Here is a 69,554-nt window from a genome sequence, read left to right on the forward strand (position 1 = left end):
CACCACTGTACCCCCCACACCCAGTACGGCACCCAGCATGCAGTAGGGGCTCGGTGTCATTGCACGAAAGAGCGAAGATACCCACACGACCCGGAGGACAGACAGACAGCAGCCAGGGAGCCCTCATCCGGCTCAGCTTCCGCTCTGCTAGGCTGCCGGAGGCGCCAGGTCCCTGGCTGGGGACCTTTTGGTTCCCACACCTGAAGCGGGGAGGTCGGAGAAGCATTGACCAAAGGCTCCTGGCTCTGGCGGGTTTCTTGCAACTGCAGGTTTTCATTTTAGACGGTGTTTCTCCGGGGAGCGTCTGCGCAGTGGGGCAAGGCTCACGGGGATGGGACCGAGGAACAGGAAGGAATCCTTGTCCCCGGAGGACGGCGACAGCTCCCGTCCTGAGTGCCTGCCCCGCACAGGATGGTGGCTCCGCGTTAGTTGTCACAACACTCACATTATTCACGCTGCAAATAAGGAGACCAAGCTCAAGGACCGAAGTACCCAGAGTGGAGCACTGATTAAAAAAAAAAAAAAGACCCTGATTCTTCAATCCTCCCTCTATTCCGAACCCTGCGCAAAGTGACTTCGCGGCTGCGACCATCCATAGGCCACGCGCATTTCCCCAGCTCCGCGTGTGGGTCGGGCTGCGGCGTTCTTTGGAGGACAGATTTGCTGAGAGCGCCGTCGTGCCGAATCTAAGCCTCGAGCAGCTCGCCCGGGGCCGCTCTCTCTTTCTCTCTCTCAGACTTCTGTCTCCATCAGCGAGCGAGAGGCGCGTTACCCAGGTGCCCCCTTCACCCTAGATGATAGTCACTCCCCACAAACGGAGCCTCCGGCTGCCCCGGCAGCCGACCACGGGGAACCCCAGCTCAGGCCAGATAAACCAACCAACCGATGCTTCAGGCTCAACTGTTGACTCATCGAATTATGTTGTTTGAAGCAGCTACCTCCGGGCTGATTCGTCACACGGCAGCAGCTCACTGACATGCCCGCGATCATGCGGCCGTGGGGGTCGGGACCCGAACGCAGGCCTGTCTGACCCCGGCACCCACACTCCCGCCTGGCTGCGGCTCCTGCGCCCCGTCACTTCCCAGGGCCCACGTGGAGACGGGGCCCGGCTGCAGCCTTGGACTTCGAGCTTCCCCGTTCCCGCTCACCTGCAGAGTTCGTTCCGAGGGTTCATCCCGAGCGTCGGCAGAACGGACCCGCTCGCGTAGCTACGGCCACGACCAAAAACCAGCAGAAAGGTTTCTGTGAGGTTTAAAAATAGCCTCCCTGGGCTGCCGGAGGTGCCAGGTCCCTGGCTGGGGACAGAATCCAGCGCCAAGGTGGGGGCGCCATCTTCACATGCTGGGGACCTTGGGCCAGGCCCAAAGACTCGGCCGGGCCCGAGTCCCGGGAGCAGGAGCCCCTCAGGACGATGGAGCGAACACAAGGCGGAGAGCGGGAAGTCCTCCAGAGGGGGCGTCCTCCCCTCTCCCCCTCCCCCCCCATCTGTCTCTCCCCTCTCTCTCCTCTCTGGTCACCTCGATAATTAAGACTGGACTGTGGAGGGATCTAGCCAGGTTCCACCTTCTTGATCTGTGCGACCCTGAGCAAGTGGCTTCGCCCCGCGGACCTTGGTTTCCGCATCCGCCACGTGGGGCCCCCGCTTCCCTGGGTGGTTCTCAGGGTCCGCACAACAGCATGAGTGAGGAGCCGAGCGGAGTGACCGGCCAGCCGGCGAGTGCCCGGCACCTGCCACTGCTTCCTCAGCGGAGGATGACCGTGAAGATGGCCCCTCCTCCCTTCCTCGCCCCAGTCCTCTCCCTCCTTCCAGCCTCCCATCTTCTCCCTGCCCCGCTCAGGCCCCTGCCCCCCGCCTGCCCCCCCAGGCTGAGGGCAGAAGAGGAACTTTCAGAGCTGGAGCCCTTTGGGCCGCATGCCACCTGCAGCGCAGCCCAGTGCCCTGGTTCACCCCCCGGCTGGCCGCAGAGGGAGCCTGGGCCAGGCGCGCCCCACGCCCCCGGGGGCTGCTTGGTGCACGGCTGCATCCCAGCGCCTGGAACGGCCACGGCACACAGTAGGTGCTCACAGAACGGCCACGGCACACAGTAGGTGCTCACTAAACACCAGTCGCGGGGCTGGAGGAACGAGCGGTGTTCTGGCTGTTCTCAGTCCACGGGCGAGAAGCCGAGGCTACAAAAGGCCTGCGGGCAGGTTGCAGAGCGCACCCCTCGGGGGCTGAGGGGACCCCGGCTTCAGAGGGCGGGAGGTCCCGCCCGAGGTCCGGAGGCGGGATTTGGACCCAATTCCACTGCACCAAAGCCTGAGCCTTACCCACCGAAGGACACCCCACCCTCCCGTCTCCCTCTGCCGTCAGCATCCTCGCAGGCCGAAGCCCGTCACGCACGCGCCGTGTGGCCTCGGGTAACTCACACCGCCTCTCTGAGCCTCCGGAAAACCGACCTAGCTGCCCGCAGGCAGAATTCCCCTCAGCTCATTTTCCCTCTGGTCTCTCCGCGTCTCACGCCGGCTCTGGCAGGCGGCCAGGGCCACGCAAATCTTTGCTGGTGAATTAACTGAAAAGGCGAGTTTACTTTCGAGCGCTGAAGTCCGCCCGGAAGCTCTCCGGTTGGTTGTCTCTGAGAACGTATTTCATCTCTCTCTGCTTTAAAGAAGGAAAAACCGCATAAGGCAGAAAATGCGAGAAAGATGTGGGGGAAACCCCAGGCCCTCAGAGAGCGAACACTCAGAAGGACCCCGAGCTTGGCTTAATACTCTGCCGTTGCCATCTTGAATTCTTAGTACATTTGGAGCAAGGGGTACACGTTTTCCTTGAGTGCTGGGCCCCTAGTTCTGGGAGAGGGACTCTAGGGGCCCAGCACACGGGCTCCGCCCCCCTGACATTCCCAGAACCTGTCAACGGGCTTGGGAAACGGACAGCAGCGGAAACCACGAACACCCCAGGATCCTCGTGCCCACGCGAGGGGCCCGGGTGCCCACACTTTCACATCCGTTCGCACTCGCACGACTGTGCTCACAGGAGCTCACGGCTACCCCACACGTTGACACGTGCTCACATGTGTTCACACGTGCAAGAGCTGGTCACCCCCAGACACGGGCTTCCTGCTCCGGGAGTGGCTCAGGAGACCTCCAGACACCACCTCGGCACCCCCGGGCTGATGAGACAGCGGGGGGAGGGGGTTGAAGAGCTGGGGAGTGGGCGTTGGGGACAGAGGGAGAGCCCCACCCCACCCCCGCCACCCCAGTCAGCCAGGAAAGGAGAGATGCCCACCCCACCCCCCACCCGCAGGCCCCTGCTCCACCCTCAGGCAGCTCTACCCACCGAAACCCCTGAGGTAGGGTTCATATCACACCCTTTTTCATGGTGGGCAAAACTGAGGCTCCAAGAGGCGAAGATGCTCGTGCAACCCAGGCAGGCAGACCCGGGAGCCCCGCGCCCCACGGCGGGTCCTGAAACGTGACGATTCCCCCGCCTCATCCCTCCCCCAGAGCTGCTCCAGCTGGTTCGCAGGGGTGGGGTCCTCCCAGCTGAGCCAGAGCTCACATGCCCTCCTCACCGCAGGCACAGCTGAGGGGGAAGGTCACGGCCCCGGGACCTCAGTTGTCTTAGAGCCCCTGGTCGTCCACCCAGCCCCTGGCCAGCCTTTCCTTTGACCCCACAGACCAGGCCCTGGGAAGGGGCTGACTGCTGTGACTGGCGACCTGCAGATAATGGCCAGCAGCAGGACCCCCTCCCGGGGGCATGGGAGCTGGTGTGTGTGTATGTGTGTATGTGCGCGTGTGTGTATGTGTGTGTGCGTGTGTGTGTGCGTGTGCGTGTATGTGTGTGCGTGTGTGTACTGCAGAGAGGAGCGACCCGGGCTTGGTGCTGCAGCGGGGGGCCCAGCACCCCCTTCCACCTGCTCTTAGGTTCTAAGTGGGGCTCTTGGAAAGTTCCACAGGGAACTTTCCACAGGTTCTAAATGGAAGCTCCTCTCTGGGGGATGTTCTACAGTCTGCTGGGGCTTGTCGGGGTGGGGTCTCCCCGGAGCCACGGGGACAGCGTGCAGGGCCAGCTGGCCGGGCGTGAGGACAGCGCAGGAGGAGGAGGATGTCGGCAGCCGCGACCTGCCAGCCGGAGCCTGTGCAGGCCCAGCTGCCCGGGCCTTATTTGGTAAGAGCCTGCGCTGGCCCGGCCGCTTGGGCTGCGAGCTGAGGGGCTCCTGCGCGGCCCACGCCCACCCGCCTGGCCTCCGCACCCGGCCCCTTGGCCGGACGGTGGCAGATTGGGGGCGCAAGATCCCGGGGGTCGGGCCGAGGCTGTGGGGGCCCCCCTCGGAGCCCAGCCCGAGGACGGGTGCGGGATCCCCAGGCTTTTGCCTATATATGGCCGAGAGGAGGCGGCGGCACTCTGTGGGGCCGGAGGCATTGTGCTAAGAGGGTGTTTGGCATCGGGCAGTGATTCTTGGATTCTTGTAAAACCCTGGCAGGGAGATTGTTTGACAGCCTGGACAGTGTGCTGGAGTCTGCAGGGGAGCTGGCCCTGGGGGGCCGCGGGCACGGGACGCGCCGGCCGCCTGACCGGCCAGGAAGCCCTGGCAGCTGGGCCCCCCCGGGAGGAGCTCTAGGCGGCCGTGCTCAGAGAGGGCGTCAGGTGCGGGGCTGCCCTGCTCGAGACCCCTTCGGGGCCTGTCGCCTGGCCTGCCTGGAGCGTGTTCAGTGGAACCCGCCACACGCGGGGCCCTGAGGACACGGAGGAAACGGGGTGGGGGGGCCGTGGGGTCACCGTCAGCAGAGCCACCAGTCCCTGACTCCTACCACGTGCAGTCATGGCGGAAGGACTCGCCCATCTCTGTCACCGCCCCCCACCATGCTTCCCAAACCCCTCCTCCGAACGATGGGGAAACCGAGGCTCGGGGAAGGAAAGTAATTCAAGGCTCTGGGCTTTCGTCAGCCCAGTGGGGACCTTCGCAGGCCAGCTGGTTCCTCCATCCGCTGCCCGGTGTGTCCTGAGCACTGCTCTGGGCATCGCCCTAGGCCCAGGGCAACCACAGTGAACCGGCTAAGAAACGGCCCGTCCCCAGGAAGACAGACATGCCTGCGAATTAGATAGACGAGGAAGGCCTCTCTGTGCAGATGGCTCTCGAGCCAAGGCCCGAGGATGAAAAGGAGGCTGTCCTGGGAAAGAGGGGGAAAGGCCCGCGGGGAGCAGAAATGCCGTGCAAAGGTCCTGAGGCAGGCGGCCTGGCTGGGTCTAGGGCGACCGGGAGGTCGGTGTGGTTGGGGCAAAGTGAGCAGAGGGCAGCGGACACGCGGCCGGAGGTCCCGGGGCTCTGCGGGTCCCTGGGGTGCGGGAGGGGTGCTCGAAAGGGGGCGAGGATGAGGGGAGCTCTGACGCGACTGCCACTTGTGCCCCCGTCTCGGTCGTCTGCTAAGTGCTGCGTGTCCGTTTGCCTGACCGATTCCCCGGGACCCCTGCGAGGGGGGTGGGATCTCAGCCCCGCGCTCCAGACACGGAAGCTGGGGCTCCGAGAGCCCAAACGACCTGCTCGAGTCACTGTGGGGCAGGACAGGGACTGCTCAGTCGCACCGCCTGGTGTCGAAGCCGGGCCCGGTGCACCGCCCCACGGGCAGCAGGGCCGGAGGGAACAGCTCAGCGCCCTTGGGGTGGCTGGTCCCGTCCCCCTTCCGCCTGCTGTCCCACCCGCTGCCCCCTCCCACGGGCCCCTGCAGGGTGGGTGACTGACTTGCCCTGCTGTGCCCGGGACATTCCCGGTTTTAACACTAAAAGTCCTGCTTCCCAGGAAACCCCTCGTTCCCAGACAGACCGGGACAGTTGGTCACCTGCGCTGCAGGTGGCCCAGCCAGGGGCTCCAGGCACCATGAGTTGCTTAGAGAGAGGGCAGTGGACAGCCAGGTGCCCTCCCCACCTGCACACCTGGCTCCATGCCCACCTCCACCCAGGGGAAAGAACCACGGGCAGGAACGCAAACAGCAGCCCACACAGGGCCCTCCGCAGCCTCCCTCAGCACCAGGGCAACGCCGCGTGCCCCTGGGCAGCCGGCCACGGCAGAACAGAGGGAGGGTGAGGAGGCCCGCCAGAAGAGCCTGCCTCAGGGAACTGGCCGGGCGGGGAGGGCTCGGCCCCCAGGCAGAGAGACTCGGCCGCACGGGCTCTGCGACGCACGCAGGGCATCTTCTGAGCCTCGGCCGCCCACCTGTAAATTGGGAGCCAGGGTCTGCTGGACACCAGGGTCTGCATCGGGCGCTGTGCCAACCTTCACCCTCCGGAATGCATTGGCACCTTGCCAAGAAGGGCTGTGACTCTTGCAAATAAGGAGCAAAGCCCAAAGAGAGTAAGACAGTCACCCCGGGTCACCCAGCTGGCCACCGCGGAGCAAGGATTTGAGTCTAGAACCATCCGCTTCGGACCCACACTCTATGGGAGGCAGCACTCTGTGGGGGGAGGTAGGGCTCTGGGGCCAGCCGCCCAGGGCCCAGTGCCTGGCTCACTCACCCGTAGACCCCTCTGACCCTGGGCAGGGTGCCGGCCATTTCTGGGCCTGCTTCGCACCAAAGAGTGGGGTTGGGGGGGGCCGAGTCACCGAGAAGAGGGCTTCTGTTGAGGGAGGAAGCCCCAGGCTTCTGCTTACTGCCCATTGGAACCACCCAGGGCGCTCCCGAACGCTCCGGCCCGGGCCCCCGCTCGGTGATACTGCTTGGTCTGTCGGGGCGGGGTGAAGGGCTCTCAGTGACCGACGAGCCACCGAGGTCGGAAAGTCCATCGGATGAACGCAGGAGGGAGGAAAAGTTGGGGAAGTGAGAGCCGGCACCCCGGGCAGCCCCCCTTCCCGCGGAGAAACCCTCCAGTCAAGACGGCAATGGCAGGGACTCCCGCTGGACCTGCAGGCGCACGTCCTGGGCTCGACCTGGGGAGGAAGCGGGCAGGAGGCCAAAGGCCCCGAAGGCTCAAGAATCGGCCGCCTGGACATGGGGGACTGCGGAGGGGCCAGGAGGAGGGCTGGCGAGACCCACGCCGTCCACAGGGGCCTTGCACACCTTGCCGGGGGTCTGGGAGGCCCCTGTCTGTGGGTCCCAAACCTCAGACCGTCAGAGGCCACCTCTGTGAGTCTGACCACCTCCATCTGATCTCTCCTTTGCTTCATATTTTTATTTAAAATGACTCATCTTATTATTTTTTTTACTTAAGTCTATTTTAAAAGGAAACTCTCTATCATCGATGTAAAGAGAAAACCACTCGCCACTAACTAAACTGTGCCACGAGCACAGTGAAGACAAACCGTGTTATCAAGCGCTGTTGCCCCCCACGGCTCCGAGCACAAAGCAGGCTGGGCTCTCTCCCCCTCCCTCTCTCCCTCTCGCCCTCTCTCCTTCTCTCCTTCTCTCTCTCTGATAGAAAGCAGGGGGTGGGCAGGTGGCCACAAAAATGTGTGAGCACCGAGCCGAACCAAGAAGGACAGAAAAATCAGCGGAAAGGAGAGGCCTCCTCCCCGGCCCCGCCCAGGCCCACGCCAAGCATCCCGCGGGCCACTCATGCAGACCGCTCTGTTCTTTAGAGATGGGGAATGGGGACCCCAAGAACAGGAGCCACCGTTCCCCGAGAGCTTGTCGCACCCCGACACTTAGGCCAGCCTCGGACGTGCCACCGAGGCGTGTCTCCTCCTGTGTCCCACTCACAAGGCCGAGGATGTCCAAGTGCCACGCCACGAGCACCCCCAAAGCAGCACAACCTCCTCGAAGCCGCAGGGGCTGGCGCTGTGGCCTCCCTCCAGCACCTCCGACCGCGAAGCCAGCCGCGCTTCTGCCCGGCAGGAAACGCCGGGGTTTGGGGGACTGGTTCAGTGGCTCGATGCCCCTCAAGGCAGCGTGAAGGGCGCTGGCTCGCTCCTTGGACAAACGGAGCACGTGTGTGGGGCTGGCTCTGCGGGCGGGGCCTGCTCTGCTCCAGACCGGCCACGGAGGGCAGGTCTCCAGAGACGCTGGCTCTCCCGCATTCCAGAGCCACAGGCCAGGGCATGCCTGCCGGACAGCAGGCTTGCATTAACTGCCTGGAAGAAGCAGAAAGAGCCCCTTGTGTCTTCCGGTCACGTCCCGGTGACAGCACCCCCCCCCCCACACACACACACACACAGCTGCATGTCATGTTTCAAAGCAATAGCGCGGGGTGGGGAGGCCCTAGGTTCCAGGCGCGGCAGCCTGGGTTCAAACCTCAGTGCTGCCGCTTACCACCTGAGCGACCGCGGAGAGAGGGCGGGATTCTGTGTGCCCCCCGGTCCTCGCCCGTGAAGCGAGGGCACACGTGACACACTGCGCACAGAGCGGCCGCGAGGGTTACAGAGGCGACACGTGCTCGGCGTCGAAACCAGTGTGAGCGCGCCGCACACGTCAGCGCAGCGCGCCTCGGCTTCTGACTTTTTGTTTTATCCGCCTCCCGCTTTCAAGCAATGCCACTCCGGATGTTTCTGGCCCTGACGACAAGGACGAAAACATTCCGCCGAAATACGGAATGCTGGGTCGGAGGGCATGTGTGGTTTCGCAGCACTCAGGCAGACTGATTTTCAAAACCCGAATCCATTGACAGCAAAGCTGATGTGCCATTTTCCCCACATCCCTGCCAGCAGTGAGTTTTATCATTTTATAACTGTTTTCTGATTTTATCAGTATGTAATAGGGCTTTGTCTGCCTTTTTTTTTTTTTTTTTTTTCTGCTTATAAGGCCGTGCATTTCTCCCTGTAACAGTTAACGATCTACTTTTCCTTAGGAAGCATGCTCTGAGCAGGAAGGGGCGATGGCGAGGCTGTGGCCTGGGAAGGCCTCCGTCCCCCTCCACCTGAGGGTCCTCAGAGCCTCCCCAGCCGAGGGGATCCTTTCCCGGGACCGGGATTGCAGGCTCCGAGGCTGGAGGAGGAAGAAAAGAGGAAACCGTGGGACCGACTGAATTTTCGGAGCAGCGAGCCGGCCAGTGAGGCACCAGTGACAGACAGCCGCGCTCGGCCCTCCTGGCTGTCCCAGGGGTCCCTGGGGACAAGGAGACTTTCCTTCCAAACTAATGAGGTCAGAACAGGCCCTTCTACCAAGTCACAGTACTAGGATGGCCGTATCTCGCTCCTAAGTCACTCGGGTTGCCAGGTGCGGCCTTAGAACCCCCTCCTCTGGACCCCCCTCACGTCGTATCATGCAGGACCCCAAAGTCCTCGACCCACCAGGGGGGGTGGTGCCCCACGAACTTCGCAGCTGCCACGGCCCCTCGCCACCACGTGGGGTCGCTCTTGAAGACGGATCTCAAACAGTCCTGTGGCCACTTGTCCGCCCGGCAGGGTGCCCAAGTCGGTCAAACCCTCGTCTAAACGTGGGGCTCACCCGCACTCCGGTCTTGAGTTTGCAGCTCTCGTGGGTCACTCTGAAAGACTCAGAGCAGAGTGACGAGTCGTTCCCCACCCTACGCGCGTCCTGGGTCCCTGCTCCAGCCCCTCACAGATGCTGCTCTGAGGTCCCTGGGGGCGCGGGGGGGGGGGGGGGGGGGGGGGTCGCCGGCAGCACCGCCCCTGCGTTGAGAGAGGGGGAGCTGGGGGCCCCCGAAGGACGTGAGGCCGCAGCCTCCCCGCTGCATCTCAGTTCCTCACCCAAACTCGAAACCCTTTCCCACCCTCCTTTGCTCTGGTCCCTCTTGCCAAGATCTCGGCCCAGAGCCTCCAGGGCCCCTGCTCCTCTTCACCTGCTCCCGGAGGCCCTTCCCGGCCTCTGCTCTCAGGGGCTGTTCCCGCTGTGCTCCTTCTCCACAGTGCTCGTCACCAGCCGGCCCCATCGTGCACCTTCCGAACACACCCCAAAGCCCACGCGCTCGCTGCCTCCTTCGTTACGCCTCCTCCAACCTCAGCACCTCTGGCGTCTGGGGCCGGGTCATGCTCTGGGCATCGCAGGGTCTTCAGCAGCATCCCAGGCCTCCGCCCGTGATATCTCCATATACCGCCCAATGTCTCCCGGGGGCAGCATCGCACCCAGCGGAGAACCACTGCTCTAGGCAAGACGGCAGAGCACGTCCAGCGTCCAGCGTCCAGCGATCTCTGGGAGCTACGCCCGTCGCCGTGGCCCACGGGCCCTGCCAGTCCTCGCCCGCCCCGCGTCCAGCACGGGTGCCCGCTCTTCCCTCTGCCGCCCGCTGTCCGCGTCCGGGCCCTTCCCACCACCCGTGGGGGCCGACAGCGGGGTGCCTCCGGCCACGCCCCCGGAGTGCACCCCACCCCGCCACCCCTCTGCTGCCCTCTCCCTGATTTAGCATCCTCATTGCCTCGTCATAAATTATCCTGCTTCGTTTCTTTGTTTGTTGACGGGTTTATTTCCTTCCTGGCTCCACGGAGCAGGGGTCTGTCCCTCCCATCTGCCCTTGTCCCCCAGGATCCAAAACAGGGAAGAGGTGTGGGGAACCCGGGCCCACAAACGAGCAGAAGAGATGGTGGCTTCTCTCGGGTCTGAGAGCTGGATCTTGTCAGCTGACGTGGCTGCAGAGGCGGGGAGGGGACCCCTCCTGTGGGCGTCTGGCCCTGAGCACCCTCCACACCGCTCAGCGCACCCCGCAGGCTCCTGGGGCCTTTCTGAAACAGTGTGCTAACCCCTCCCCCAGCCGGAAGCAGCCCAGACCCAGCTCAGAAGGCGAGGCCGGGGTCTAATTATAGAAGGCAGGGTGTGAGGGGGCCAGCCCTCTTCGGGGAGAGGAAGTAGCACTCTGATTACCACGGGATGGGGGGGTTGAGAGTGCCCTCAGGGGGAGGAAACGTGGATCCAGGGGCCGTGGCACTGACCAGACAGGGGACTCTGGCCTGGCTGTGGGGCTGGCCTGGAGCCTACCTCTGCGTCACACCTGAGCCCGCCTTAACCTCTTTATGCCTTGGCTTCTGAAAGAGAGGAGGATTTTCTCCTGCTGTCTGAGGGCAAGGGAATCAGGACTCTCTGAGTCTGCTTCCCCACCTGTGCAATGGTCGGTGAGAAACGTGCCCCCTCTCGGTCTTTGGGAGAGTTCATTGAGGTGGTGGGTGCTGCTGGCGGGCCTAAGAAGAGGGTTCAGGAGGCGTTCCCCGTTGTCAGAACGGGTGTATGATCGGGGGAGCAGTCAAAATGAAAACTCAGGGCCCCTTGTTTGAGACAGAGGCAGTGAGCGAGCATTAACCCCGGCACGAGGCCCTTCTGGGCCCCATGTGACCGCCCGGGCCATGCGACCGTGAGCGATGTGAGTGGGTGTGTGGGGAGGCGGGGAGGGGGGTGCGCAGGCCGTGTCTCTTTGGGGAATAGAAAACACAAAATCAGAGTGCCACACACAGGAGGAGGCCGTTCACATCCACATTATTTAAAGGGGACACAGAACAATGCCACAAATTGACTGTAACCATAAATACATCTGGAAAACCAGGCTAGGGCCAGCCCCTCTCCACCCAGCTGGCTCTGGTCAGAAGGTGCAGCAGAATTTAGCTGTATCTGTAACATTTTATTAGAAAGAAAAAAAGAAAGAGAGAGAGAGAGAGAGAGAGAGAGAGAGAGAGAGAGAGAGAGAGAAAGAAAGAAAGAAAGAAAGAAAGAAAGAAAGAAAGAAAGAAAGAAAGAAAGAAAGAAAGAAAGAAAGAAAGAAATTAGCAGCATGTGACAAAATCTTCCTGTTTCATTCTGTGTAATGTTCAGTTCTGGGTAGTGGTAGTCGAGAGCTATTTCGTTCTTTGAAGTTTTCTGTATTTTTTATTTTGAAAAAGTCTGTTTCGCTGCTTTAAAAAGCTTGAGAGCATTGGACTGGATAGGCGAAAAGCCGTCCTTTGCTAACATCCTGTGAGGAAAGGGCCCTGGAGACGCCGTGTTCGCTGAGCGCCTGCTACGTGCCTGGCACGGGACTGGGGTCGAGGGAAATAAAACCGGGCGTTTTCCCCTCCAGGACCCCAGAGTCCTCCCAGCAGAGGGGACAGAAAACAGGCCCGCAGGTCCTGGGCCGGGACGCACGGGCAATGACCCCCGCTCTGGCGCGGGGCCGCAGGGTCCTCCTGCCGAAGGACGGCCGGAGCCTTGCAGGAGGCTGCCGGCTGGTGCTGAGGCTGTCACGTCACGCCGGCATCGGCAGGTACGGGCACGCAAGTCGCAGGCGGAGGGGAGTCCCCAGCGCTGCCCCCCACCCCTAAGCCCCTTAAACAAACACTCAGCGGTGGGGCCCTGAACCTCCAGCAGCCTCTGCCGCAGGCCCCGGGCTCAGCTGGAACTCCGGCCCTGCCCGGGGCAGCGGCAGCCTCTTCGGTGGCATTGGGGAGGACGACACCAGCCCCCCCGCCCCCCACGGCTGGGTCCTGCGAGGGCCTTGGCCGGTGGTCCCTGCTGGGCAAGCCCCCCAGGCCACCCCTCGTCCCAGTGCCCCTCTCCCTTCACTTCCGCCTCCTTTGTTTAACTTTTTATTTTGAAATAACTTCAGACGCACAGAAAATGTGCAAAGACGATACGCGTGCCCACGTCCCCTTCGTCCAGCCCCCCCTGCTCTCAGCACCTTACGTAGTAGTAGAATTAGCAAAACTAAGTCCCGTGACACGATGCCATCGACGAAACTAGGCTTTATCTGGCTTTTTCTGCTGCGGGACTGACATGGCGTTTGGTCGCCCGGTTCCCTCGTCCCCTACGGCCTGGGGAGAGCCCCGCTCTTCCCTGATCTTGCCGTGTGCAGTGAGCATCAGGCAGGCGTTTTGTAGACTGGGCTTCGGTGCGGCTTATCTGACCTCGTGTCACGTTTTAAAGTGCAAACTTTCGAAGTGTGCGCTTCCGTGGCTTTTAACGCGCACAGGGAGCTGTGCAGCCATCACCACGGTCTAATCCCAGACATTTCCATCACCCCGAAAGGAAGCCCGTGCCCCTTCTCCCTTTCCGCCACCCCACGACCCTCTCCTGTTCCTTTTCTCTCCCCTAGCCCTGCCCACCCCCCCCCTCTCCATTTCTGTTTTCCTTTCGGTTTCTCTTCGCGGCTCTGCCTCCGAGCCTCTCTGCTTTCTCACACCTTCGGCTTGTGCCCTGTCTCTCTCTCCGCCCGACTCTCCCTCTGTTTTGCTCCACACTGGAGTGTGCATCTGCCTCCCTCCTTTGTTCCAAAGGAGACACAGGCGAAACCCAAGAAAACAAATTTGAAAAGCAACGATAAGGCGCACTCGACGTTCGGAGACAGACAGGGTGGGGACAGAGCGCATCTGAGGGCTCCCGCTAGATGAGGCGGCCACGGGGACCCCGCTGAGGAAGGGACGATGGCACCGAACCTGCGGGAAGGAATGCGGCCCGCCTGGAAGAGCCGCTGGGGGGCATGGGGCCGGAGGGCAGGGACAGCACCAGCGTGGGAGCAGGAAGGGAAGCCCACGGCCTCGCCAGGGAGCGGGGGAAGCTGACGGAGCTCCCCGACACGCCTGACTCACCTAGGGGGAACCCCAGGCGATGCTCGCAGGCTCCGAGGCAGGAGCCCCGGCCGGCTCGGGGCAAGGCTTGTGGCGACAGAGAGAAAGTCATCACCGAGAAACTTCCAGAGCCCTCGGTGGGTGGCCAGGCCATGTGCTCAGCCCAGGCGACCCTGAGCTGGACATGGCCCACCTCCATCCCGGAAGGAGCCTGCAGTGGAAAAAGCACAACCCAGGCTCAAAAGGAGTTTTCGTACTGGTTTATTCAATTATTCACTCCAGAAACACTTACCGAGTCCCTGCTGCGTTCCCCAATCACAGACAGACGTGGGCAGTGGCCCCGACCTCCCAGGCCTCAGAGTCTAGAAAGGGAAGCAGCCCACCCAGTCCCCACGACCACGGGGGGGGGGGGGGGGCGGGGCTCGAGCTCAGGTGGTCATTTTGTCACCGGGCATGCAGCTGTTGGTGCCTGCTGCACGGTGGCCAGAACACAGGCGACCCCCAGTTTCCAGAGCAGAACGATGTGGGTTCGAGTCCCAGCTGGGTGTGTTAGCTGAGTGGCCTTAAGCCCGTCACTCACCCTCTCCGAACCTCAGCTTCCTCCCCCGTACAGTGGGCTGCTGTGCCGGCCGAATGAAAAATGAGACCCCCGTCACTCAACGAGCCCTCCTTGACCCAAGCTGAGTTAATTCGCTACACAGCCGTTGTTTCCCACGGCTTCCGGGAGAGCCGGCTGGGTCAGGAAGATCCCAGGCAGGCCGGGGATCAGCCAGGCCTCCACTCCCAGGGGCGCAGTGCGTGCAGCTGGGGGTGTGGGCGGCCTGTGCGACAGCCAGATCCGGGCTGTGTCCTCACATCCCTGAGGGCGGGAGCGTCTTGACTGAGCCTCATTTGTGAGGCAAATGACTGGCAGCGGCTGTGGGCCAAGGCGCACGGTCCCCGGCCAGGGCCCCGAGCTGTCTGAACAGAGCAGAGCCTGCAAAGGGGTGGAGAGGGGAGCCTCCCATCCGCCTCCTTGCACCTGGGCCTCTGCGGCCATTTGTCAGCTCTAGACACGGCGTGACTCAAATGGGTCGTCAGCTTGGGGTGGCGGAAAGGCAGGTGTCCGTCTGCAGGGCTGAGATCCTTCCTAGAGGATCCGGGGAGGACTCGGCTCCCAGCCTCGTGCCGCTCGCTGGCCGATTTCAGTTCCTTGTGGCTGTCGGACTGCGGCCCCCTCCTGCAACAGCCGGTCAGGCGCCTCTCGCTCTTCGAATCCTCCGACTTCCCCTTCTGCTGCCTCTCTCCATCTCCAGCTGGAGGAAGTCCTCTGCTTTTAATGGCTCATGCCCACCCACCGGAATACTCCAGAAGACCCTCCCTAACCTTAACCACATCTGCAAAGTGCCTTTTGCCATGTGACCTCACATACTCTCAGGCTCCAGGAATCAGGACACAAAGATCCCGAGGGGTGAGATCGCCCTGCCCGCCATGGCAGTCTGACTTGGGTTTTCTGTCATTTGCGAAGGAAAGACTCCTGACTGATTTGCGAACGGTTGGTTGGACGTGACTGGCTCAGCGCAGCTGAAAACTGTCGGCCTCACAGAGAATCTGCAACGTGCCTCGATTCGCCAGCCGATGTCGATGCAGTCTCCAGAAAACTCTCCCCTAGGCCGGCCTCGCAGGACTGTCCCCTGCCCCAGGGCCACCATTGCTAAACCTGGGCACCGACAAGCAGGGGAGCATGCTTCGCAGGACGCAGTTAATAACCTGGTATTTATACCGCAGCCCCACAGGGTGGCCACGTGGCTCTGAGACAAATATGGTCAAAAATTCTGCAGCCCACAGAGGAGAGCCAGGAGGAGCCCGGAGGGGGGGCGTCGCCCCTCCCCCACGCTCCCACAGGAGTCTAATGATCCCAGAAGGCTCGACGGGGAGGGAGGTCTCCTGGCCGCCCACTTCTGCTTGTCCCCCTACTCTGTCGAGGTGGCCCCCTTCTTTCCCCAGGCCTGGACTCCCGCGGGCCCTTCCCAGGTCAGCTCCTGGCTGGCGTCCCAAGCCTGTGGCCAGGGGACCCATCTCCCCCTTCCCGCTTTTCTCTCGTGAAGACGCACCCCGTCGCGTCCATTAAACACCTCCGCGGCTTGGAAGGTCTTCCCATTTCACTCCTCTGGCTCTCGTGCGTCCAGCAAAGCGTTAAAGTCCCCCCGCTATGTGCGCGGCACTGGGCACAGTGGCCGGGTACCACCGAGGGTGGGTCTGACACGCTCCCGCCCCCTCCCGCCTCACGGTCAAGGACGGCAGGCAGATGTTACCGAGCAGAAAGTAAATGCACCGAGAGATACCAGCCCTAACGGGCGGGCCGGGCGTAGAGTGAGGGCGGGCAGCCGCAGGCCAGGCGCGTGCGTGAGCACCGGCGGAAGGGCCCTCCAGGCGCGGGGCGCAGCGGGCGCGTCTGGGGAGAGGGGCGAGAGGCTCTTAGGAGAGGCTTCCCGAAGGGGGCGGGGCCGGCTCATGCCAGCCGCGAGGCCTGGGCAAGGGCCCCGGGTTTCTTCCAGCGCAATAGGGGGCTGCAGAGGCTTCCGCGCCGGGGAGCAGCGCACTCTGAGCTTCCTGGTCAGGTCGAGTGCATCAGGGCAGGCAAGCCTCTGGACCCCGCCCAGCTCAGGCTCATCAGAGCCACCCAGAAGACCCATGCCAGCGAGCCGGGGGACCGGAGAAACGACCCCGCCCTGTCAGCACTCAGTCCGTCCGTCCGCGCAACCGCGATCTCCGCCAAGTGCCAAACATCATTTTCCAATTTGTACTGCCCAGCTGCAAACAATACGGAACCGTGTTGAGAGGAAAAGCTAAACTTCCCAGCGGCCCCTGCTCCCGCTCACATCTGGCCTGTTTCCTTCCTGCTGTTTCCTACACACATATGGGGATTGTGTTAGTACGGTGCCTTTATTTTGGAATTTTTCCCCACCAGTGTTAATTTTCTAATTTAGAAAAAAAAAAATGTGTTTGATTTTTATTTCTCTAAAAATGCCCCCATCACAGGCCCAGGAAATAGGGAAGACAGCAGGAGGCCCCCCAGGAACTCTGAGTGGGCCCTGATGCATCAAGCTCAGCTGTATGGTGGGCCGGCCTTGGGGGGGGTTCGCCCTGCCCTGGATGTCTAGGGCGCTGTGCACCCCAGTGTGCACACGAGGCTTGGGGTAAAGCAGGCAGGGGAGCGGGGCTGATAAGCAGAGCCGGGCACTTATCGGCCACGGCAGGAGGCCCAGGAGGTATCTGCAGGGCGAGGTGCCCACCCACGCCATGCCCTGTGCAGACACCCAGACCCGGGGCACGCTGGGCTGCCGTCTTGTTATTCTCGCTGTATCTGGATGGTGCTCAACCCCACGGGGTTCTCGGTTCTGTGTTTACATTTCTGGGGGTACAAACACGAGCAGTGACTCAGCGGCCAAGTCAGGGATCTGGCTGTGCGGGATACTCCCGGCTGGCTTTGTGGGGAGGGAGGTGGCCAGAGCCCTGTCCTTAGGGCAGGGAAGCACGTGGCCTCGGGATTCAGGATTCTCGGGTCCAAATCCTGGCTCTGCTGCACACCAGCTCTCTGGCCTTGGGCGAGGGGCTGAATCTCCACAGCCTTGGTTTTCCCATCTGTGAAGTGGGCACGACCAACCTCCCACAGGATGCTGAGAGAGTTCAGAACAGACGTAGAGGGACCGAAGTAGTCAGTTCCCATGAGAGCTGCAGGGGTGGGAGACTCGAGCAGGCGCGTGGGGGCGTCTCCTCTGACTGGAGAAGCGGGGTCCTTTGTCCACAGGCAGGACCCTGGGCCGGCGTCACAGGGATTAGCTAGGGTGCTTTCCTCACCCTTGTCCTCGACTGATGCCCGGCCTTGCCTCTGGACCCTGCCTGTGGCTGACACGCGAGGCCCTCACTGAGCACGGAGCCACATCACGGCAGCAGCTCTGGGCTTGTCCCTGAGTGAACGTGTCGTGGGAGTGTGCATGTGTGTCCTGGGGGTGAACACCTTGGTGCATACATCTGGGTGTGTGTGTGTGCACATGTGTATCCCTATGTGTCTGTCTCTGCATGTGCATGTGTGCGTGTGTGTCTGTGTGTGCACACGCACGTCCTGTGACTTTCTGTGCACCTGAGGGTGTGTGATTCCACGTGTCTCTCTGCCTCAAGGGTATACGTCCGTGAGGGGGCAGACGCGTCTGTGTCAGTGTGTGCATCTGTGTCTCTGAGTGCGGGGAGAGCACCTTGATGTGTGTGCACAAACGCGTGTGTGCGTGCATGTGCGCCTGGCCCTCTGGGCGTGCGGGGCCAGTGCTCGCAAACAGGATGGATGCTGACGAGGAAGGAGCTGGTGGCTCCCTGGGCCTCCTCCCGGAGCCCACTTTCACGGCACTGGCTGCTAGGGACGGAGCAGAGAAGGGACAGGAAGTCCCCGCCCCTGGACGGTCATGGCCCCTTCCACTGTGAGGCTCGGGGAGGTGGCCGCCTGGCTGCACTCACCCCGCTGGCCTGGGTGGGGCCCACGCCCTTCTTGGGCCGGGCACTGGTGGCCTCGCGCCTCGGTGTCTGGGTTTCTCCATCTGTGCCGTGGGGACGCTGAGAGCCTTCAGCTCGTGGGTGACCGAGACCGTCTCCGACAAGCGGCTGGCCCAGGGCCCGCCTGGCTCAGCGCCACAGATGTGGCCCTGTGGTCATTATGGTCACCTATGATGGCTGTCGCCGTGACTAGTGGCCGCCTCCCGCGTGCACAGAGCGAGAGCGGCTGGGGAAGCTCCCTCCTGGGTTTGCCACCTCCAGACCCCTCAGTCCCGGGCCCCTGGAGGATGTTTTTGAGGCCTCGGGGGCTGTCCCAGAGGCTGCCACTGGCTGATAGCAACAGGAAACAGGCTGGCCGCAAGTGGCCCTCCCGATAACCCTGGCAGCCCCCCAACCCTCTCCCTGCCCCCCAATCCCTTATCGGCTGCAGCAAATGTCTCGTGAGCGGAGCCCAGCACAGCTCCCTGACCCTCGCCACTGTTGACAAACTAAGGCCCAGCGGGGGAGGGGTGGGCGGGGCGGGGCAGGCGGGGCCCTGGGAAGCAAAGGGAGCCCTGCCTGGCAGGATCTCAGCTGCCTTGACCTAGGGAACCCTTACCCTTCCCTGGGCAGGGGCGGGGGTCCCTGGACCACAGAAAGGGAGGATCTGCACGTCTCAAAGTGACTGGAAAAGGCCCCAGGAGGCCCCTTGGGGAACCCCGGGCTGTACAGGGAAGGCAGCTCCGAGCCCACCTGAGCCCACACCCCCCGTCAGGGTGACCTCATCTCACTTCAGAGCCAAGGGCTGACCACGTGGAGTCGCTGGTGGGCCTGTCAGTGGGGTCGGACCGCGGAGCCCGGCTCTGCGTGACCGCTCCACTCCATGCTCCACGGGGACGCTGCAGTGACTGGTCTCTGGCCCCCCTCTCCATTCCCCGGCACCAGCCTTTCCCAGCTCCGATCTGCCCAGCACACCCCAACCTGAAGGGAGGGCCCCCAAACTGCCCGTGTCCTCCGCCAGAAGCCTCTGGTGCGCTCTGAGGCCCACGCCTGCTGGCCGGACCAGGCTGAGCATGCGCGCGGGCTTGTTCCCTTGCTGTGCCTGGTAGCACCGAGGACAGCAGACACGTGAGTGAATTAACATCCTTTCCATGCTCACACCTCCTCTGTGAGGCCCCCATGATTTCCCCAACACCGAGAGGCGGCTCTTGCTGAGCTACACCTGGGTGGGGCCTCCCAGCCCCGGACCAACACCTGGCTTCCTGACTCTGTGACCTCGCGCCCCGCCTGGCAGCCAGCACCCTGAGGGCACTGGAACGGCCCCCTCTCCGCAGCCCTTACTCAGGTCCTTCCAGCAGCACCCTCCTTTCCCCTGGGGAGCAGCTCCCTTCTTCCAGAGGGCTCCAGGGGAGCTGCCAATCACGCTGCCGAGACCCGCCCCCAGCCACTGCTCCCCCGGCCCTGCTGAGCAGGGCACCTACTCTGAGCCAGTCGGCCCTCCCCGGGGATTTTAAGCAGATGGCTGAGAGGGGAAGCAGTTCCGTCCCAACTTCAGTGGGTGGTGATGTGGGGGAAGGCTGTGTCCACCCACACTCTGACACTCCGGGTGCCCTCAGGCCGGCAGAGGCAGGTGCACAATGAACAGCTGTCACTCAAAATCCTGGCCAGGAGGGTCGGTGGTTGTGAGGGTCGCCGTGCGGCCCTCACCGGCCCATGACCACTGTGGGAAGCCGGAGGCGCCCACCCCGAGAAAATTACAGACCGACTTTTTCTTTAAAGAAAACGAGTTTTATTTTTATAATCAGAACATTCTAATAAAAATATTTTAATATCGGCTACCTTTATTTTCTGGGCCCTGACTCTGTGCCAGGCCACGAAGCGCTTGGCTGCATTGGTCAGCCGCGAGGCCTCCCACTTCCCTGAGGTAGGTCCGAAGGAAACCCCCGTGCCCCCCAACCTTCCCACCCCGCCTCCCCGAGTCCTCTGCCACCCTCGTCGCACGGCCCCTGCCTCGTCCCGGGCAGGGCAGGGGCGTCCTGCTGACTCCCCAACGCCCCTCCGGGAGCCCCGTCCCGTCACGTGTTGGAAGTCTTGCCTCCCCCTCTCAACTGAGCCCCCGAGGAAGGTGGGTAGGACATGTCTCAGGCTGGCCTCGTAGCGCAGGCTGGTGCACAGCAGGTGACGCTGAGGCAGGGTCGCAAGCCGGCCGGGGGACGCCGCGGCCCAGCCCCTCGGCCAGCATCACCTCGGCCCCACGCCCCCGCCTCTGCAGTGGTGGCGGGGCTGGGGGCGAGGGTGGGAGGGGTCAAGCTTCGGGGCCAACTTCCCGTCACTGAGATCCCTGCTGTCTGGAGACGCCCACCCTGTGGGGGTCCGGGCGCCCTAGCGGCAGACACCTCATCAAACAGAAAGACTGTCCCCGACTCCTTGGGCGGAGCCATCGACAAAAGTGTCTCAAAGTCAAAAACAGGCTCTAGATTCTTGGCGGCAGGAGCCTCCATTGAAAAAATAGACAAATTCTGAATCATCTTGGTAGCAAAACAACAACGATGAGAAAGAGGTGCGGTGCTCCGACGACAAGGAGGCGGCCGCGGCGGGGGCCCTGCTGTGCCGCGGGCCCCTCGGGTCTCGCGGAAGCCGCCGGTGCCGTCGTCGTCGGGAGAGTTCCGCGAGGCGGGGCACCCACAGCTTCTCCCGCGTTCACAGCTTGTGCGGATGGAGTGACAATAAATAGTCAGTTCACGTTGCTTTCAGGTTTCCCTGGAGTAAGGCATCTCTGAGCGGGACAGTTTCTGCACGGCCCCGGGGGGGCCGGGTCTGCGGAGGGCGGGGCCGGGTCCGCCTGATGCGGGGGGACCAGGCCTGAGGCTGGTGCTCGGGAGGCGCGGGGGCGGTGGGAAGGCAGGCGGTGCGGGGGAGGAGGCCTGGCTGCACCTGCCACAGCTCTCGGTCACTTTTTTCTAAGTCCTCCCTCGAGACGTGGCGGGTCCTGGATTTAAACGGAAGCAGTCTCTGGGCCGTCCGGGGTGCAGGCCGGGGTCCCCCGGGGCCCCCAGAGGCACAGGTGCTGGCTGGGGTGCCCCCGAGCTCGCGGGCCGCCTGCCTGGCGGGCGTGCGTGACCAGCCCGGGCCCGGGCCCGGCCTCACTGCATCCGGTCGGGCTGCAGCTGCGGAGGCTGGTACTGCACGAAGGTGGTGCCCGCGGGGGCCGCGGCCGAGAGCGCCGGCGGCATGGCGGCCGCGTAGCCGTAGCTCAGGAAGCTGGCGGGCGAGGCGGGCGAGGCCGCGTACGGGTACTGGTCGTAGGTGGCTGGCGGGTACTGGGCGTAGGCCGGGCTGGCCGGCGCGTACTCGATGTAGGGCGAGGACAGCGACGGGAGGGGGCCGGCCGGGATCACCACGCTGGGCTGGACGATGGCTTGCGGGTAGATGTAGTGGGGGGTGAGCCTGCGGGGCCGGACAGAGGGGGTTCGGGGTCAGGTGCCAGAGTGGGGGGACCCGGCTGGCTCCAGGGTGGAGAGCTGGGCGGTGCCGCGTCCCCCAGCCTGGGCACTTTCTCACCTGTAAAGTGGCCGCAGCAGCAGTGAGGCCGAGGCGGGGATGCGCGGCCGGCCGGGCCCTGCAGTGCCCAGTCCCCGTCCGCGCCCCCCCCCCCCGGGCCCCCGCCCCGCTCTAGGTCTGTGTGCAATGCCCCTTCCCAGTGGGCCCTCCCCAGGCACCGCCTGCCAGCCCTGCACCCACACGACCCCGCCCCCACAGGACCGCCTACAGGACCGGGGGCCGTGCTGGAAAACGATGTAGAATTTCAAGACGGGGACAGCAGAGCGTCAGACAGCACAGGTCCTCCCGAGCGCGGGTCCCCGCGTGCCCGCCCCGGCTGCCCACCCGGGCCTGCTCCCTCCCGCTCCTCTTCCCATCTGCCGCCCACCCCACCGAGCGGCGCCCTGCACAATGCGCCGGTCCACCACGTCTCCCCCCAGCGTGGTGGCTCCAGGCACGTTCCGTTCCTCTCCTGGCCCCCGGGAGCCAGCGAGCGCTTGCTGCTGAATGGATACACGGCCGGTGGAGTAAAACCCGACGCGGATGGCGGCGAGGCCGGGGCCTGAAACGCCTCACGCATCGTGACCGGCGGACGCGACCCCGCCGGGGGCCCGTCACACTATTCCCTTGTTTTTAACCCTAAAACAGAGCCCGGAGAGTCAGCAGCTAGCCCAAGACCCCCGATGAAGCGAAGGGGCTGGGACACTCCGATCCTCTGAACCCCCGTGCTGGTCGCCCCCCGGGCCGCCGTGCCAAACCGTCCCCGGAGGACTGCTACTGCCCGTGCCCGTCCAGCCCCCCGGGGAGGGACAGGGCTCGCACTGCCCCCAGCCGCCGGGTCGCCCCGGGCCCCTCTCACCCTCACGGCTGGTCTGAGACAGTGGAGGCCACGGGCCAGGAGACGCTGCCCTTGCTGGGCGCACAGCGACCTCACGGAGTCCACACCACAGCTGGCGCCATTAGCCTCGCCCCGTCTTTTCACACCAGCATGACTTACACGGGACGGGGCCACCCTGGGGGTGAGGTGAAACCCCGACTTCCTTCTGTTCCCATCAGATGCACCCAGGATCCCTGCCCTGCCCCAAAGAGAAGCTGCTTTGAAAGCAAAAGGAAAGGCTCCCGCGGGTGCTCTGCCCCCCGGCAGGGCCCCCAGCACCCACGAGGGGCCCTCACCCCCCAAACAGGACCGATGCACACCTGGGGGATCACCTGGGCAATAGATCACACCTGGGGGATCGATGCTGGCACCAGCAGGGGAACCCAAGCACCGCCCACGGGGACAGGCAGCCCCCGCCTCCCCCCAGCCCCGCCCCTCTGGAAAGAAATCTGAGCAGCAGGGGAGCTGTTCGTGCAAACTGAGGTGTTTATGCCAAACGGTGATACTGTTTGTACTAAAACAACAAACAAAAACAAAACCGTTTATACACATTCTAAGACAGGTGAGGCAGAATCACACCAAAAAACTGCCGCTTTGATGGGTCCAAGAGCTGACTGGCGGCAGGTCCACGAGGTACTGCTGTGCGTGAATGCGCAGGACGGGCTGCAGGCCAGGCCACGTGTGGGCCTGGACGCCTTTAGAAGAATGAACGCACGCACACGATGAGGAGGGAGGGGCATGAGGAGGGAGGGGCATGAAGAGGGAGGGCCATGAGGACGGAGGGGCATGAGGAGGGAGGGGCTCACGCATGAACACCCCAGCGGCCGCCCCCGGCTGCGTGGGCAGAGGAAGAGCTGACCGCTGCGCACCCGGCCGCGTGGCGCTGCTGGATGAACCGAGGACGCTGCGCTGAGTGGAACCAGCCAGGCGCGAGGCCGCAGGCTGTGTGGCCCTGTGGACACGAGACGCCCAGGACAGGCCAATCCAGGGAGGGAGGCTCCGGAACGCGGGGAAGGGCAGTGCTCAGGGGTCTCCTCTTAGTGTGAGGAAAAGGTCTGAATGACAGCGGTGACGGCCACACAGCTTTGCGAATCTGCTGAATGCTGCGGCCGGCAGATTCTAGGCTAGGCGGACCTCACGACAAGGAGCTCACGCACACGAGGACGCTCTGAGGTAGGAGCGAGCCTCCAGGTGGGGAGAGCCGGGACGATGGCCCTGGGGGTCAGAGTCTGGGGCACACCTCTGCCCAGGTCCAAGGTGCCCCCAGCTCGCCCTGACCACTGGTCCTCCCAGGCAGCAGCACCCCAGCAGTTGCCATGGCAACGCACCATGTTAGCAACAGGCAGCTCCTCCCTGTACTAGGAGGGAACTTTTGGGGTTTGTCAGGAGGCCCTGGCTCAGGGCCAAGACACCTGTTAACCCCCCTCCCTCCCATCCATTGAGAAGCCTGCTGTCCACCTGCCCAGCCTCCCATGCGGGGACAAGAAGCTTGAACGGAGCCAGGTCTGGGTTCAAGTCCCACTCCAGCCTCCTGGGCAGGCTTCTCGCCTGTCACAGGTGTGCTCTGGGCCAGGACACGGCGCTGAGCAGCCCACACAAGCCCTGCCTCCCGATGCTTGGATTCCAGGATGAGGACAGGTCACGGAAACACAGCAACCCGAGAACCAGAGCTGGACTCCCGGGGGTGGTCAGGGCAGGCTTCCTGGAGGAGAGGGTGACCGCACACAGCGGGAGCGCCACGGCCCACCTCCCCACTGGCTCTCATGGGAGTACCTGGGGTGGGCTCTGCCCTGACGCCCAGCACAACGGCCCACTGGGCACAAGCGCCTGAGGAAGACACGGGCTCCGGCCACCCAGAGGCCTCTGGGAAAGGAGTGGATGGAGACGGGATGAGGGGCATCAGGGTGCAGCACCCCGCATGCCGCTGTCCTGGCACCCTCACTGCCCCCCCCCCACACACACACTTCTGGAAGCTCAGAACATCCCTTAGTTTGAGGCTGTGGAAGCTCCCAGCCCAGAACCTCCACGCACAGGCAGGAACAGCCGGCGTCAGACACCAACGTACCGCTAAAAACACGGACCCTGCACCTGACAGCCCCCCAAAGACGGCCACACACCCGCACGCAGGCGCACGGCCCAGGCCAGGGCCTCGCACCGTCCACAGGGCAGAAGTACCTGGGGCTTGACAGATGGCGGGTCCCTGGCCATGCGTGCCTCAAGGCCTGGCTGGCTCTGGCAGCTGTCACGTGACCAGGCGTCCAGCACCTGACGTCAGGACCAGACAGCTGCCCTGCTGGGGGACGCGCAGACTCGCATGGGGGAACAGTGTTTAGGTTGGGGAGGAAGGGGACTCCGTTTCCCGACCCTTGGGGACAAAATCCATCTGCATCTGGTCACCCGTTTCCCCCAGGGGCTGTGCCCCCCACCACCACTACGTGACGAGCCCGAAACGGGTGCTGTTGCCACCCCGTTTCCTAGAGATGGAGAATGGGGCTCAGAGGCCCGAGTGACTTGTGCAGCCACGGCCAAGTGCAGCAAAGCGGCCGGCCCACTGTCCACCCTCGGGGTCCTGTGCCTGCCAAGAAGCTCCGTGTCTAGAGCCCAGACCTGAGCCAAGGACCAGACCTGAGCCAGGTGTGTGCACCTGGGGTGTCACAATGAAAGGACAGCACGGGTCCTGTGCGCACTGAGGCCCAGCGCACGGCACTGCAAGACCAGCCACGGGGAGCGGAGGACGGCGCAGAGCCCACGGGTCCCCGGCACCGCGTCTGCCCCTCGCTGTGACTCGAGCAGGTTAGATCTGCTCCTCGCCCCGAAAGCGGGTCCCGCAGAGCGTGACCTCGGGCCTCGCTGTGAGAACCAAGACGCGCCACAAAGAAGGCCATTCTACGCCAGGGTGACTCCGCCCCCAGGGGACATGGCCACGGCTGGGACATCTCTGGTGGAGGCCGGGGATGCTGTGGACACCCTGCGGCCCTCAGACGGCCCGCCACGGAGAACTGCCCAGCACCACGCCGAGGGGGGCCCCACAAAGTGAAGGGCAAAGGCAAAGGCCCGTCACTGCTCTAGGGCCAGACGCCAGGCCAGGGGCTGGGAAGGAGGCCGGGGCATCATGGGGTGGACATCACACAGGCACACGTGCACGCACAAGCACACTCACAGGCACACGTGCACGCACGCCGGGACCCGCTGAACTCTGGTGAGAAAGAAAACCCGGCCTAACCAGCAGCCAGCCGTGTCCAGGGGCAGCCCCCGCCCCGCCCCCGCCCCGCCCCCGCCCCGCCCCCGCCCCGCCCCGCCCCGCCCCCGCCCCGCATGCTGCAGCGGCCCCAGCCGCCTGGCTCCACCGAACAGGGCACTGGTGCCCAGGGGGTTCCTCGACACTCTGCCCACGCCCCAGAAAGATCAGGGTGCCACCAGCCTCCAAATGCCTGACCTTCAGGCCTCTGAGCAGGGCACGGCCTGGCAACACCCCAGGCTGCCCCTCGGGGACCCCCCGCCCCCTCTCCCTCCTCGCCCACAGAAGGCCCACGCTCCCGTCCTCCGGTCCTGCCTCTTCTTCCCCCTCTCCCAGCTCTCCAAGCCGGGCCTCCACCCACCCACCCCTGGAGGGCCCCAGCGAGGGGGGCGCTGCAGCTAGCCAGGCCAAAAGGGCAGAGCACCCCGAGGACGTCACACAGACTGTGCTCACCTCCAGCAGCTCGGGGTGCTGGGGGAGGGGGACGGGCCGAGGTCTGCGCCCGGGGCCCAACACACGCAGGGTCGGTCACGCAGAGCCGACAGCTCCCCAACCCGCTGGGTTCCCAGAGACCAGGGGCCAGAGGCGAGAACCCTGCCTGCTGACCCTGGCCATGCTCGCCCGTCTCTTGGCCCTCTCTGGCCTTGGTTTCCCCATCTGTAAACTAGGGGTGCCGCAGAGCCCCCACGGGGGTCCCTGGAGGTCCCCTCAGAGACTTTTGCTCGAGTCTCGGAGCTGCAGGGCCTGCGAATTCCCAGGCGAGCGAGGGTGCCGACGACGGCCAGGGGCAGCGGTGCCCGGGAGACAGATGGCCGCGCTCGCAGCAAAGCCGTCCGTGAAAGGGAACCCCCCGCACGCCCGCATGCAAAGCTGCCAAAACCGAAAACGGCGAGTGGCCCGTTTCACTTTCCACGCTCTCGGGAGGTTTGGCCACCGAGCTGGAAACCCCGGCCGCTGGGCCATTACTCCAGGGTGGGGCCCTGCGCGGGACACCTGGCCACCGAGGGCCTCCTGGGGACCCCCGGATCTCTGCGGCCGTCAGGTAACAGGCAGGTGCGTGGGGCAGCGGGCATGGAGCAGGTGAAATGCTCTCCCTGGGACCGTGCCAGGCCCCGCACAGACCTGCACTGGCCCCGTCCCAACCTGCACTCCCGCCCTCCCCCCGAGAGCACCCACACGGCCCCCCGCTCCGCCCAGGCCGCCCGACCTTCGCGTGTCGGCCCGAAGCTCTGGGAGCTTCCTGGATTCCTCCTCGACACTTTCCTCAGAACGCGCTCCGAGTCCCACCCTCCTCGCCCCACTGCTGGTGTGGCCAGTGCCCGCGGCCTCGAGCCCCGACTATTACCGTTACTGGGTCCCCTAGCTAGCAGGGCCTCCACCCAGCAGCCAGAGGGGACGCTTTAAAGGCACAAGCAGCCCAGCCCTGAGTCACTCAGCAAAACTGAAATGTTCCCGGGGCCCCGCGGCCCTGGTGAGCCGAGGCTGCCCTGCCGGGCCCGGGACATCCCCAGCTCCCGCTGCCTCCTCCGCAGGCCACCCTCTGCCCCACCGCCTGTGGCCACCTGAGGCAGACCATCGTCCCCTTTCTCGTCTGCCCCCGCCCCACGAGCACTCTGCTGCAGCGCACCCCGTAAGGACGAGCTGTGCCCGGGTGGCGTCCCCAGTCTGGCGCAAAGCAAGGCCCTGTCGGCTGTGTGGACTGACCATACGCTCAGCTCCCTGCCTGGCCCACGTGGGGGGTCTGGGAGGACGGGGTGGCACCCGACACCCAAGAAGGTCACCAAAACAAGGAGCAGCACAAACGAGCTGCAAGAGGGGCCCCAAGATGCCTCGCACAGTGCTCTTTCCACTGCGGCATGTGGCACGGGGCGGGGGGCCCACCTGGGAGCCTGCTCCCACGGTCCCCTGCTCAGGGACACTCCCGTAGGGGGATTCAGACGCCTACATCGGCCTGTCTGTGGCCTGGCCTCTCCCCTGGGTCCGAGGCTTCCGGACGAGGGGGCTGAGCCCCGAGGGGCCGGGGCTCGCCCTCACAGAGGCACCCGGAGGCCGGTTTCGTTACAGCAGATGTGCACGCGCCGCCCACCAGAGAGGGCCACGCGCCGCCCCCACCTCGCTCCAGTGAGTGACAAACAGGAAGAGCCAGTCACCCCAGACACCCTGAAAGTAAAAACAAGCCACGTGACGCCCCACGGCGGGGAGGGCACTGGCTTCCTCCCAGCCCCCACAGCCCCGGCTCTGACCTCACTTCCTGCCGTGCCCCCAAGGCGCTGAGACCCCTCTCGAGGCACTGCGCCCCCTGCCCCCGGCTTCCTTTACTTCCTATCGTGAAACAGTGATAGAATCCCAAGAAGCTGCAAAAACAGCACAGAGATCCCCGATGACGACGCCTCGTGACCCAGCGCGTTACCAGCGCCGGGAGCCCGGCCGTGGCACGTGGCGCCTGGCTCGACTCCGGGCCTGGACTCCACCACGGTTCGGTGTGCTCTGCTGTGCACGTCTGTGGCACCGCCACACGCCCCGGTCGCCCCCACTGCTCACGGCCCCGGCGCAGGCTGCTCCTCCCCCACGAGGGACTCCCCGCTCAGGAGCCCCGTCACACCCTCGAGCCCCTTCCCGCCCAGGCCGGCTGCGCACGCCCTGGCCCCGCCATGGGAAGTGACCGCCCGCAGCGGGGGCCCTGCCTTTCTCCTCCCGGGCCTGGGACCTGGCACACGGCAGACACGCAATAAACACGCGTGAACAAACGGCTCCAGGAAGGGCTGCATGTGCCACGCCGCCCGTGGGCTCCACGTGTTCCCGCCACACGCCTCCCCCCCCCACCCTGGTCACTCGGGCCCCGCAGACCCCTGGGCACACGCACTCCCGTGGCTGCTGACGGCAAGAGCCGCGGGTCCCTACTGGGGTGCTGGGGAGGGAGGAGTCGCCGACAGCGCAGGCCGACTGGGGCGCGCAGCCCAGGGGGACCCAGGCCCGCTGTCAGTCACAGGCGGTCTGGCTCCGTCCGCCCCAGAGCTGGCCAGAGGGAGGTGCTGGGGGCCTCCTGCCGAGCTCCCGCGCAGGCCCCCGCGCCCCCACGTTAAGAGCTTATGCGTTTCTCTCCTCCTGGGGCCTGCGCGGGCAGCCGGGGCGACAAACCCCGCCTCGAGGCGGCTGAGTGACTCGTCCCTGACAGAGCCTGGCTCTTCCCAGGGGCCAGGCCCTCGCTCGCTCACGATGGACCCCACCGCAGACGGAGAGAGGAGCCTCGTGAGAGAGGGCTGGGCCTGGCCTCAGACTGGGGTGAGACCCCGCGTCCCTGCTCCAGCACCCAGTGCACCTGATACTCAGCAGCCCTGGGACCCTGTCTTGCTGTCTAGATCCCCTGGCCTGGCCCTCCCCCCGGCACGGAGCGGGGCTCACAGTGAACGAGTGTGGAGCCCATGGCACGGCCTCCTTCAGAATAAGGTGGGTAGGCAGTGCCCAGAGAAGCAGCTAGCCCCTCAAAAACCACCCGAGGGGCTCTGAGTGCAGGCAGGCCTCAGCCCCAGGGTGAGCAGACACCCCTTGACCCAGGGGGCCCCTTCTAGGCCAGGCCGACCGCTCTGCCTGGACACGTGCTTCTCCAAAGCGCTCTGACCTTCACTTCTGTCCACGGGCTGCTGGCTGTCCCACTGCCCAGCAAGGGGACGCCTAGCTGGGCACAGCTGTCTCCTCCCGTGACTGAGCCACTTATCAACTACCAAGGCTGGCTTCTCCAAACCCAAGCCCTCGACCCCACACGTAGTTACACGACGGACACACAGGCCAAATCAGGTCCGGAAAGATCCCCTTCGACTTAAACAAACCGGCAGAAGGGGAATCCAAGCCACAAGCGTCAAGTGCAAAGTCCTTTGGCGAGTTCCTTCCACGCCGACGTTTACGACCCAACCAGACAAGGACCCCACAGCGCCCTTGCCCAAGAGCGGGGCTGTGAGACCTTCAGAGCTGTCCAAGTCCTTCGATCGGGCCAGAAAGTCTGGGAAGTTCGGCCAGGCAGGAGAGGGGTTAACTGGTTCACAGACTGAGCTGTCCCACCATGCCCTCAGCCAACTGCGGGCCCGGCCTCCCTGCCAGCCCGGAGCTGACAAAACTGACCGCTGCGTCAGGCCCGGCCGGGCTCCCAAGCCCGATTGTTTGCAAAGACAAAAGGGACGCTGACGGCCCAACTCTCTGGCAGGGCAGGCGGCCCGGGAGGAGGCAGCTGACCCAGGCGGCTCGAGCGGCCGCCTCCTGGGGCAGTGCACCCAGGGGCCCCTCCAGCTGCCCGGGCCTCAGAGAAGCCCAGTGGGAGGCGGCGCAACTCTCAGAGGCTTCAGCCACCAGCCGCGGAACAGTCCCTCTGACCCCTTGTCCCTGTTTGGGTCTCCACCCCTTGGCAACCGACGAATAGCCGGAGGCCTCTCCTCCGTCACAGGTATTAAATGGCCAGCCAGCAGATTTAGTTACAAAACACTGTCGCCTGAAGTCGGAACACAGTGCTCGACTCTGAGACCGACCCCTCGTGCTCGCACATGGGTGGCGCTCTGGGGGCCACAAGGGAGAGGCCAGGGGGTCCTCCTACCTGCCCGCCCCAGGGAGCAGTGGTTCGGAGTGTGGATTCCAGAGGCGGCCTGCCTAGCTTCAAACCCCGCCACGTCAGCCACCCTGGGCAGGCTGCTGACCTTTCTTTGCCTCCGATTCCCCATCTATGGAACGAGGACATCCACCCCGAACTCGGAGGATGGTGGTGAGAACGAGAGAAATGTGGCGGGAGTGTGGGCCCCCTGCCCCACATGCCCTCACTGGGTCAGCTGATTCCTTGTTCCATTTTCAAGATGAGGAAACTGGAGGCCAGGAAGAGGACGTACTTGTCAGGATGGACCTAGCCGGCAAGTGACGGAACCAGGAATTGAAGCCAGGTCTACGGGTTCCAGAGGCCGAGCACTGACCGTCGCTGGAGCCCCAGAGGCCTCGGCGGGGAAGGGACCGCTGCGTTTTAAGCAAGAAAGAGCTGCACGCGCCCCAGGCTTCCGCCCCGATCTCTGTGCAGCTGGCCCTGCCCCAAGGCACCTGGCGAGGACACAGGGAACACAGCCAGGGCTATGGAAATGGGGAGCAGCCTCCTCACGTGGCCTGAACCCCAGAGAGGAAGAGCTGGGGATGATGGCAGGAAGACTAGGGCGTCTCACAAACGCTCCCAAGACAGCTGGACACACTTATGAAGCGGACCCCTGGCGAGAAGGGGACCCAGAACCACGTGCTCCCGGCCACTCCCAGGCTCCTTCCCGGGAGGGAAGACCTAGCTGAGCTCACACGCATCCACTGTCCACAAGGAAGCCGCTGTGTCGGCACAGATGCCCCCTGGCAGGGCGGCAACCCCGAGCTGTGGGCGTGGGGCAGCTCCTCCCTGGTCATCTGGCTGGCCTGCCCGGTCATCAGAGCCCAGCTTCATCCCTGCTCCAGTTCTTGGTCCACGCTGCCCCAGGGAGCCAGGATGCTCCTCAAACTGTCTCTCTCCAAGGCACACGCACGCACACACACACACACACACACACACACACACACACACACACACACACACACACCCCACACACATACACCTTGAAGCACAAGATCCAGAGGCCAGGCCTGTTCTCTAACAGCGTTAGAAGCACTAACGTCCAGAAAAGAGGCCACCGGTATCGTAACTGTCCTCCGCACCTCCTGCAAGAAACCACCCCCAACCCCAACAAGAAGCTCCCTGCACCGGGGTGCAGAGCCGACATCAATCACCGGGCAGACTGCCTGGCAGGCTCCTTTGTGCCCTGAAGTGTGTATGTCCTTCCCCAAGCAGCTGCCAGACCTAGTAGATTTTTTTTTTTTTTTTTTAAAAAAAAAAGACAAGAGGAGGGGGGCCTTTTTTGGACACAGGAGGGTGGGACGCACTGCTCCAAAGCATTCCAGACAAAAGGCCCACAGGCCGGCCCACGGGCCGGGGACATCTGGCCCAAGCCCGGCTCACCTGCTCCAGCTTTCACAGGCATAGGACCCCGGGCGGCAGTGACTTGCTGCCGCCATCTGTCGGGCACTGGAGCGGGTCAGGGGGCACCCTGGGAAGAGCCTAGTCCACCGGTTCACGTCCTCTGCCCTCCCAGAGTGTTCGCCCACCCGCCCCATGCCCGTCCTAAGGCCTCCACTCACGGAACTCACGGGTGAGGAAGTGGGGGCAGAGACGGCGGCGGCAGTTGCTGAGGCCACAAGAGCAGTAAGGGGGAAGCCGGGATTTGAACCCGGGCCAGCGGGCTCCAGAGCTCATGCTCCCCACCGCCCCTCTGTGCTGTGGCTCCTGCCAGGGGTGGAGAAATGGAACCCGCCTTCTCTCAGTTCTCCCGGTTCGTCCCCCGTCCCCACCCCCAAACGCCATCACGTGAGTCTCTGAAAAATGAGAGAAAGTGACAGTTCCCTGACACGGAAAGGTGGCTGTGAAGGGCACAGCCAAGGCTGTGGGGCTGGTGTCCCCGGGTGAAAGCTCCCTCGGACCAGTGGGTGCGCACACCGGGAGACCCAGGAAGCCCCTGACCCTCGCCCCCGGCCACCACTCTACTCACCCATATGTCCGCTGGACCAAGGTGGGGTGCAGCTGCTGGACGCCGATGGCGAAGCCTACAATGACAGACCAGTCAGGGGTGCAGCCTCGCCAGTGAAGAACCACAGTCACGCAGCTCCAACCAGCAGGGACAATTCACTCTCTCCCCCCGCATCGCCCCCTCCCCACATCGACCCCAACTCCCGGCCTGCCGAGCAGGGCAAGGGATGGGGCGGGAGGAGGGGGCACGGCCTCTAGGATTTCGCCCTCTGGACCTCCGGTTCCAAGGACCAGCTCCCCCCCTCCTGTGGAGGGCAGGTGACAAACTGGGTGACACACCCTCCTCACCCTGTCCCACTGGCACACACAGCCAGATGGAGGGAAGAGGGTCCAGCTTCCAAGCTGGGGCATGACTGCCCTGTGAGGGCTCTGCTAGCACATGACAGCCGACTGCCACTTCTGGGGTGGGGGGGTGGGGCTTTTCTACGGGACGGATACCAACGCTGAATATAGCAGCCAACAAGAGCCAGGGAAGAAAAACGGGCTCTCACCGGAATGGAGGCTTCTCGGCTTGGCGCCCAGATAGGCCAGGTTCACGTTGGCCTTGCGGCCGTCGATGTTGGGGTTCGGGTCTTTGCAAGCCCTCTCAGCTGCCGCCCGGTCTGCCATAGTCACCTGGAGGAGCACATCGGCATCAGGGGATTCTCTGGTGGGGGGGAAGGGGGGCGGAGGGCCCTGCCCTGGCCCTCACTTCCCCCACCCCTCTCTCATCCCAGCATGGAGCCCTCCCACAAAGCTGCCCCCTGGATTGGGGCTCCTCCCTCCAAGTTCAAGTTCTGGGAAGCCTGGCCTTTAAGAACAGAAACAATACCTAGGAGAGATGGGCACCCCCCAGAGAGGCAGGGCCCCAGCCTGCCGAGCAGGCCTGTGAATTTTCTCATGGGAGAGGTGTGGGGACTCTGTAGTTCGGAGACTGTTTTCAGGCCGCTTTTTACTTAAATTGATGTTTATTTACGGTGGCTGAGGCGACTGTTGGAAAACATGGCGGGAGGGGTCTTTCGGGTTCCAAAGAGCCTGGGGGTGAAGCCTGTGCTCCTCCCCGGCTTGTTGCTCCAGGAAGTCCCAGGAGTAGTCGACAGTCCCCAAAACCTCTCCCTAAACTTAGTTCTAAGCGAACACAGCGGACCTCCTTTTCAAGCCGCGCGTGGAGTGGGGCCAGAAGACCCTGCCGGGGGTAGTGGGGCGGTACCAGCTGGAGCGCGATCTGCCGCCCCCAGAGCCCGAGAGGGGGCAGCAGGTGCCGGAGCCGGCCTGAGGCGCCCCGGGCAGCCGCGGGGCGGCTGGGCGTGAGCCCGCTGGTTGACTCAGCGCCTCGGGCCAAGATAAGTGCGGGTTGGGGTGCGCGCCCAGACGCGGGGCCACTTACGAAGCCGTAGCCGCGGGACTTGCCCGTCTGGCGGTCGGTGATGACCACGGCCTCCTCGATGTCCCCGAAGCCCTCGAAGTACTTTCTGAGCGAGGCGTCGGTGGTGTGGTAGGGCAGGCCGCCCACAAAGATCTTGGTGAACGTGGTGTCCTTCTGCGAGCCGTGCATGGCGCCGAGGGCGGCCGGGGGCCGCGGGAAGCCCGCGCTCGGGGCGCACGGCGCGGGCTGCAGCAGCATGGGGGGCGCCCCGCCGCCTACGGACCCGGGTCGAGCGAGGCTGTGCTCATGGGTGTCGGCGGGGAGCGAGTGGGGCAGCAGGGGTGCCGGGCCAGCCGCCGAACCCGTCCACTCACGGGCCGCTCCCGCCGTGCACGCCGCGCTGAGCTGCGCTGCGCTCCGGCCGGCGCTGCGGGCACTCTGCGCCCTGGCGCCCGCCCCCGGGCTTTGTAGCCGGCTCCGCCTCTAGTCCGCCTCGGCCCCGCCTCCCGCCCCGCCCCGGACGCGCGGGGGCCGCCGGGAAGCGTAGTCCCGGCCCCGCCCCGCCGCCCCTCTGAGCCTGGGGAATCCCTTAGGGCGGGACGCGTAGCTGGAAGGCGCGGGTCTGTATCTTTGCCGAGGTCATACTACTTGCCCGCCGGGTTCCGAGACCCTGCCGTCGTGGAGAGCAGTCTAACGAATCAGATGCAAACGATTATTAGGTCATGATTATTGAGTCCACCTTTATCCCAGTACTACTAAGGTACAGCGACACATATTAAAGGTGAAATGATTTTGTTTCAGCTATAGATAATTTGACGAATATTTATCAGGGCATGGGGGGCTGCAGGGATGCACGTAACACACTAGCACCACGGAGCTGCTATGAATAAGACAATTCAACAAGTAGATACTACATAATCCGGGAAAAATTAAATCGAGATGTGGAGGAGAGGTCAGAGTGGTCCCATAGGCTCCAAAGAGAAGGTGACTGGGCTGGATAAGTAGTTCCGGCCTCTTCAAAAGTCTGTCCCAGACCACCGCTGGTGTCAGGGATTCCTCCACCGTTGGAGGAAAGTAAGCAGAAGGGTGTCCAGGTTCCCTTCGTCCCTGTCCCCAACCATTGAAAACAGAACTATCTGCAGGCCTCTGTGCCAGGCAGGACCTGCTACAGAATTTCTAAGGCCCCTTGTTCAGAGTTAGGCGAGCCCTGAACCAGGCGTCCGGCGGTGTACCTGCTCAGGTCCCTGCCCTCGAAGCTGGCCTTGGCGCCAGCCTTCCCCACCAGCAGGCCACACCGGCCTCAAACCCGCCTCTAGGGGCCTCCCGCCCTCCTCATGTCCAGGCGCCGTGGTTTCTGACACCTTGTGCAGTCTGGAGCTGCAGCTCTAAGTAGAGTCACTCCTGGCCTGGGGCACAGGCTGCAGGGATTGGCGTGCACCTGGCGGACTGCCGGGACAGGGACCCAGGCGAAATGTTTGCGAGTCACTCAGGCGTTTAGCCAGCACCTTCTCTGTCAGGCTGCGTTTGACCCCAGGTCCAGCGAACCTGTCCCAAGCCTCTAGACTCCCTGACTCCAGTCTCCACCCATCAGCCACCGGCATCTGAGCCTTCCTTCTCAAACCCCTACCCTAGCCCCTCGCGCTGCGTATGGAACCCCAAGTCTTCAGAGAGCCTACTGGGGACATACTTTTGTGTCTCACCTCATTTCCTCCATCCCTTGTCACTCACTGTCCCTTCAACTCGCCAGGGCACAATCCCTCATCCAACCTTTTACCACATTGCCTGGTAAGCAGAGCGCCTATGGGAAACGTTTGCTGAGTGAATGCCCGATGGAATAGAGGCCAGGAGAGCTCTCAAGGGACCCTCAGAGCACTCTTTGAAAAGTTTGACTAAAGTGTGACCTACACTTGTTGGGCAGGGAAAAGAGCCACCGCTCGGCCGCGTTATCTGGGCAAGCTGTGTCCTTTCACCGGGCATCAGTTTCCCCTTCCGGGACAGGGCCTGAGGCTGTCTCCAGTCTCGGCCAGGCGGGGCCGCTGGCGGCCAAAGGGTCTGAACTACAAATCCCAGCGGCCCCCGCGCGGGCCCTGCCCTCCCCCCGCCCCCGGCGACGCGGCCGCTCGGGGAGGGCGCCCGCGAGGAGCGCGGCTGCCTGCCCGCGGCGGACGTCTGTGGAGCACGTGCTAGCGCCGCGGGAGCGCGGGGGCTCCCGAAGTGTCCCGAAGGACCCCGACCCGGGGCAGCAGCCCGGGGCGGGGCTGCAGGGCCCGAAAAGGGGGACGCGCAGGACTTGGGCGGGGCGTTGACCCACCCCGGGGCGGTGGACTCGCTGCGTGCACCTCGCGCTTCTGCCGGGCCCGGAAGGGGGGCGGAGTGACTTAAAAAGCGGTGCCCAGGTTCCGGTTCCTTCACTCGTGCGTTCATGCCCTGACCCTTTAGGTTTCGGCATCGCCGACCCTCCGCCCGTCGGGTGGCCCCACGTCCCACGTGTCGCCAACTTCCGCCTGGGAGCCATTCATCCAACACGTATTTATTAATGTGATGGCCCGTCAGGGGGCAGGTTCGGGTCTGGGCCCCAGGGGTACTGCAAGCAGGAAACGCACGTGCCTCCCCGCTTCTCGCCAGGAGCTTCCATTTTAGGAGGAGTAAAGACAGTACTACATTTAAGTAAAATTCCCAGGCAGGGAGAGGGTCAAGAGTGACAGGCGTACTTTGGAGCAGGGGACCCCAACTCCTAGGTCACAGACTGGTCTGGTCCCATGACCCGTTAGGAACCAACCGCCCGCGAGGAGGCAAGCCAGGGAAGCTTCATCGGGATTTGCAGCCGCCCCCCAGTGCCAGCATCGCCTCCTCAGCTCCTCAGCTCCTCAGGCGTTAGATTCTCATAGTAGCACCGATCCCTAGTGCCAACTAGGTTGGGGACCACTGCCTTAGAGTCAGGGAAGGCCTCTGGGAATTGGTGAGAGCCACAGCCTTGGGAGTAGGCTCACAAGTCTCTGAGGTGGGCGATGCAGCCACCAACATTTATTTATCAGATATTTTTTGAGTGTCGGGTGCGCCGGTGTGGTTAATCCTCACGTGCCACTAATAATAACAAAGACCATTTGCCCTGGAGAGCCCTCCAGGGGCCAGGTCCTTGACTGCGTTACTTGCGTAAGTTAGGTGATGTAACCCCAAAACAGCCTTTGTCATAGGTAGGTACTACTAGCCCAGTTTTAAGAGGGCGGGTACTGAAGCTCAGAGTGGCTTCGAGGCCACCGAGGACAGCAAATGGCTAGCCGAGCCATGAGTCCGTTTCTCTCCTGCCTACGGCGCTGAAGGAGGCGCTGAGGGAGGCCTTTGTCTCCTCACTCTGAGGGCTTGGCCGGTGGGACCTCAGGGAGGTTAGTGAAGTAAGACCCAAGTGGAAATCTGCGGGCCTTCTGTGAAAGCGTCCACTTTCCTGCCAAGGGGCAGTCGTAGCTGGTATTAGCCCTTTGTTCTTTCCCCTCTGAACATGGGCGGGATGTCTGGAGTCGCAGCAGCCATCTTGTGACCATTAGGCAAAGAGCAAGAGATTCACAGTCACCAGCCCTGACACAGGGTCATTTGGCAACATCCGGAGACATTTTTGGTTGTCACTGCTTAAAGGAAGAAACTTTACTGACTTCTAGGATGCAGAGGCCAGGGAAGCCACTGAGTACCCTACAGTATACGGGACACCCCCAAATGTCAATAGTGCCAGGACTAGGATAATTTGTGCTACACCAGTGAGGCCTCTCCCCCTGCCTGGTAGGCGTTAGCTCCCTGTGTGTGTCCTAACCTCTTCTCATAAGGACACCAGCCAGACTGGATTGGAGCCCACCCCAGTGGCCTCATCTGACTGATCACCTGTTTAAAGACCCCATCTCCAAACGCAGTGACACTCTGTGGTCCTCGGGGTTCAGACCTCCACGTGTGAATTCGATCTATAGCAAATACCTATTTGGCGCTTGCAGTTGAACAGAACCGCATCGGGGGCGGGGGGAAGGGGCCTTCCACAGTGGCCGAGGGCCCCGGCGCGGTCCGAGGCGTGGGTCACGTTGCGTGAAATCCCGAGGGGCGAAGAGCCTTGACAATTTCCAGGAGCCTCTGGCGCCAGGAGCCAGGGCTCTAAAGACACGGTACGTACTGGTCATCAAGCAACGCTCAGAAAAACCGGCCTCCGGCAAGATCCACGAAGAAAGGGAAAAAGGTGGCAGATGCGATGTGCGAGGTGGCGCCCAAGGCCGAGGGCCACGCTGCCGGCCGCCGAGGAAGGCAGCAGTGGTGGCCGGGATGTCAGTTCCTTCTTAGCACTGTGCCCACCGCTCCCCCCATCCCTCCCCGGCCCACACCCAGCGCGGAGAAATTCTGAGAACAGGAATGCATTCCAGTTACCCTTCAGAGGTGACTTAGGTTTAAGCAAGCATGCAACAGGTGTTTCTTATTTGCTTTAGAAACGGCCCTCACCTTAAAAAGTATTTCTCAACGTATTGATGCAAAATTCACAATAGACGTACATACAACAGGCTACAGAATGATTCACTCTGCTTCTGTTTACCTTGTGGTAGCACCTGTTGTGCTGAACTCTCTCAAAACTGCAGCCACACAGCTCTCCCGCCTGCGCCCGCCTTGTGCAGCAAGAATCTGTGAAACGGGGAAACCTCACTTCGCAGGACCCCCCCCCCCCCCCAGAGCTGCGAAGTGCTGGCAGCTTCTGGCCAGCATTCCGGCACCTCTCACCTCTCGAGAAAATGGGCTTGTGTTGGAACTGCCTCTCCTCGGCTCTGGACCTTACAGAGTGTGTTCAAGGGTGTCGGGAAATGTCTGAGGTGGGGAGGGGGGGAGAGAGAGAAAGGGAGAGAGGAGGAGAGAGAGGGAGAGAGCCCAACAGGCAGACAGGGATTGGCTTCAAAATGTAAAAGTAACCCAAAATCAATCAGTTTCATTGACTGTCTACAAATGCAGTGCTAGACCTCATTATTGTTCCAACAATTCAATACAGTTGAAAATGCTTTTGAGAAATTCCCTGGTACTCAAGGTGACACAGTTAAGAAGTCATTGCCAAGTGGAAAGACTGCCAAATACTTTCGGAAGTAAAATATGCAAAATATTTCCGAAAAACCCGCAGTAAAAGAATGGATATTTAAGGTGGGATGTGGGTGCATGTTAATTCTGATGATGAGCGGGGCTACCCCCAAGCTGAGGGTGGCATCCTGCAAGCCAGTGTAGTCACGTGTCTAGTAGTCACAGTTACAGAAGTACAATCGGGTAAAATTAATTTTATTATTCAAAACATTATCACTTTGATGTATAATCGACATAAAAATTAGATGTTTATATTCTTTTTGTACCGTCTTTGAAATCTGCTGTGTGTTTTATTTACACCTCAGTTCCAAGTAGCCACATGTAGGCCTAGCTAGAGCTTCAAAGGTACTAAAATTCATCTTAAAATGGCCCGTGTGCCTCCAGCACCCAGCACGATGGAGATCTGTGTCCTAACCTTTTCCTCCTAAACCAGGGCAGAGACGATGCTGAAGGGCGGCAGGTGATCAGGGTCCCCCACACCACAGGAAACCAGGCCTCAGGGGCCCATAAGGAAACCAAGGGGGGCATTGAATTCTTAAGTAGAAAAATCAGGAGTCCGACTTCAGAAAAAATGTTGCTTTCGGTGTTTCCTGAGGCCATCAATGTGCCTAACGGGTCTTATTTTAAAGACTATTCTTCTAAACAGGATAAATAAAACTTCGATTCCACTCTCCAAGTATCTTACAAGCTCAGTAAGGACAGTAAAAAGGAAGCCTACGCTCATTTCCTTAAATAAACCCAAGTCCATGAAATTGAACACAGAGCCAGCTTGGAGGGTGGCATTGCAGTCACTGGCGCCACCTGCTGGCCATAGGCAAATGCAGCCTCGCCGGGCAGGAATCTAAGATCTCAGGACAACCTGCTCCATGGACATTTTGTCCCAGCAGGGCCCCGTGGAAAAGGAAAGTTCCTGAGGATGCTAACCGCACCCCCGAGGTCACGAAGTGGGAGCCAGCATTTGAGCACTTACTCCGGGCCAGCCACGGAGTGCCTGGCAGGCTTTAATTCTTCGGATACTCAGTCTTGTTATATACCCACTTTCAACGTCTCCTACTTTACAGATGAGGTCACTGAGGCCCAGAGAAGTTCAAGGCACGTGCTCAAGCCTCAGAGCTGGGAAGTGACAGAGCCGGGTGTGAAGGCCGGCAGTCTGACTCCGGGTTCAGGTGTCGTGTGGACATCTCAAATGTCACCTAACGCACGGCATCGCCCCGCCCATTCTGGGGGGATGCCAGGAAATAGTCATGGCTGGTACTCACGGCAGTACTGCCTGAGGTTACTGAACCCCAAGAACCCATCCTCAACCATGTAAGAAGTAACGTGGACAAAAATCCCAGTCCAGAATAGTAAAATACGTAATGCTCACACGCGTAGACACGTACATACGTATATTACGTCACGCAAAACAGTATTTCCATTACTACGTGTGATGCCCTGGGATATAGTTTGTATCTTTCGTGGGTCCATTAAAAAAAAAAACTCTAGTGGCAACAAATAGTCACTTTACAACCAGCGAACGGGCCATGGTTTAATCTGGAAAACGCTGGCTCCATGCGCCTACACGTTTCCGTTCATTTGTTCCAAAGCCCCTCCCTCTTTCAAAGGAAACTCAAATTTTGGTCGAAGAAAAAAATTTCCCAAAGCGCTCCCAAAATGGCAAATGGGTTCTACCACGTAGCCTAGCACACAGAAAACGGCATCACCTTAACAGGGTTTCCCTGAGGTGTCTGTCCCTCGAAGGTGACTTTGGTGGCACGCTTTGACTTTCGTTGTATGATTTCGTGGCTCACGTTTATTTTTTATTTTCATTGTATTAATTTTCATGGTTACCGCTTTGACAAGGCTACTATGCTTTTGAAAAGGGGACCACCTTGAAGAGCGAGCGTGGCAGTGAAAGCAGGGGCTGGGTGTGCTTGGGCAGCCACGTGCGACCAGCCCGCCACACACGACCGGGCGCCCGAGTCACCACTTCTCGTCAAGGACAGCAAGTACGCACCGCGCATCGCAGTGACCCCACCCACGCTCGCCTCGCTCTGCCCAGCCCCATCCTGGCATCCCTTGGTCCAGGGCACGTGACAGAGGAAGCCCCGCTAAAGTGGGGTTAGGCAGGCGGGATCAGCAGGCCCGACGGAGGCAGATCGGACTCGTGCGCGCACACCCGGGCAGGCGCGCACGCGCACGGCGCCTTTCCACACTCCTTAGGGCGTCTGTCTGTCTCCCAGAATGCCGGGTCAGACCAAACACATGAGCGGAGAAGTGCGCCTCCCCGGGTACGACTCCTAAACCTGTAGTGACGTGTTTCGGCATCCTGCACGTCGGCCCCCGACCAGTGTGCATCCTCAGTCACCGAGAGGCGGAGAAGAGAAACCGAACGGAAAAATCGCGTGAAAGCAAAATGTGAACTGTAGAACTGGGTGGCAGGTGTAAGTTTACTGCAAAGCTCTTCTGTATGTTTGAAAATTCTCATAATAAAACGTTAGCAAAAAAATAAGCGAACCACCTAACGTGTCTTCCCCACGAGGTTTAGACTCCACTTTCCATTTTTAACTGGATGTCCCCATTGAATTTTTAATGGTAGAACGATTTGACGTGAAGAGTCGAAATTTCTCTGAAGATGCCATCAGATTTACACATACCTACCTACAGAGCACCTGTTGCCGCAATATATGTTTAAGATGGAGAGTTAAGACTCGCTACGCCTTTTAGGAAAAACATCTTGTTTAATGATTTCAACATTTATTGGTTCATCACCAGCAAACACGGGGCAGCCGTTCACGCTCCCGGTGGTGACAAGGGGCTGCCTTACGCCTGGTTTCCGGCAGCTCCACCTGGGACTAAGGAAAATGTTTCAAATTTGACAATTACAAAAAACTATCCCCTCAGCAATGCGGCAAGGCCCAGCCTTGGAAATGAACACTCTGAAGAGCTCATGACTTAGATTCGTTATCTCGTGGTCATTTTTGACGACAGCCTGTACAAAGAGTTAGGACACTACGGCTGAACTAAAGCTGCCGACCTCGTCCCGCTTCCCCTGCCAGCCGGCTCCTGCGCGTCCTGCGCGTCCCGCTGGCCTCTCCTCACGGCCGCCTCCCCCACTGGCTGTGCCTTCTCACTGCACACATCGGAGCCGCGGGGCTGACTCATAAAGGCCAGGGGAAAACGTGACTCGAAAATTCAGATTTCTTTTTCTAGTGTACCTACCCTTTTCTCTTCCAAAAAATAACTTTTCAGGCTAAAAGACAGAGCCAAAGAGTTAACGGGTCTGAATTCATGTGTGACCTGACTACCAAAGAATTTAAACCATCTTGTAGGCAATCGCTTCCAGTAGAAAATTTTATTTTCATTGCTTTTTGAGTAGGCAAACACATCTTACATTATCGATGCTGGATTTCCACACTCAGCAAGTTAGTTTACATACCGGCCTCAAACAGTAAAGCAGCAGCAGCAGCATTTGGGACGACGGGGCAAAAACACAGCAATAGACTCAAAAGTCAAACACTAAGCTGCATTTCGTTCGATACTTACCAATCAGGAATTTTAAATTTCATGAAATAAAAAAGCAGTCCAAGCCACCACTGGGGCATGAGCAGAGAGCACGTCCCATGCAGGGAGCAGGGGTTCCACCGCGATAGCCACGCAAACGTCGCCCGCTCGGGCCCTGCCCACAGGGGCCTGCCCCTCGGCACAGGACAGCTGCCCGGCTGAGCGGAAAAGCAGCGGGGATTTACAGACGGGGATGAAGGGCGGAGAGAGAGCTGCCTTCGAGCTGCCCGCCGACGCTGGGAGAGGCTGTGGCTACACGTCCCACGTGGTGGTCACGGCTCAGGACACCCCCTTTCCCGAGGTGCAAGATTTCTGCAATTCCCAAAGGGCATCTGAAGTCGCAAGTCAAACCCCAATGACGGTGCTGCGCAGGTGGCCGCGTCCGAGCTCACTGGGCGGGCGGGCAAGGCGGACAGAGGGAGCTCACGAGGCAATCTTCAAAATGTTTTATTACAAAATACAGTACAGGCTTCAGAAAGTGACTCCCAGTGTTCTCTATGACACGCACTGCTGAGCGACGGCTGCAATGCCTGGCTGTCGCCCGCAGAACTCTAACCCCTACCGTGACTTCAACCCCCTCCCAGCTCCAGAGACGTCCGTAACGGGCGGTGGGATGGAGAGCCCGACGGCCACCACGGCCCGCTGGGCCCGGCTGCCAAACAACGACACTACTTTCCCCAAAGGCTGAAATCCACATCCACGGCGGAACCCGCAGAAAGCGGGACCTGAGTCCGTGCGAACGAGGCAGAGTGGGGAGGACCCACCGCGGCGGCCCAGGAGCCGCCGCCACTACTTCTTGTTCCTGGGTTTCAGCTCCTCGGCCGCGTTACGCAGGAAAATGTAATTCTTCTTTTGGGGATTATAAAATTCATGTCCCTAAAGAGGAAAAAAACAAGATAACCTTATTATTAAAAAAAGCAAAAGTTAGCATTGTGCAAGCACTTTTTATACGCCACGTCCTGCACCCCAAGTCTCTTGAGGAACAAAACAGGCAGATGGAAAGAAAAGCCAAACACTGAACAGAAACTTTACTCCCCAGAGGAAATGACTCGGTGGAAATCTGACTTGACGTCCCACTGAGAGAACAATCGTCTACGCACCTGTCCTTCAGGCACTGAGACGCTAACCCGCCCCCACTCTAAAGCCAAGGTGACCGCCCTCAGGGGACAAGGCCTCTGACTCTGGCGGACGGTCAGCTCAGACTTGGGGCTTCACGGAAGGCGAGACCTCTGAGCAAAACCTCACGGGGACAAGGGCGCGGCTCAGGGGGAGCCATCCCCTGGACCCGGAGAGCGGCAGGAGCCCCGCGGGGGCGGCTGCGTGTGCCGTGCTCACCTTTGACCAGTCGTAGCTGGAGGCGTATGCGAATATGTTCCCGTTGTGGTTGAAGCAGCAGGCCGATACTGGTTGATCTAACTGCTCCGAGGTTTTAAGTTTTGTTCTGGCGTCTTTGTCCCAGAAGCTGAATCTGCCGTCGGACCCCACCGTGGCGAGCGTGCCGTGGACAGGGTGGAACGCGATTCCGTTGACCTGCAAGGGGCAGCGCGCACCGTGAGCAGAGGAAGGAGAACCCTGGTTTGGCCAAGGCGCGCTTCCTGCTCCAGCCAGGGGACGAAATGCAGACCGTCGCCGGGGTCATGCGTCCTGATCAACTGCCAGCCAGAGGCGGGCCTGGTCTCTTGTGATGAACACAAGTCAGAAATCAACAACTGTGCAGTGAAGCCAGCGACGCCTGGGTGCGAACCTCAGGAAGACGCCCTCCTCTTTCTCAGCAAACAGCAATTTCTCAGTTTTAGCTAAGTGTATAAACCAGCGCCACAGAGCAGGGGAGACGCTCCCCCAAGAGCCCTGCGCTTGCATTCGGAAACAGATGCAGAACGGAAACGTGCAGCATAAGCCGTTTGTCCCCAGGTGTGCACACACACGACAACGCGAAGATCTTTTCGAATCCCATAATGACTCAGCGGCCCACCCCCAAGTCTAGTTTCTAGATGCGTTCTCAAGGGTAAAGTTTCTAAAAACATACTGCGTAGATGTCCTGAGGAGCTGAAGTATTGGTTCCGTTAGATCGATGACATTTAAAGGTAAAGTTATCTTTGGCACTGAAAAACAAAGGTCCAACTAAGTTTTCCTTAAAAAAAAAAAAAAAAAAAAGCCTCAAGTACAAATTCGCAAGCTGATCGAGTGCCACTTACGGATTCGGGGGGTTGATGTAGTGGATAGCAACTCTCCCCTCGATACTTCCCAAGGCAAATCCAGTCGGCTTGTTCTGTTTGTCTTTAAAAATAGCCACACATCGATGCTGCAGTTTCAAAAAAACAAAAGTATGTTATCACGATATAAAATGTAACATTTCATACCTGATATTAAGGTAAACTACTTTTACACCCCAGTTTTGGGCTTTAGAAGAACCAGAGACATTCCTCCTCGATTATGGTACAGATACCTCTCCCTCCAGCGAGCACTCTTTTGCCCGGCCACGTGACTTTCCCAGCGAGCCGCGGGCCACGTGCTCCCCCCCGGCTGCTCGCCCTGCACCCGGAAGGCCTTGCCGTCACTGTGGCAGTGCGCCCGCCCGCAGCGCCCCTCCGGTCCCTGCTCCAGCGCTGGCCCCTCGCGGAGGAAGCCGATCACGCCGATCCACAGCCCAGCACTGACTGGGGGAGCCCTGCGGCAAGTCGCGCCACGCTTCTGTGCCTCCGCTTCCCGAAGTGGAAGAGGGAAGGCACGTCTACCCCGGCGAGCACAGGGGGACGGGCTCGAGTGGGACAGTGCCGAGCCAGGCCCTCCATACCACGCACGGGATACGCAGAAGCGGAGCACTGTGCCTGGGGACCCAAAGGAGGGCCTCCTGGACTCTACAAAAGATCCCACAGAAAAGCCCAGGACCTGGCCCGGCCTCCTGGGGGAAGGAGCCGAGGGTGGAACACCTCCAGGGTTTTCACTTCCTCCTTCCGCTTGTGACAAGCTGGGGTGATCCAGAGGACCACCCACCTTGCCCAAAATGGACACTGTGGCTTCCGGGAGGAGTTTGGGTGCCGGGGCAGGATCAGGGCCTGGGGCTAGGCCACACTGGATGGAGGTGAAGGGCAGCTTCTGTTGTGACAATGCCAGAACACATACATGTCCTAAGTAAATGGAAAAGTGTCTGCTAATTCTCTTTCTGTACCATTTGCCCTTTTTTAAGAGCAAGACCACAAGACCATTACTTCAAAGAGTAAAAAGAAAAATCTACAAAAAGAGACAAAAGTCTGTAAGTTCTGAGAGAACAGGAGGCACTACGCTGGTCAAGCTGTACCCCCTGCTCCCCTGCGCCGGGCACAGGGTCTAACTCACGGCTCACTGACCAGGACCACACAACCCTGGGGCGGGGGGCAACGAACAACCACACAACTGTACAGTGGCTACGCAGACGCTGGCATTCCTCAACAGACGGAAGGCCATGGCACCTGGCTGGGCGGCAGGAAGTGAAGCCAGAGACCACACTAGGCTTTATCAAGGAGCGTGGGACTTACCCAGGGGTCAGTGAGGAGTCAGCCCTGGGTTTTAAGCAGGGGCAGGTCAAGGTCAGAGGTGCCATTCTAAGAGCCCACTGACTCATGGGTGGGGGAGGGCACAGCTCTAAACTGTCGTTCAACTATGAAGGGAAATAAGGGTCTAGGTGGTACCGGAAGAGGATGTGGGGGTCGCGAGCGCTTTGTTTTCTAGGATGAATTAGACCTGAGCATGTTTCAGGTGCCAGCCGAGCACTAGCTTCAGCAGGAAGAGGATGCTTCAAACACCGGCTTGTTCTCTGAGCAGCTCACCTGAGCTGCTAAGACGAAGGCTTAAGGAGGGTCTAGGAGCCCGAAGAGGAAAGCCTGGCACCTGTCTGGGCGTGACGAGGGCACAGCTGAAGCTGGAAGCTATGAATTTATAATGCAAGTCACACCACGCGCCTGCGCCTCTGCTCCTTCAACTGGAAGAGGGAAGTTACACACATCCACTGAGACGTGCGACTTATTCCGCAGCATTCGGCCGTCCGGGGGAAGTCTGGGAAGGGCAGGTAAGCTGGGCTCATCCAGGGAGGGAGAGTATTCATTCACTGAATGTTTGTGTTTGCATCCTTAAATTCACTCGTTGAAAGTACTTAAGAGTTTAAAAGCACAAGTTTACTCCACACGCAGAAACGTGACAGCCGCTCAACACATGCTTTCGGATTGGATTTGTGACTCACCTGGTGTTTCAGTGGCGATTCTATCCTCCTGAATTCAGAAGGCTGGTTCTCTAACTGATAGACAATCAGTCCCCTCTCTGCAGTGGCCACCACGGCCATAGGATATATCTAGGGAAGCAGAGACATGTGTCCTTTTTTGTTTTTTAATTTCCATCCCCATAGGAGCATGCTTTTTTTTACACCAAAGTATTAGAATAACTTCTCAGTCACAAAAATGTCTGATTTTTTTTCTAAATTTAAAAATCCAGTGATAGCATGCTTCACGAAAACCTAGAGAAACTGTATTTGAAATTTGAAAATTCATTTTTTTTAAAAGACTCATTTCTTAAAACTATAAAGTATAAAGTATGTAAATATTTAGAAAATATACTCGGAAGCAGAGAAGAAACAAAAACCACCTGTACTGCCGCTTAAGTGACAAGGTGTCGATACTGCGGTATACTGTGGTCCCGTCTTTTTGCTGAGCTTTAGACATGTGTGTGTTTCTATGTGATCCACATCATTACCGCAAAGTGCGTATTCCAACAACACGAGCAGTGACTGATGCTCCCTCCCTCAAAGGGACCTACCGTTTAAATAACCACGTCTGTCTTGGTGACCCATCAGTTAGTTATATTTTATACACAACAAAGGCCATTTGAATCTTTATTTTTCTCATGACAAATTCCTAAAAGTGGAATTACTGGGGCAGTTGGCACAAACTTTAAGACTTACGACTAAACAGATGGAGAAAGTTCTTCAGTTTCTCTCCCAGAGAATGGTGTGTACTAGTCCCCAAAGATCTAATCCACACCATTAAAGTTACTGCCCATTTTCCTAGGGCCACACAATAAATGTCACATACTGATAGCACGTAGCTATCTGCAGACATTCAACTAAGAAGTGATCAGAAAACTTCACACCCAGGATTCAATAATTCTGGAACAAATGTGGCACCCAGATCACCTGATACACGATGACTAAGGCACTCTGAACTACACCCCCCATGGCTACTAAATCTGAGCGATTTTTAGATTACTCTCTAATTGCAATGTCATAGGTGAGAAATGCTTTTTTTTTTTTTAAGAAAACATGTAAGTTAGAAATTCCTTACCACGTCGGCACAGTAACACCTTTCAGGGAGTTGCAAAACCATCATAGGATTTGATGATCGCGTATCCCAAAACTAAAAAGAAAAAAGAGAAAGCCAGGACGTGCCCACTCAGAGCGGAAGCCCACGGTGCCGGGAGGCGTGCCAGCCCGGCCGGGGTCCCACACGTGCCTTCAGCGTCTTATCCCAGCTCCCGGTCATCACGCAGCTGTAGTTTGGTGCTTTGATCCAATGGATGGTTTTAACAGGAGCATCGTGCTTTCAAGACAAAACCGAAACAGATAAAGGTAAATGTAACAAGGTGCTGAACCGCGTTAGCTCTGAAAACTCAGAAAAGGAACTAAGATACGGAAGTCACACCAAACAGAAACCAAAGGTGTTTTAGTCCCTCCCCATGGCCATGACAGTGTAACGTAAGAGCAGGCATCTTCCTTGCGTTCTAACACACTCAGACTTTACCCATCACGGACTGGCATACGCGGGGAAGGTTAGCCCCTCCCCTGGGGAGGTGATCAGAAATAACTAATAAGGAACTCCACCGCGGTTTTATTCATTTACCTAGATGACATGACTTAAGAGACAAAGGAGAGGCTTGTCCCACAGTACCGTGATCTTAGAGCAGGTGACACCTTCCTGAAAATGTTTCGGTGTCATGAGGGCAGAAACTCTGGTTCTAGGTTCTCATCTTCATTACTTCTGCCTTTCTAAGCATTATTCACATAAGAACCCCGTTGTCCCTGCACAGACTACAGCGACTGTCCCTCTCACTGCTCTAACGACAGTACCTGGCACAGAGCAGGTGCTTGATAAATCCTTGTCAAATGAGCGAGTGACCAAACGTAGTTGGTAAGAGGCAAGCCACACACAGGTATCGGAATGTCAAGCACCTGGATGTTGAGGGCCACCTGTACCATCTGTCGTTCACAGATTTAGCATCGCTAACTCCTTATGACGCCATTCTCGTCTACACGTATGTGGGAGACCCACGGCAGAACCACCGTGAAACACTAGTAGGCACGAGAATGGTTACAAAACTAGTGCTATTCTTGTGCTAAAAAGGGGGTTTCTGGGATCCTGAAGTATAGGCAAACTACATTTTTTCTACTATAGAGAACTGTAACGAAAGAAACATCACGTCAGGCACCAACCTTCTTGCAGAGGGCAAGCTGTTATTACCTGTGCGATCTGTATAGCTTGATTACTGTTAAGGTCCCACATTTTGGCAGTTTTATCACATGAAGCTGTAAAGACTTTGCTCCCATCCTAAAATAAAATGGAGAAAACCTGTCACCTAAGAAAAATATCTATGTGCATATTTAGATGTTAGGTTGAACAATGTGAAACAGGTACTGTTCTGCCATTTTTATTTTTCCAACTTTCCGGGGCCACTATATTTTAAACTGCGCTGCCATATATCAAACACATTTTCCACTCTATTTTTTATTATTGATTTATTTTTCTAAGAGATAATACGAACACGGGATACAGTGAATTCAAATGGTGCTTAAAGGAACACAGTGCCTTTGCAAACATGGCTTCCTCTCCTGGAACGCCCTTCCCCCCTCTCCCAGGCTAGCTCACGCTTTTCTTCTTGTAAGTTTCTGTGAGGGAGGCTGCCAAATGCACAGGCTCTGGAGCCAGGAAGGTCTGGGTGTGGAACCAGGCTCGGCCATTCACTATACCCCCGCAGGCGAGTCCCGTACTGCTTCCTGACAGGCACCATGCTCGTCGCTTGAGGTAGATTTAATCCAGCTGTCACTAATTTCCACTATGTGAAATTCTTACTTGTCTGTCCTCAGAGATCATGATTCCCACTGTGCCCCCAGTGCTCTGGCACACAAAGGTGCCTGATAACTACCTGCTGGATTAAATAACATTATTAACCGTTGCAATTACTACTACCTTCACTTTATATGTGAGGAGAGGGATGCAGAGAGATATGTGACCTGCCAAAGTCAAAAAGCTGGAGGAAACGGAGCCAAAATGTGAACCCGGACTGGAGGAGACAAACGCTCACAAAGCTACGGGCGCGTGGTTCACTTTCGAGATCCAGCTTGCTTCTTGCCTCTCCGGCACAGGACTCATGGCACCCACTCCGAGCAGTGCATGCTGTGTCCCCTCCCACCCAGCACCAATCACCCTGCTCTCTCCCGACCCAGCTCATGGTGTTAGAAAGAACTCTTCATTCCTATGTTTGGCTCCCCACTAGATGGGGCACAACATGGAGAAAGGGAACAGGCTCTATTCGTTTTAGTAAAAGCCACTCCATAACATAGCGGCAGCGGAATTCCTGTATCGGTAAACTCTACTTCTCAGCATACTTTACAAGAAACTTTAGAGTCTGATCCATCACCCCATCAGTAAAGAAGACAGGCAAAACAAAGTTAAAATATTTTAAATCTACTCCTGTTGCTACTTTCCCATACGTAAATTAAAACAAGTTGGAGCAGTAATAAGTGCATTACTCTTCAAACTGTTTTCATACATCTATCATTACTTTCAAAACATCCCAATCAGATGCACCAGGAATACATTTTACAGATGACAAAAATGCCGCAGAGCAGCCTATCACAGCTAACAATTAAAAAGGGAGCAACTCTGGCTCCTACATCATCTCAAAATGTTTAAAGTCAGTTCTTATTTATAAGCTAAGTAAGATTACAGAAACATATGTGGTTTAAAAATGACAATGTAAAATAAGAATGTTTTGGTGTTTCTCATAAAGTAAACGTATACTTACCACATAACCCCCGATGCAACTACATATTTCCCCAAGAGAAAAACTTTTGTTCACAGAAAATCCAGCATACAAACGCTTACGGCAGCAGCATTCAGAACGACCGAAACTGGAAGCAACCCCAATGTCCCTGTACTGCTGGACGGTGCACAGACGGGGACGCATCCGTACAAGGGAATGCGACTCGGCAGTAAGGGGGACAAACCTCTGACAGTCACCACGACCTGGACGGATCTCGAATGCCTTCTGCTGAGTGAAAGCAGCCCACACGCAACAGGTTACGCAGTGCAGGACTGTTTACATGACATGCTTGTAAAGGCAATGCCATAGGGCCAGAAAACAAATCCGCGGCTTCTAGGGGCCGAGAGGCGAGGCCATGACTACAAAAGGCAGGAGGGAATATGGGGGCTGATGGTCTGTTCCGTATCTTGACCACAACTCTATACATTTCTCAAAGCTGACACTAAAAAGATTAGTAATTTTACTCTTATCTAATAAATCTGATAAATACATTTCTAATAAATACATTTCTCAAAGCTGACACTAAAAAGATTTGTAATTTTACTCTTATCTAATAAATCTGACAAAAATTCTGTACGAGGCTTGGGAGGGGCCTTGAGGCTTAGCTGCCTTTGCACGGAGGGTCCCCATCTGCCTCTGCCTGCTGGCCAGCCCCGTGTTCGCTCGGTCTGCTGGTTCCACCAGCAGGCAGGAGAGCGGGGAGAGCAGGGCTGGCCTGTCAGTCCCCCGGCTCCCCCTTTGCGGAGGGGGCGGCCCCTCCACACTACAGCTCTCCTGAGGCCCAGGCTCGCCGCAGGTACTTCACCCTCCCTGTTGGTTTTTCTGTAAACAGGCCCTTCCTTAAACTCTCCATAATCAACAACAGACAGGAAGGAAGGAAGGAAGGAAGGAAGGAAGGAAGGAAGGAAGGAAGGAAGGAAGGCAGGCTTAGAGACAAATGAACTTGAACGTGTCTGCTTATATTGCTGATGTTCAAGATCTGAAAGGAAAAAATCGAAAGACTTCAACTCTCATAACAGGAAATGATCACTTCTCCCCCTGGTATTTCGAGATAGTAAGTTTCTAATTTTAAAACAACGTAGCTGAAGGCACACAGAGGTAGGAAAGGCTTCAAGAAATGACCTAATCCTTTGTTAAATAACATGTCAACAAAATGGATTTTTATGTGAGAAAAGCTTTCAGAAATTTACTGAAGCTATCACTGACTGACTACAGTAGGAACGTCAAAAAATTACTGTATTTTCATTAGGAAACTTAGGATTCCTACAGTGTGTATACACACGTTATTTGTGTTCTGGATTACATAAAGCCAGAAATACGTAAATATCTGAACGCTTGTGCAGAAGAAAGGACTTACGTCGCTCCAGCACACCCCCAGCACAGGCCCCGTGTGCATCTGCTGGGCCTTTGGGATCGTCTGCCCGCTGTCCTGAACTTCCCAGCAGCGAACCTACAGCCACAAGACGAATTAACACCAAGGCAGAAATTTAGATCAATTACATGCATTTAACACCAAATAACTAACAGGATACAATTTAAATATACATGGACTTCTCATATCAATCTAATTATCTAACTTTAAGAATGATGCAGTTCAAAGGTATATGGAAGTAACAACTTTCCTATTCCTAAGCTATTAAAATATACCAATTCTTCTGCTTAAATCTAAAACAGCAGCTCATTTTCACACCATAGCTACGAGCTACAGGAGTCTTCTGAAGCAGAATGTCATCCATTACCAGAGAATCGACACGAGAGTGGAAACTGACCTTTCTTCTCTGAATACTGACTTTTTGTATCATCCTTCTCCTACTCTAACAGTAATGCGTCTTAGAGATCCCACAAACACGACGAAGCGATGAACGCCGCCTTCGTCCCGCGACCACGGCTGATGTTCGGCGTGCTTTCGGTCCTTCTGTGCACACGTATCTTCTTTAAAAGCCTAGACCATACAGTATCTTCGCGTGCACTTTCAGCTTTTCTCACTTGCATTACTTGCCAATGAACATTCTTCTAACATTTTTTAGCAGAGAGTCGACTGAAGTCTCTCCAAAATCTACATGTAGAATCCAGACCTGCTCAGCACGAGCACCTTCCTCCCCTCATCTCCCGCCTCGCGGCTGCCTCCCTGCTGCAGAAATGTTTCCAAAAACTTTAAAAAAAATGGTATTCCATCACAGACGTACCACAAATGACCATTACTATCAGGCAATATAATTTTCAAAATTTTTCCTGCATGAAGACCTTTTAAAATGAGGCAGCCGGAGGCAGCGGCAAGGACCGCGGGCCGCAGGCCAGGCTGCGTGGGTCAGCGCCCTGGCTCTGGCACTCGGATGCGGGACCCGGCTTAAGCTGGAGGTGACAGTGTGTTCAGTGCTTCAGTGGCTGCAGAGATTAATTCGGTTGCACACAAGGTACAGAGATCCTCCTCAAGCCCCAGGAGGGAACATGGAGACACGGACGGGTTTCTGATAAGCACTGCCCATCACCCTTCAGAGGAGCGGGCCATCCCACACTCCCGCCAGCAGCACACGAAAGGTTCCGGCCGCTCCTTGCCGGCACCACGTGTAATCCTTTCTTCTAGATTTTAGACTTTTTATCTTGGTTAATTGGATAGGGAGAAAAAAGGCTATCACATCAATTTTTGATTGAGTGTGGCTAAATGGTTCAAGTTTAACGGGCCACCTGAACTCCTTCTGTGAAGGGCCTCTTATCCTTTGCTGATTTTTCCACCAGTTTTTAATCTTTCTTTTTTGTACACTATAATTTTGTCCTTTTTGCACACAACAGGTTAAGCAAATTGTCTCTGCAGAATCTGTGCTGCACCTAAAGTTGAAAAAGTTAACTGTATGCCTGAAGAACATTTTCGGGATACCCGCAAGGGAGATCTGGGTACACCATCACGGATAGCACCCCTACTCAGTGACGACTATATCTGACTTGGGAATATACTTCGAGATACTGAACCAGAGCAGGGATTTGTGTAAAAGGGCCGTGAGTAAGCCTTAGCTCAGCTTTATTCACTTGGGAAAGAATGGGACCACAAAGAAGGCTGACCCTGTCCATACCAAGAGACTGACAGACCGTGATTTAAGGAGCACTTACATCGTTAGCCCACGATCCTGCAATGAGAAAGTTCCCCTGCAAGGTTGGCGGGTTAAAAGACAGACAGCCGATGCTATCGTCAGGAGAGGATGTCACCTCGATGTCCTGTGGGGGAGGGGAAGCCAACGTCAGATGTCTGCGGCACCACTTCATTCCGAACTGCCTTCTTTCTCACCGAGCACCTCACACTGGACTTCCCTTGTGCTCAAGAATAACTAAATGAGACCTTTCTTCGATCCAAAAGGGGAATAATAAATTAGCCAGTGGCAGTACCAGCACAGCTGGGCCTCGAAGGAGCACTAAATGAAACGCCCGCAACCACGTTGTCCAGATCACTCTTGCCCCAGAGAGCTGATCATGGCTATCGCCTCCCCTCCTTCCCCACAGAAGCTGATTCGACAGCGTGGGCTGGGCCCTGGGAACCTGCATGTTAATGAGCACCTCGAGTGATTCTGGCGATCAAGAAAGTCAGAGGACTAGGACACTAGTCTAGGGACACACGGCTTCTGCGCTCCAATGTTTGAGAAAGTGGCTAGACGAAGTTTCAGAGCTTTCACCCCGACGTGGGCTCCCAAACCATCTCGCCCTCCACCGTCACTTCTGTGGGAAACGCCAGCCTGCACCTTTTCCGCGCAGCCCGTGAGGCCTGCGACGCTACCTTCATAGGGTTGTGGTTGTCCGCGGTTGTGCTGCCAAACATGCTGGTCCCACTAGTTCCAAAACTCGAAGTTGTTCCAAACAAACTCATCGTGGCCCTAAAAAATAACAGAAAATGTGAAGGACAGGCTCTCTCTTAATAAACATCACCGAGAAGCAGTATAAAGCTAAGTCACAAAAGGGAAATAAAGTCTAAATGGCTTGATGCGAACTTTCTTTCTTTGAAGAGCTCTAAATATATGATTATGATTAACAAAATATTTTTAAATAAAATTTTCTATTTTAGAATAGTTTTAGATTTACATAAACCTACAGAGTTCCCATACACCCCACACCTGGTTTCCTTCCACTTCACATTTGTCACCATTAATAAACCATCGTCGACACTTTACGGCAGAGTATTTCCCCAATCATCAGCGAGAAAAGAAATCTGCCCATTCTTTACAGTGACCCCGAGCTGAGCACCAGGAACACAACGGTAAACCAGCAGAAGGTACCATTCTCCCAGATTCCCACTTAGTGGGAATTCACTTTCTTACTAATTTCTGCAGGCTGGTTTAGATCAATATCTCTGCACGAAGTTACTTAGAAAAGAAACCAGTCCTGGCAGCAATTCAGCAATTTCTTTGTAAAAGAAGTTTAAAAAAGCAATCCACTTCGGCCTGCTTGAGCACCAAAAGGTCTGGTAAAACCAGCAAGAATCCTCCCATATTTTTTTCCGAGGCACACAGTCCAGTAGGCCCCCCAGGGGCCCTGCCACTCACCAGAGCTGAGACCCTAATCTCCCCAGACCTCATTTTCCTGCTCTGCAAACACAGAGAACATTTAACACCTTCTCCAGGAGAGCTCAGGAGATCAAATCAGGTTATTCACGCAGAAAGCGCAGCATCCAGCACATAGTGGGTACAATAAACACTTTCCCTTGAAAGGAGAAAGTCTATGTATTTTAACTCCCCGATGACCCACATGTTGACACCACATCTTCATTCTGTCATAGGTTAGGAAATGTCTCCACTGAGAAGTCTACCATGGCAGTCCCCCCTCCCAAAGGAGCCTAGAAGTTGAGTGACACACTCACTAACAGGGTAGTAGCATCTCTAAAGAAGACAACATAGAACCGGAAAACCGCTAGGATTTTTGGAAAGGCATTTTAGTTCCCTGAGCTTGGTGAAATTAAGTGCAGACATACTAAATAAAAGCAACAGCTATGAGCACATTAGTATCTCAAAAGACGACTTTGTGAGGACGCAGTGCTTGCCAACTACTCCTGCCTTAAATGTCAGCAACGTACTTGAAACACCAGTTTCAAGTACATGAGCAGACAAGGCTACTGGTTTCGGAGTTCAGGAACTAGCTATATGGCTTTGAGCAGGTTATTTAGCCTTGATTTTCTCATCCATAAAAATAGTCACTGGTGTCTACTTCATGGACTAATGACAACCAAGTGAGGTCTCACACAGTGCTTGAAACTTCTTTTACTTCCGTTCCTTCTCCCTCTTCAAAAATCAAGATGGCAGAGAACACTTCCGCCATTAGGGATGAACTTAGGGAAAGAGCAAGGGTCATTCGAGTTACTAACCAGCCCATGTGGACCACATGCTGCGAAGACACCCGTCTCCGACCTACCCAATCCCCCCAGCCCACTCTCGCTCGCCTCGCTGCACCAGGCTCTGCTGGCGCCCGTCCTGCCTGCGAACACGGCAAGCTCACCCCTCCCTGCCTTGGAGCGTTGCAATCGGCTTTCCTTCAGGCTGGGACTATTCACCCTTCCCCAAGCCTCCAGCTGTCTCAGTTTGGATCTTCAGATCCCAGTTCAAAAGGTGCCTCCTGAAAATTTTTGAGATGACGGAGATGTGCTTAACCTGTTCAGTGGTGATGTTTACACAGCTGTATTAAACTCTCCAAATTCATCAAAAAGTCCACTTTGAATGGGTTACAGTAGGTAAGTTACACTGCCATGAAGCAGTTAGACGTATCTTTTTTAACAAGGCCCCCTCCTCAGAGGCCTCTCTGCTTTCCTAATTGAACCCATCCAACTTTCGATCACATCCCCGTTTTCTCACATAGCACCTGCCACAACCTGGAATTTCTAGTCTACAATCTCGTCCCCAGGAGAATGTCAGCTCCTCAGGGGCAGAGAGGGGTCTGGGGTCTTCCCTAACGCACAGCACGCCTGGCGTTCAGCGCGGTGCCTGGCCCACGGCGGCTGCCATTCGATAGAGACCTGCCTGGGGGAGCTGGGTACATGTGCATCACTCACGCACCTGGAGTAAGACAAAAACAAAGAGAAAGACGCGGTTTGAGAGCTGAGCGCAACGAAGAGAATGAGGCGGGCGTGGGAGACTAAAAGGGGGCGCCCTTCGGTAGAACAACGGTCAGGGAAAATGTCCGAGGAGGTGGCACGTGTCTGATAAGAAGCCAGACATGTAAAGGGGAAAGGCAGAGGCGACAGACGCTGCCATCAACTCTGTGACCCTTCCCGGTGCCCCGGTTTCCCCATAAGAGAAACGAGAGGGTTTAGACCCGAGGTGCCCGCTAAGGCCCCTTCCCGCTCCGACATCACTCCCAGGACCCACTAACGCAGCTGGCCGACAGCTGGACCCGCGTCCAGCACCTGGCTGCAGGGCGTGCTCCGCAACGGGGACCCGGCCTCGGCAGCGCCATGGCGGCGGAGCGAGGGCAGGCGGTCCCGGGCCTACCTGAGAGTCGCGCCGCGGAGGGAGGCCGGCTGCGAGGAGCAGGAGGATTCTGGAGCCTGCGAAGCCGCTCCGCCGAGGAGGGGGAGAGGGCGAGGAGCCCCGAACCGAAATCCTGAGAGCACGGAGTCCCCGGACGCCGGCTGAGGAAGCCACTTCAAGTACCGTGGAGACAAGGCGCATGCGCCCCGGAGCCACTTCCTGTGTCTCCCGGAAGGCAAGGAAGAAAAAGGCTCCTCCCGCTGGCGGGCGGAGGTACATGCGCAGAAGCCTTATTGACGCCAAGAGGAAGTCCTTGTGCCAGTAGTTTGCGGATTGGTCGAAAGTTCGTGAAGTCTCCTGTAAGTCGGCAACTGCTTTGGTAAATCCGCACCCGGGGCTGGTAAAGGGCAGTCAGTGTCTTCTCTAGTGGATTGCAACTCATTATCTCCTTCAATCATCACAATGACTCCATAGAGTAGATATTATTATTATTTACCACTGATAAAATCAAGGCCAGGTGGTAATGTAATGTCTCAGCCACAGGGGCAGTTAGTGAAAGCTGAATTGGGATGCAAGCAGCCTGTCCCCCAAATCTGACTCAACACCTCCACAGATGGCAGATTGTAGCGAGTCATCCCTCTTTCTCCCCCTAGCAATAAGGGAGGGAATCACTACAATCTGTACCATGGGTATGATTGTTGAGCCGTAGATTATAGGTGAAAAATTATTTAAAACAATTAAAATTAAGTTTTGATCATGACTATCATTGACACTGGTAAACCCTTCTACAATTTCTACACATGGGGATATTTAAGAATGACTGCACAGTTTTTATATTCCATTTCTAGGTTAGGTAGAATAGAAACAATATGTTTGTAATTTCGTATCAATTCCTTTTCATTTGAAGCTCTCTTTAATTCTGAAATTTTAACTTAAGTTTTTTAATACATTAAGATTTTATAAACAGCTCCATTGCAAAGAAGCACACGTTAAATGTCGCTTTACAAGGAATTGGGAACATCCAAAGCTGATGATACAAAATGGGTTCCAGTCAAGTAATCGGCCTCACGCAGAAATCCTCAGTTTTCCCCACCCTCTTGCGTCTAAGACTCTTTCTTTCCATTCCATAAAACAATGACTTGAAAATGTTTTAAAGAAATGTCCACCCCAAATATTGAGATTTAAGAGCACAGTAGAGCTTCTGCCAGCAGAGGGCGACCTTGGCTTATTTTTACAGGATTGTTGGGCTACATACCTTTACTGGTGAACAAAAGCAATGTTTCTCAGTACTTACTACAAAAACATTCTGTGGAAAAATATTTTTTAATGTACATGTACACGTGACTTAGCTTTGAAAGCATTTTTTTTCCAGCATGGTTAAATAGGTATCTACATCAAACAGGTCAACAGAGATAGTCTCATTAAAGGAAGCCATAGGTGGAAATCCTGGAGTGTTTTTTGCCTATTTTGTAGAAAATGCAATATGATTTTTACCCCACGAAATCATTTCTAAAATCAATTAGCATCATCAATGATGAAGGTTAAATTTCCCAGAAACCTGGGGACATCACAAGAGCTTTTATTTCGCGAGGGTAATTATGAGCCCTTCAGGAAAAAAAGATTCTCTGAACGCTTTTTTGTTGCACCAGTTTCTATTCATTCTAATTATAAACAGATTCCAATCCAAATGTCCTTTGTTGATTAAAATTATGAAAATATTTAAAAGAAAAACAGTAGATGATGGTAGAAGGGATGTCTGTCATCAGGCGCCATTTTAAATAGCTGCCCATTTTACAGTAATCTTTTTCTAGAAACAAATCTTAAAAGTTAGAATTCTAGATAATTTCCAAATAGCTACTAACATTAACTTTCCATCTGCATATAATAAAGATAATGTATGTTTCTCTTACCATTTTCATTACCCAAATAAAAATTATTTTATGTGTTTTCAATCATAAACTTGAGATGAATTTAATTATCCAAACCGAATGTATCTGTAAGCCTTTTTCAAATTTATATTTGAATTTTAATAACATGTAGATTTTTCTTTCTTTCTTATTTTGACAGTATATTCTGATCCAGATATTTTGTGGCTTAACCACATATTTCTCAATTAGTAATTTCTTCTTTATAAAATCTAGCAAAGCGTAATGATATAATTAGATGTTAACAGAAGATATATGGTATAAGTTCAAAGAAAAAAATCGATTTATAAAAATTTTTTCTAGAATTTTTGATAGTCTCACAAGTCAAATTAACGGTATACCAGAATGTTCTCGAAATGAAATATTTAGTTCCGATGTGACCAGAGAACATAGCATCATCGCTGACATCACAGGCTTGGCATCAGGGGCCTGGCTTTGACGCCTAGCCAACAGTAAGAACTGTAGACCTTCCCCAAGCAGTGCGCACGCCAGGCCACACAGGTGTACCAATGTCGTGGTTAAAGCATGAGCTTTGGAGCCACACTCTGGGTTTAAGTCCCAGCCCCACTGCTTAGTAGTTATGTGACCTTGGGAAAGTTTCTTAACCTCTCTGTACTTTTGTTGTCTCATTCTTAAAATGAGGATAAGAAAAGTACCTAGCTTATAGGGTTTCTGTGAAGGTGAATTTAGTTAATGTTCGTAAAGCACCTAGCAAAATATCCGGCACACGAAGGAAATAAGGTATTTTCTTTTATTATTATATTACCTTATCTAATAATTACTGGAACACCTTGAGCAGGGCCAGCTTTGGGTATGTACAACTTGTGCTGTCACAGAGGGCCCCGTGCTAAGAAGGGCCCATGCTTGGTTTAATCCTCTGTTGCTTTCGTCTTGACATTCTTAATAACTTTTGAACAAGGTGCCTCATGCTTCCATTTTGCACTGGAGCCCACAGCCGGTCTGGTTCTTGAGGTAGACAGTAGTGTTGCTTCCGCTTGGCCATGTTGTGGCTGTGGCTTTGGACAAGGAACATCTTCGGTATTCTCACCTGTAAACTTATAGGTCAGAGGGAGACAAGGCTCTTGGGGAGTTAAATAAAACAATGTGTAAGCAGTGATTGCCAGATATAAGTTCTTAGAAATGCTACCTATTATTATTATGAACATTTATCTTGACAAAATAAGTAAACAACATTTCTATGCTTTCCTACAAAAACATATTCTTGCTTTTAATTACAAGAAACTTTTTAGTGCAGTTAAAAGTTTACTGAAAGTACAGAATAAAATCATAAAATTCACCTCTGGAAAAATTAAGATGGGTTTATGAGGGTAAAAGGTCACATCTTTACTGTTACAGAAAGACCTTATTAAAATCTGAGGTTTCTATAAATCTTAAAACTGGAGAAGTGCTTTGTTCTATAAACCTAGACTCGAAAAGAATTCAAGTGATCTGAATTTGGGTGAGAACTGATAAAGCCTTCAGAAAATTTTCAAATAAGTATATTATTAATAAACAGTATTCTCAAAAATAAAATAAAGCACGAAAGGCTATATCAACCCAAATATTTATTCAAAATAAATTGCACTAATTTCACAAGTGAATTAATGGCATGTGATCCCTATACCCTGAAGACAAAGAAAACATAGCTAAGAAAAAACTGCTGAACACTATAATTCATTTGCAACCTCTCAAATTTAGATTATCGTTTTTGTTACTAATAAGGTACTTCATGCCTTAATATTAATTGTATTATAAAAACTAATGAGAATCTTCTTGCAATCACAAGATATATTCTGATATACTTTTATATCCATCCTCCAAATTTTAATTTGTTAGGTAAGTATACTCTGGAAAGATAATCTGATGATAGGAAGGTCAAAGCTTGAATTTCTGCCTTCATTTTAGAGTCTGCCATTATTTCCATCTGTCAATAAAAGTAAAATATAGTCAAAACAAAGTCCTTTGTTACAGTTCTGTCAACTTGACAGACTAGTAAACTAGACTTGATTTATTTTCCAAAATCAAGGGCAATAGTCTTTAGGGTCAGCTAAGATATTCTAGAGCTGCTACAGCTAAAAATATCAGGATTGTACCCTGTGTGGATGCCTTCAATAACTAGGAACAGTCTGGGGTCTTTATACTTTTTATCTTCTTTTTTTTCCATTTATAAACTATGACAGCCATAGACAATGGGTCTATAACTATGATAGGAATACAAATAAAAATAGATCAGCTCCCTCCAGGTGATCTTATTTATTAGCATTCATAATTCGAAGTTTCAACACCCGTGTACTGCCAAACAACACCCACCTTAGTTGTTGGTTACATAAAATTTCAAGGAGGATGTTTTCAAAATATTATGTGAATAGCCATTACTAAAGCGAAAGGCAATAATACATAGAACACTTGAATTTTAAAAGGCAACATACTTCTTGTCTCCAAAATGGTTGGCAAGTAACGTAGGGTCTCTTCAGGATACTGTCAAGTTTCTTTTGGTCCTGTTTTGTCAGTGGAATTAAAGTATCTTTTGGTATATTTAACCTGGAATAAAATAGATGAAAAAAAAATCAGTAAAAACAAAGTACTCTTATAACCTGAAGGTCACAGATATTTCATTTGTATTTATTGTACTATTTCAAGAAACTCAGAAATAACAGATAAGAAGATGAGTAGAGATCCACCCTTTAAATCCAGAATTTGGGGATTTGGCATGTCCCAGACCAAGCAGCAAGTGTTCAAGTTCACAGTGGAAGTCTGTCCTAAATTGTTTTTGTTCACATCCTACTCATGAGACGATGACAGGAAGACAGACATTGGTTCTAAAACAAATGTCAATAGCACTAACATCATATATGTCAACACTGAGGTCACCCCAGAGTTCCACGGTCTTGAAGCGGTGAGCTCCAACATGTGTGGCCAACAGTGAGGTTCATTGTGGAATTTTAGGTTTCACTGAGTACTTAATTCTTTATAATTCACTGAGAATTCTCTGGAAGTTAGTCTATCACTTTTCACTTACATGCACATGTATGCACACACATACACACATATTTATCTAGTTTTAAATTTTTAAAAAGCAGAACATGAGAGGTCTAAGATGTATGGTGTGGACTAATTTTTGAAGTCACAAATCCAGAATTTCCCAGGCAAGCCGTCATTTCACATAGTCTTTTCTAATGTCCCCATAATTATGACCACTTGCCAGTGGCAGCTCCTGGATAAGGTGACAATTTGATTGACAGGGAGGCCTAGAGGATTTCCCTTCAAGCTATTTGTGTAGCTACCGCACTGTTTTTCTTTTCTCTCTCTCTCTCTCTCTCTCTCTCTCTCTCTCTCTCTCTCTCTCTCTTTTTATTGCACATTTGGAGCAGCTTTTGAGGGCACTAATGGAATTTGAGTTGCAGATCAAGTTTCTCCAAGCCCTCCACCTTCATAATCATCAGATCATTTGTCCTGAGTTTGTTAGAAATGATATTCATACAAACAGATCAGCCTCAAGAGATATTGACACATAACACTAAACTGAACAAAACTGTGATTCACTAGAGTATAAATATTCAAAAATCAAAAACTGAAAGTTTTCTCTTATGCTCATTGTGTAAGGAGCAGCAATCCCCTCAGAGCTGTTCATGTTCCATATGTAGGGAACAAGCACCTGTTCCCAAAGTTTGCTCACTGCGAAGGAAATCTCATAAACGTGTTTAAGTTCCTTCTCATCGGCCAATTAAAACAATAATAAGATACTTTAAATATCATATTGGCAGAGATGAATAAAAATGACGCTGTCCTATGCCGAGAGACAGGTGGGCTCTTACCCTCCAGGGAAAGCAAAATAATTAGCCTATGTAGAGGGCAGTCAAAGCCTTAAAAATGTGCATACCCTTTGACCCAGCTATCTTGGGAATTCAGCCTGTGGGACTAATTAAAGCTGCAGGCAAAAATACTTACAAGAGGGTCTGTGGAAGCTCTATTTATGGGGACAGAGTGTTGGAACCACCCACCTGTCTGATTTTGGCGGACTGGCTGAATAAACACTGGTATATACAGAATTTGAACTCAGTGATATAAGACATTACTATAAGACATCATAGAAGAGAAATGTATTTAGTAATACGAAAAAAGTGATCTCACTGTGCTGTATGAGAAAGGAAGATTACAAAATAATATTAGAGTAGGATCCCATTTTTATGAAAAACTCTGCACAGAAAGTAATGTACAAGTGTAAAGCTGTTCAACTATAAATTATATTTATCTTGTTACTTAATGTTTTTCTATAATAAAAAGATACAATAAATTTGCCAAACTTTAGGTTCCCAAAATTTACATAATCTTAAAGTGAGATTTTTAAATAAAATTAAAAATTTTAATTTATGATAAAATTGATTCATATGTTAAATGATGTCAATGATTACCATTTAACTAGATTCAATGTCTTATACTTTCTAAGTATAAAAATTACAAAATATTTTAACCATAAAGGTAAAACAAAACATGTTTTCCAGCTAGCTGAAAGTTCAATTAACCAAATTCATTTGTAAAGTATTTTAGCAGTTGAAACAGAAACATCAACAAATTTAATCCATAACTATGTAATCCTGAGCCAAAATGAACGATGTAAATAAAAATGTTAAGAGCTTTCCCTTATAGTGACTTTTGAGGCTTATTGCAAATAATAAATCATTATTTTAAATATTGCAGTTCTACTAAACCATCTAACCTTTTAATATCAGAAGGGAGGAGACCAAGCCATCTAATAGCTGGAACTGTGAGATTATGGGCTTCAAAAGACATAGACTAAAATAAAGAACAAAAGTGTATTAGGTAAGGCTAAATCGCAGAGAACTAGCACACCTGTTTTTGCAGCCAAATTTTTTACATATTAAGAAGAACAAGTACTAAAGACTTCATGCCCCTAGAGCCCACAGAAGCTCCGGGAAATCACCCAGAGTGTCCCTAAGCTAGACTTTCAGTGAAGATTTTTAACACTGCTTTGTACTCTTTCTGGATTGATTTTCTATAAAGTAGAACTACAAATGAACCTCTCTGGCCTGCGTTTATTATTGTATTCTTGTGATTCTGTATCTTAACGCCTTGCCCCATATCCTTTTCATCTGCTATAAGCATACATGTCTGGGACACTCGAGGTGTGCGCCAGTGGCTCCCAGACTTTCCCGCCCAGCGGAATCACTTAGAGGGGTCACCCCTAGAGATTTGGATTTAGTAGCTCTGGAGAGGGCCTGAGATTTGCATTTCTAACAAGTTCCCATGTGATGCTGATGCTGCTGGTCCAGGAACACACTTTGAGAAACACTGGTGTATGGTAGTTGCAGACTCTGGTGGTAAATTGGGTGGTGTTTTCATTTCTCCTTATGGTGGGAGAAAAGGGAATTGGCAACGTCAGAGTTCAAGGCTACATATACTTTTCAGAGTATAATTGGCGATCGGACCATGTTGTCACCCTGAGGACCAAGGTTACTTCGACAGGCTGGGAGGGGAGGATGACAATGTCTCTTGTCCACAGCTGACCCCGCTCTGTCACCTGTGGTTGCACTGGTTGTGCTGGAAGCTGGAGTCACAGCCGTGGAAACAGACTGGCTATAGACAAGGACAGCGGCCTCACTGGCACATTTTGGGAGCCCTTTGCTTACCAGGGACCAATAAATAAATGCAGAAATAACCTCAATAAATGTAGACTATCTCAATAGTGGAAAAAGGAAAAATACTTGTCTATACTTACCATAGATCCATACTTATAAATGCACATTATTTCTATGCCTGTTAAAAGAAGGTTAACTTTAAAATTAGACTTCTTGTATGTTACAGGTTAGATAATTTGCACTCTTAAATTATATCTAACATCATCAAATTTTATTTTTGTGGACATTACTAAGAATTTTTCTTCAGTTAGATATGTCTAAAATAGAAATAAATTGCCTCAAATGATTACAGTCATTAATTTTAATCTACTAATCATAGTCTTTTAAAATATTGATGGAAATGTTCTAAGAGCAGAACACAGTAACTATGTTTGTTTCAAACAGTCCAGCGATAAATTACCATGTGGATCAGCATCTACAAGAGTGAAAATGGGAATATGAAACGTATCCCACAGCTTCCTGACTAAAAGTCTTGTGTTCAGATCAGGCACTCCCTTCCCCTAAAAGCAAGATTAAAATTATGCATTTTAATTCCAGTAGAATGAAATCGATAAACTATATCCTCACCTTATTAATAATTTAAAAGTTAGATTCCCTCACCTTAAATTTCAGGTGATGGAAGACTGGCGTTGACTGTGAAGAAATGAACGATCTGTACAACAGGGTGAAAAAGCCCATATATATTCATACCTTTGACTCAGTTATTCCTATCCTAGGCATTAATTCAACAGAAACAGGAATAATAAAAATCCTACATACTTAAAGATGTTCACCACAGTGTTATTGACAATGACAAAAATACTATGAAGAGCCCAAATGATCTAACGACAGGGACACGGAGAGGCGGCATAGCACATGGGTGACGTGTACCAGCCGAGGGGCCCGAGAGCCTGGGCTGCCATCCTGCCTCTGCCGCTTTTCAGCCGCACACACCTGGACGCGTCCCCAAACCTCTCTGTGGTTTAGGGCCCTGGAACACCTTACGAGGTTAGTATAGGAATTAAGTTAGTAAGTAATCATACAGCACTTAGAAGAATATCTGGTTTAAATTTGGGATTAAATAAGCCTAAGTGGTGGGGAAAAAATCTCATGATGTTATTAAAACAAAAGTTATGCAGAAAGTACTTTAATGAGCATTATGATAGTGTTCAGAGAGAAAAGCAGAAAACTGAATGAAACATGGAGCAGAGCAAGAAGCAGGCGGAGATTAAGAATGGGCTTTCCATCGAACAGCTCTGAATCTGAATTTCCTCTTTATGAATCATTAGTGGGTGATATTGAGCCCGTTTCTTAGTCTCGTTAAGCTGCGGTTTTATTTATAAAATTGGGGCAAATATGCCTGTCACACAGTTATGGCACTTTAACAATGAGGAACTGAACTGTCTGGATCTGAATCCTAGTAAGCTAGAAGAATTTTAAGTAGATGAGCTTTTTCCCTTAAAAACCTAGTTTTTAAAAAGCAGAAGAAAGCCGGGATGGGGGAGGGGAAACTGGTGTGGTAAAATGCCTCCCTGTGTCTCCGTACCCTGTTATTACAAGGGGGTGATGATATTATCTGCCTCGTTAAGTTGTTGAGAGATTTTACAAGTTATGTGACAAACAGCAATAAATGAAAACTCTAATTATGTAAAGTGCTTAGTAGAGTTTCTGGCACACCAGGATCAGTGAATGGTACTGCATTTTTATTTTTTCCTTTGGTGTATTTTTTCCAGGCGTATGTGGTGGAGGCGTCAAACAGTATCGAAGGACATCCAGTGGAAAATGGCCCCTCCCTAGCCGGACCCTCCATGCTCAGTTCCCTCCTTCGGAGGCACCCGCTACCCGTCAACTCCTTGTGGGTGTTTCCTGGGAGTAATAGCAGCAGCTGTCAATGGACAGCACCGATGTGCAGACAGGCAAGGACTAGGAGGCAGCTTACAAGAAAGAGGACAAGGTAGAGAAAAGGGATTACGTGTGATTTCCCCCTCTTTAAATATGTGTTCATTCATCTACCAAGTATATCATCTCTTCCGACCCGATGTGACAGAAAACCGAGCTATACACACTTCTCCAAAGCGCTGGTACCAGTAGGGATTCGATCGCCAAGGATTGAACGGAGACCCAGGCCACTGCAGGTGTCTGCCTGCAATGCACTGGCTTCCTCCAGTCAGCCCAACAAGCACGTGCTCTCCCCAGGGAGGTGTAAAAGGGGAAGAGGATGGGCCAAACGTGAGCCGCAGAGAGACCACTTCGGGAGTTCAACTGCAAGCCCTATTCGTTATGAGACATCGGTGTACGTTTTCCATCTCGACTGTGTCCCTTCGCTTCAAACTAGGCAGACGCCACTAGGATGTCCTGCTACCATCTCAAATTCATACTTCTAAACCTACACTCAAAATCTTTTTTCCATGAAGGACTGAGCCTTCCCGCTCTTTGTCTTGTGCTATCAATGGAGACAACGTGGTAAGGTTCCGCACATCAGAGTCATTTTGACTCATTCCTAATATCCCGTGGTCACTTAGTCCTTTTGAATTGGCCTGGGAAATGTCCTTCGTTTCGGTCCCTTCTCTTGAATGACTCCTCTTTCATCCTTACACTGATAGCCTGGCGACAGGCTCCCTGACCCCAGTGCGCTCCCTCTCCATGGAACCGATGACGCTGCCACACTAATCTGTGTCATTTTCTCTCTCGCCAATCCAAAACCTTTCTTCAGTGCCTGACGCCCCTACATTAAGTCAGGACGTTTCCTTGGCAGCGGCCAGCATCCTGCTCCTTCTCCAGAGCAGCTCTCCTTCCCGCTTCCACAAACACACCTCACAGACATCAGACTACTGTTAATCTAACATCCCGGACACATTTTAAGTAGATAAGTTTTTTTTTTCTTCAAAAACCTAGGTTATTATAAAGATCTATAAAAGTAGAATAAAGCTGGGACAGGAGAGGGGAACCTGATCTGTTCTGTTATTCTGTCATCATTCCAAACCTACCCACACCCCAAGCTTCCTTTGTTCTCACTTCTTTCTTTCTTTCTTACTCCAGCAGACGCCATCTATCACTCCAGTTTTGTAAACTCCTCCCTTATGACCCTGTAGCGGGAAGCTTACTACGCTTTGCTAACTGATGCCTATACTTCCCTGTGCCATCTCAACATATTCTTCTGTGTTCTTTACTATTCTTTGAACATTTATGTTAAAAAAAAAAAAAGCAGGTTCCTTTTGACTGGATTAATGACATTATCTGGTACTCAGACCTGTGAGAGGAAAACAAGGAGCAGGTCTTGCCCATTCAACCCTCCCCAAAGCCCCGCTGTTACCATGTTAGACGAGTGGCCCCTGTGGGGACGGTGTGATGGGGACACTGGGAGACTGTGTAAACTCACTATGGTAATAGACAATCACCGATATTTAAGAATTGGGACCATCCCCCAGAGTTTAGTCAGACTTGAGGACGTTTAAATAAACACCTTGGAAATTCTTGTTCTATAACCCCAAAGGATGCATCATACTGATAACAGAGCATTTTCTGAGCAGTACTGACGATGCTATAAATCCTCTTACCAGTTGCCAAAGTATGTTAGTCTCGGAATTCTGGTACAGGTAGATGACATACCGTAACCATGATGCATGGAGACGTTTTGCTGCAGAAGTTGTCATCGAGCAGTCGTTGAAATGTTGCATCTTTTTCTACAATTAATAGAAATTTCGCATCTGTAATTAAATCTGTGAAGTTAAGGCTGACAAATTTAAGGCAAGAATACTTCAGTTTAACCACCAACGAAAAATGGTGCCATATAGATCAATTGAAAAGCAGCTATAGATACAGTACTTTCATTTTTACCTTCAGATATGTAACAGATATCTATTCATATACGTAGATTTCTGTCTTTCCTACCGGATGGTGAACTCCTAAAAGAATCCGACACAAGGGACCATGGTGTGTTCATCTTGACCACTATGGGGTCTAGCTTGTTAGTTATATATTAGAAGGCTTGATTTATCAAAGTAATGTATGAATGAACATTCTAGAAGTTTAAATAGTTTTCTCATTCAAAGGATACTCCAAATTCCTTGAATATTAGATGGCACGGCAACAGCCTAAGTTAACAAAACAAGACAGTTTTTATTTTACATAAAAAGAAAGTATAACCACATTTTAAACATGTATCACAAAAATCCTATGTTTTCATTAAAAAATATACCTGTCATCAGAAGTTTATGTCTCAGAGAGAAAACAGCAGGAAACAGATTTATTTTTCAGTAAGAAAACAGACATACTCAAACTACTTCCCTTCAGGTGAGACTCTCTGGGAAGCTTTGTGGATATGGGGCTTAAAAAGCAGAAACGAACGGAAGGAAAGACTCGTCATGCAGGACCTCCTCGGCCTTGCAAGCCGGTAGGTTGGCCTCTCTGCTGTGCTGGTTTAGTACTGCGGGCCTTCCACGCACCAAGGCCGAGCAAATAGTTTAGTTCTAAACATACTACTTTCAGAACCAGAATATTTTATGAAGATTACATAAGTAACCATGCTAAAATGGTCCAGACACACTCCGTCTGAAAACAACAGTGCATTTTTAAAAGAAATGTGTACATTTATTCCGATGACATTTGACAAATGGCATATTTTGAGACTATGTAATGCACAGCCATGAAAAGCATATACCCGTTCATCCTTTGATTTGATTTTAAAATCTTAAGCTTCCAACTATATCACAAAGCAGGAAATAAAATACATTTCAAAAACAAAGGATCTGAAAGGGAGTTAAAATACGTGAACGTATTAATGATGCTTACTGTTGTACAGCTACAATTCACTTTAGTGCCATCTTCCTCGATATACTTTAAATTGCCAGCAATTAAACCTTTTGATGTAGATAACTGAAAAACAATAGACATATTTGAAACTATTTTCACGAATATGTTTTACGCTGCGAAGTCATTCCTCATAGTCACTAAACTGAAATATACGTATTTTAGTTTACACTGGAACTTAAGAAATGAAGAATAAAACATAAGAGTATTTAAGATGAAACATTTTTGGTAATTCATCTACTTTGGTTCATTCATCCAAGGGAATAGATCAAGAATAGATTACTTAAATGTATAGTGAGAAAAACACAGTATTGAAAAATATCAAAAGAAGGTGCAGATCACATTTGTTCTTCTATTACAATTTTTATACACACACGTTGTCTTTAAAATGTCTTGCATTAAATGCTACGTACTATGTGTAGACATCTCCTTGGCACTTTCAGCATACAAGAAATGTTATCAACAATGTTGTCCACAACAGCCTGGTTCCCAAAGAGTTGGCTGTCAGTGTAATATATGTCTCT

At 55.0% G+C, this 69,554-nt stretch overlaps 3 protein-coding genes across 4 annotated transcripts in view; all 3 read right to left on the minus strand.

The window, feature by feature from the left end:
• Nucleotides 1-19,666: 19,666 nt before the first annotated feature.
• RBM38 (RNA binding motif protein 38) lies at nt 19,667-33,967 on the minus strand. Its single transcript, XM_016124941.2, has 4 exons — nt 33,547-33,967; nt 32,672-32,795; nt 32,143-32,197; nt 19,667-21,347 (listed from the first exon to the last, which is right to left on the minus strand). Exons 1-4 carry the CDS (start codon nt 33,781-33,783, stop codon nt 21,044-21,046), a joined length of 720 nt encoding a protein of 239 aa, XP_015980427.2. The 5' UTR covers nt 33,784-33,967; the 3' UTR covers nt 19,667-21,043.
• Nucleotides 33,968-42,586: 8,619 nt separating this feature from the next.
• On the minus strand, nt 42,587-56,858 carry RAE1 (ribonucleic acid export 1). Its single transcript, XM_016124937.2, has 12 exons — nt 56,682-56,858; nt 53,984-54,080; nt 53,326-53,430; nt 51,578-51,670; nt 48,639-48,725; nt 47,634-47,720; nt 47,466-47,537; nt 46,373-46,480; nt 44,352-44,458; nt 44,183-44,258; nt 43,492-43,686; nt 42,587-43,032 (listed from the first exon to the last, which is right to left on the minus strand). The coding sequence occupies exons 2-12, from the start codon at nt 54,071-54,073 to the stop codon at nt 42,946-42,948; spliced, it is 1,107 nt and encodes a 368-aa protein (XP_015980423.2). The 5' UTR covers nt 54,074-54,080; nt 56,682-56,858; the 3' UTR covers nt 42,587-42,945.
• A 3,531-nt stretch (nt 56,859-60,389) lies between these two features.
• SPO11 (SPO11 initiator of meiotic double stranded breaks) overlaps nt 60,390-69,554 on the minus strand; it is a 13,278-nt gene continuing 4,113 nt past the window's right edge. For both annotated transcript variants that reach the window (XM_016124860.2, XM_016124859.2), the window contains 9 exons: nt 69,444-69,552; nt 69,013-69,096; nt 68,279-68,315; nt 67,831-67,940; nt 64,643-64,742; nt 64,323-64,360; nt 63,303-63,379; nt 61,015-61,126; nt 60,390-60,509 (listed from right to left, as the gene is read on the minus strand). In XM_016124860.2, coding sequence (XP_015980346.2) covers nt 60,390-60,509; nt 61,015-61,126; nt 63,303-63,379; nt 64,323-64,360; nt 64,643-64,742; nt 67,831-67,940; nt 68,279-68,315; nt 69,013-69,096; nt 69,444-69,552 — 787 coding nt within the window. The remainder of the gene's footprint in view (nt 60,510-61,014; nt 61,127-63,302; nt 63,380-64,322; nt 64,361-64,642; nt 64,743-67,830; nt 67,941-68,278; nt 68,316-69,012; nt 69,097-69,443; nt 69,553-69,554) is intronic.

The sequence above is a fragment of the Rousettus aegyptiacus genome, unplaced genomic scaffold (assembly GCF_014176215.1).
Source record: "Rousettus aegyptiacus isolate mRouAeg1 unplaced genomic scaffold, mRouAeg1.p scaffold_m13_p_12, whole genome shotgun sequence".
NCBI classification, from domain to species: domain Eukaryota; kingdom Metazoa; phylum Chordata; class Mammalia; order Chiroptera; family Pteropodidae; genus Rousettus; species Rousettus aegyptiacus.

Coding starts and splice junctions, on each gene's coding strand:
- RBM38 (XM_016124941.2), bottom strand. CDS start 33,783: ATGCTGCTGCAGCCCGCGCCGTGCGCCCCGAGCGCGGGCTTCCCGCGG. Junction 32,796..33,546: donor AGTCCCGCGGCTACGGCTTC/GTAAGTGGCCCC, acceptor GTGCTCCTCCAG/GTGACTATGGCAGACCGGGC. Junction 32,198..32,671: donor GCCGAGAAGCCTCCATTCCG/GTGAGAGCCCGT, acceptor CTGTCATTGTAG/GCTTCGCCATCGGCGTCCAG.
- RAE1 (XM_016124937.2), bottom strand. CDS start 54,073: ATGAGTTTGTTTGGAACAACTTCGAGTTTTGGAACTAGTGGGACCAGC. Junction 43,687..44,182: donor CTCCTCAGGACATCTACGCA/GTATGTTTTTAG, acceptor TGCCCCTTGCAG/GTCAACGGAATCGCGTTCCA. Junction 43,033..43,491: donor CCAGCTACGACTGGTCAAAG/GTGAGCACGGCA, acceptor TTTCCTCTTTAG/GGACATGAATTTTATAATCC.